Genomic DNA, 71,630 nt, shown 5'->3' with positions numbered 1-71,630 from the left:
TATAATTTATAAATATTTAATTAAATATAAGATTAATATAATTTATAAATATTTAATTTTTTTTAAATAAAGCTAATACCCAAGGCACCACCTTCGACCACATAATTAAATATAAGATTAATATAATTTATAAATATTTAAAATGATGTAGAATAAATTATAGTAACTAACGTTATAACTTCGTAAAGGACATTCGCCGAAGCGATATTCGAAAAACACAGCAGCTTAACAAGCGTCGGTGGCTCAGTGGTTAGAGTAAATCTGTTACACGCAGCAAACCCGGGTTCGATTCCCGGCCGGCACCAATAAATCGCAAATTGATACTTAGACGAATACCGTGAAAAATTGGTGGAAACCCTGCCATTGGACGTTGAGAGGTTGCATAACAATCAGCACTCGGGCCGTCCCAAAAGTCGATAAGAAGTTGAAGAGAAAACGCCCGTTCAAATACAACAGACTCAACGAACACAAACACAACAGACTCACAACCGTCATAACACAAAATCAATATTCACACCCTACACTTAAACAATACAACATCGAAATATCTAATCAAACTGAATTAAAACTGTCACGACGGTGAACGTTAACGAAAAAACCCCATCCAAACCAAACCCAACCGCAAATTAATTCGTTAACGCTCACCGTTGCACGGTGGTTTTGCCAACCCTTCGACAGTCCTAGCAAACATGTGAATAAAGATTTTATAAAAAAAAAGGGCGCTGTTTTAAGGCACCAGACTCTTCGGCGGCGTGGGTTCGAATCCCACCGTTGCCAACTTTTTTCCGTTATTCGAAAACAATTTGTTCATTTCTATTGTTAATATCTTCTATTCGTTAGTAGTATGAAGATAATAACATAAATACGTTCTTGGTATTATAACATCCAATAATTATATAAATTATACTAATTTACTCAAAAAAAATTCCAGATTGCAACAAGCTATTTCCAAGGTAAAATCTTATACTGCTTTGAACTTGAAAAAGTGTTAATTTCCCCGCTTCCAAAAGCTACCGTTGTCAAAAATGACCCAAAGATTCGGATTCAAATTCCTTAAAAAAAAACCACACACGTATAATAATGTTTCTTTCTTCCACCATTTGTAAAACTTCATTGTAAAATAAAAGACGTCTTAAAAAAAAATTATATAAATAATATTAACAAATAAATGTTTTAATATTGTTTTTCTTACGTTTTAATTTAAGCATATTTTTTTAATGTTTTAAAAGTAAAAGTTCCATAATATCTTATTAATACTAGAAAAAAAGACAAAAACTGATTAAACACTATGAGACATCGCTTATATCTAGCTCTTATTATTGGGTCATTGGCTATTTTTATCCGAAATAGACTTAGGTTAATACTGAAAGTGCAGCACTGCCGTTAAGTAATCAGAATCCTTCATTCGTAACTCCGTTGCCTACGTCATTATAATATTTTTAGTCAAAGACTTCCGATCTTGCCAAAGGTTTACTGGTAAACATTTGCATTGGACAGCAATTATCAACAAAAGTTTTGAAAATAGAACAAATTATGCTATTACACAGCTTAGGGATATTCTATTAAATGTTTTTTTTTGGGACAAAATCGTTACGCTTAGACTGAAGCTTAAAATGGTATTTTATTTTGGACAAAACCGTAACGCTTAGAGTCTAAGCCTTGGTCTTAAAATAATGCTCATGCTCAAGGGATTTTTCATTGTATTTCCCACTACCTACGTTATTTAATCAAGGCCCGTGCATGGTCATTTTTGAGTGACTACATTTTGCGCTCCTCTCCCCCCCCTTTAGTTTCAAAAGTTATCGATAGATGGCGCGCATACGTCTAATGCAACTGGGGGTCAATCCGTAAGGTTTTGTAATTGGGGGTTGGTTTTTTTTCATAAAGATATCATCATTTAAGATTTTAAAAGTACAATGTACTTAAATATTAAATCTTTATTTTAAACTTTAAAAACTAAAATTTTTTTTAAACATTCAAAATAATACTACATTATAGTATTGTTTCTACGTTATTTAATCACGTAGGTAGTGAGTTTTAAAATGTTAATGGGATAAAAAGGAACGTTTCGTATATTAAGCGGAGAGGCATTGATTCTTGCCTTTTTGGGGAAAGGACTGTTTTGTATAATATGACTAGATAATAATTGACTACGAAAGCAGGGCCGTGCTGAGGGGGGGGGGGGGGGCGAGCCGGGCGGTCACCCAGAGCCGCTAAAATTTTACCATGGGTATGTATATACCGGAGGGCTGCTACACTCAGTTTCGCCCATGCATTTCACCCGGGGCCGCGCGACCTCTAAGCACGGCCCTGTACGAAAGTCAGGAACTGTTTTATTAGTGCTAGCGACTAAAGATTCCTAAAGACGAATACTTTCAAACGTCGTTAATTGATTATTCTCATCAAATATATTCACTGGTGCCATCGGGAGTGGTGTACATTCTACACTCACCGCTGGGGAGGGCGGCAACACCGGTCAACCGCCAAACTAGGAACGTCACCATGAGCATCAAGGTGGTGCAGATTAATCTTCCTCACTGCAAGGCAACCTCCGCTGTACTTTGTCGAAGGTTTGCTAAGGAGCAAATTGATTTTGCCCTTATTCGGGAACCTTGGATTGCCTAGGGGAAAATCCTTGGTCTTACTAGTGCAGGTAATGTCTATGACTATAATTCCGTTTCACCTAGAGCTTGTGTATTGGTACGCTAGGACATTCATGCTATTTATCTCTCAATCTATCACTCTAGGCAGGGTTGGCAAGTTTTAAACAAAATGTTTAAAACAAGTGTTTAAAACACGTTTAAAACAAATATTTTAAACAAACACCAATTTGTTTTAAACGTTTTAAACTATCTGTTTTAAACATTTTTTTTATATGGTAAATTTTCATTGTTTTTTTTTGTAAGATTTTGGTTATTCAATATGAGGGAAAAGGTAGAAAAAACCATTCCAAGGCTCTAAGGCAGGTAAATTGTATTGATAACGGGTAGTTTGATTTTAAGATTATCTGAAAAGAGCGACTGAAAGGGCTCGATATGATTTCATAAATTTCCTACCAGTGCAAAAATCATACGAACGCATTGAATTTTGTCTTTTTGTTCAAATAGAATGTATATAGCTGCCAATATACATCTATTTGGGACACTACCTATGCACGAGATAAAAGTCGGGTTGCTGTTTAGTCGGGTTGTGCCGGGTTTTAAGTAACAAGAAACACGGCCGGTCTGGACAGATCGGGCTAAAACCGACTAGGCGGCACTCCTAGATAAAAATCAACGGATTTCGGTCCCCTTTCTCGATTTTTTAAAAATTTTATGATGTGAGGGAAAATTTAAGATTATAGAGGTATCTAAGTTCTTATTTTTTATAACATTGTTTATTTGTGATTATTTATGACTGCTGACGTGCACATTTCAATAAACCAAAACTAAAAACAATGTGTGGATAACTAGCTATTTTCCCTTTTCTTAGTACTATGCGACCGAAAATTCCAGGATGATAGCTATATTAAAAACCCTACTACAGGTTAGGTAGTATTTGCATGGGGCATCGAAAACCCTAAAGCCGTCAATGGTTGGTCAACAACGCTTAGCGAAATTCTTGGCTCGTTTAAATAAGCGTGTACTCTTTGGTTCTTCTCCCTGTGAGATAATTTATAATACCATAAGTGGCATAATTACCCTAAGTGGTCCAATAGGAGCCTTTCTCACAGAAAATCTTCAATTAGAGCTTGTTCTAAACAGACCAAAGAAACGTAGGACTCGTGAATTCCGTTCAAGTACCCTATATGGTATTTTTAATGCTCGCGCCGCAGACGCGGCTTCGCAAACACATTACGTAAATTTCGTCACTGGAAAAATGACGTCATTTACGTCACTTTCGTTAAACAAAAAAAAGTGTATCATTGAAAAATTCATCTTATTGAAACACTTAGGGTAATTATGCCACTTATGATAATACGTTTAATGATACGTAATATTTCTTTAAATGAGTTTACTCGAGAGTCTGATTCCATTCATAAGTATAATGAATAGTTTAAAACGTGTTTTAAACATAGTTTTTTATGGTTTATGATGTGTTTTTTATTGTTTGATTTAAAAACAGTTAAAAACAATGAATCTTGTTTAAAACAATAAAAAACATTGTTTTTGTTCTTTTTGAAAAAAAAACAAGGATTTGGCCAACCCTGCTCTAGGGACACCGCCGTGGTTAAAATCATTTCCTCTACTTCTGCTGGGAATGATGAACTCACGCTGGCATCGGCTTACTTCCCTTACGATGATGCTCTGCCCCCACCATCACAGGAGGTGACCAAATTAGTTAACCACTGTGAGCGGTCGGGAAAGAAACTCATAATAGGATGTGATGCGAATGCTCATCATGTTATCTGGGGCAGCAGCAACGGCCACGATCTTTGTGATAGACTAATGGAATACGTGGTGTAACAATTTTTATGATAAGGGAAAATTAATTTAATTCTTGGTTCGATGTCTAGGGGATTAATTTATATTTAGGTTTAAATTGTCACATTACTAATAAATTAAATTAAAGCACTTTGATTATATATATATAAATGAATTTAATGGCAATGAAAAGCATACTGGTCAAACAATTTAAGACTTAACTCTCTCTCTTAAAGTTAACTAAAAAGGGGGGTGTTTTGGCTCTCTGGTAAACGTTTATAAGTTAATGCATTTCTTACGAAATTGGTGAATGGCGATGCCGTCGAGGATGTCGGTGATGTCCGATGAACTGGAGGGTCCGCAAGGCACGACGCGAAACATTTTACCGTAGTCACGGTCTTCTTGAAGACTCCGTAGCGAGCGAACGCGAACGGGAAAGCAAAAAACTTGTTGTTGGCTGGATTAGCCCAAAGGAACCGGCCCACTGTCCGAAGACGTCTCTCGTTTTAAAAAGGTCTGTCCTGAGAAACACGTGTCACCCCTTTTTATCAACTGACGCAGGTCAAAGGGTCTACGGGGTTTCATCGGTTCTCGCACGATGGAATCGAAAGTTTATTTTCAAACATTGGGCAATACCAGAGAGCCAGGGAGTTCCGCGGTTGTACCAGAGCGCGTACTAGGGTAAAACCCAGGGGAAGAGAGAGCCAACACAACAGGGTACATTTATAAAGTTAAGACTAGAGAGAGTTATATTTGTGGGGTCTATTCAAAACGTTACAGTGGTTAGTACTGTTGTATTTACTTAGACTTCATTAAAACTCGAATATAACTTTAGCATTATTCTTTAATACTTTTTTAAACTTCTATCTGATCTTGAGACTGCTTTGTCTCTTTTTATGTACATCTCGTTCTGCCCTCTAGCGAGGGGAATTCTCATTACAATCATATACAACAACTCTTTTTTTTTTGAGAAGAACAATAGAAAGTTTTTAAGGTTCATAGCGATGGTTTGGTCGAATTGGGCGACCATAGCGAGAAGTTGAATGTGGAGGAGCAGCGTTGGTATCAGCGCGAAGCGCGACCGGATTGGATGTCATCAACGGGTGAGGGCAATTGCCAGGAACTATGGGGTCCTCTTGTGGATAAGGTGCGGGTGGTCTTTGTAGTGACGGTGAGAGGGATGTTGTAGCTTGGGGGCGGTTGTGGACCTGTAGAGATTATTGATTTCTGGTAGTAGCAAGATTGGTATGTGATTTCTGTAATTTCGAGTGGATACCTTTGTGCTGCAGCGTACTGTTCGTAGGTGCGGGAAGTGGTGGTTGGCGAAAAGAGGCTGGCTTGGATGAACCACTGGATGACGAAGGAATAGTCTGGAGAGGTGAGGATGTAGGTGGCGTTGATGAGGTGCGCATGATAGTAAGATATTGGGGGTCATCGTTTGGGTATTGTGTAGATGTTATGGGTTGTGATGTAGCCATGAGTGGTTTAGAAGGATAAAAAGTTCGGGAACGGATGGGTGGAGTAAGATTAGGGCGAAGAGCAGTGCGATTGCGACGGTAACGTTTACCTTGGGCATCTTCTATGATGTAGGAGTGTGGTTCAGGACCGATGGCAGTGACAACCGCGGGAAGCCATGAGCGGTTAGCAATTTGATACAGAATAGATTGTCCTAGTTTCAGTGGAGACAATGGCTTGACATGGGAAAAAGAGTCATAGTTTTGTTTCATTAGGTTTAGCTTGTGTTGTAGTTGAAGTTTAATGTCCGTAGTAGGAAAGTGAGGGTTCAAGGTATCTTGAGTGGTAGTAAGTGGAGTGCGCAGGCGACGACCCATTAGCAACTCGGCGGGACTAGAAAGGCCTGAATGCGGGGTGCTCCGATACTCCAGAAGGACATAACTCAGTCCTTTACCTGATTCTTTGGCTTTAATTAGAGCGTTTTTTATGGTTTGAACGGTGCGTTCCGTGAGGCCATTGGACTTCGGATAATACGGGCTTGAAGTAATATGGCGTACGCCCCATTCTTCAAGGAAGCTATGGAACTTATTTGAATTAAAGGGGGGTCCATTGTCTGAAATTAGAGTGGACGGTGCACCATGACGTGCAAAGTGGGGAGCCATGAAGGCAATTACTGAATCCGCTGTTGTGTTGGTAAGTTCCTGTGCTTCAACAAACTTAGAGTAGTAGTCCACTACCAATATCAGGTTTCGGCTATCCACATGAAAGAGATCCGTCCCAATCACTTGCCAAGGTAGATTAGGAATAGGATGAGGTTGAAGAGGTTGGGAAGAATTGGAAGTTGCACGAGCTTGGCAGATTGAGCATGTACGGATATGATTGGTAATGTCGTGTACCATGTTTGGCCAGAATACATGTAGTTTTGCCTTGGCGATACAAGCTGTGATACCTTGATGCGTAGAATGAAGTTGGGTAAGGACTTCTTTGCGCAGGGTAGGAGGTAAAAGTAGGGTGGTGCCACGATAGATCAAATCTTCAGAGAGATGCAATTCATCTCTGTATTGCCAGTATTGATGTAAACTTTGAGGGATGGACTTTTTAGATGATGGCCAATCCTCTTGTATGTACGTTTTGAGTTGAACCATGTCAGAGTCGTCAGAAAAAACTTTCGTGAATGCGGTATATTTAGCGTCAGATAAGGTAGTGAGTGTATGCACTGCTGTGCAGGGGCCATCCAAGTCAGAGGTGTCAAATGAAGTTTGTGGTCGTGGCGAGCGGGAGAGTGCGTCCGCTATAAATAGACTTTTTCCTGGAACATATACTAAACGTATATCGTATCTTGAGAGACGAAGAACTAATCGCTGAAGGCGAGGAGAGAGTAGCTGAAGAGGCTTGTGCACTATGGCTAGAAGCGGCTTGTGGTCCGTGTGAATCGTGACTTTAGTGGCAACGAGATAATAGTTGAAGTGTTCACAGGCATACACTATTGCTAAGAGTTCCTTTTCGATGTGTGCATAGCGGCACTGCGTCGTGTTGAATGAGATGGAGGAATACTCCACTGGATGATCATCTTGCAGAAGAACAGCTCCGGCACCTGTGGGACTGGCATCAACTGACAGCACGATAGGTCGATCTGGGCGAAAGAAAGCAAGAACAGGTGCGGTGGTAAGACAGTTTTTAAGGTGGTTAAAGTGTTCATTGTAGTTGTCATCCCAGGTGAATTCAGTTCCTTTTTTAAGTAGATTACGCAAGGGTGAGGTATGAGTGGCAGCATCGGGAATAAAACGTACTAGATAGTTAATCATGCCTAAAAAACGTTGTAGACTTTTGACGTCGTTTGGGGGGGACATTGAGGTGATAGCGTCAATTTTGGCGGAGTCAATTTGCACTCCAGCGGGTGTCAGTTCATTGCCGAGATATTTGATTTTGTCAACCGCAAGTTGAATTTTTTGTTTGGAGAAGGTTAGTGAGTGATCCTTAGCTGTGTTAAGAAATTTCACGAGGTCATGCTTGTGAGATGTAATGTCAGGTGATGGTAGCAGCATGTCATCCGCGGAAATGTGTAAGTTGGGGAATGAGTGTGGTGGAAAAATCATTTTCATAGTGCGCTGAAATATTTCAGTAGCAGTACAAATGCCATAGGGAAGTCGAAGAAATTTATAGAGGCCAAATGGAGTGGCAAATGTGCACAAGTTTGAGCTTTGTTCAGTAAGTTTAATCTGCCATCAGGCTTGGTGACCACAACCATGGGGTGAACCCACTCTGTTGGACCAGATACCGGAGCAATTACGTTGGCGTCTAACATACGCTGAAGTTCTTTCTGCACCTTGGGACGAAGAGCATGAGGCATTTTTCGCGCGGACGATATACACGGTATAGCACTTTTGTGGAGTTTTATGTCATGTTCACCATTTAAAGAACCAATAGCGTCGAAAAGTGAATTGAATTGCTCGATTATGTCAGAGGGTGAAACAAGGGAGAGATTTAGCTGGTCCGAGAGATGTTTTGGGAACGTCGCGGGGGTCAGTAAGGAATGGGTTGAGAGATTTTGGTTTGTAAATAGTGGGTTTTCAATGCGTTGAATATAACCAAATTTTATAGAATCTTTGGCACCAAGAATGGGCTGACTAGAAGCTGTAGTAATATAAAAATCGCAGTAAGCTCGGCAAGAATTAGAGGCACATGGAAGGGTGGCTACGCCCACAATCGGTACGGTATGACCTGCATAGGCCATTACTCTGTGAGAAGGTTGGTGGAGGGGCGGTTGTAACGGAAAAGATTGCCCGTACAAAAATATGTCTATAGAAAACCCACGTTTAATCTCCATAGCTTTTCCTTGGTTTTTCAATGGGTTTTCTTTAGAAATTTGGGTCAATTTTCTGTAAAAAAAACCCTTTTAAAGTTTTCTCTATAGAATTATCTGATTGGTTTTTGAGGAAACAAACACTTTTGAACTGGTAAATATAGTTAAATTTCTATAGAATTTACCGAATGTTTTTTGTTTGAAAATATAAATTTTTCAATTTTAAATAGTGGCATTTTTATAGAATGGGCTGATTTGAGTTTAGAAAACACCAATTTTTTACTGTTAATTATAGTAGAAAACCTATAGAATTTACCGAATGTTATTTCAGAAAACATTACAACCCATCGAAAGATGTTCTTAACAATATCTTAGAACACTAAAGGTTTTTATTGGTTATTTTTATAGAAAAACTGTATAGAATATCTATAGTATAACTTTCGAATTTTATTAGAGTTCTTATAGCTTTATTTATAGAATTATATTGGAGTGTGTTAGAGAATTCTTTGAATATTATAATATCCTTTTACGAAAACTTTTAACAGCTGGCAGAGTAGCTCAGATTGACTTGGGGTAGATGCCGCAACAAATAACATCCGAGTGAACCTAATTGAAAGTATTTAGAACACAGATACTACACTTTGGTCTTAACCAAAAGGCCGAGAAGCTAACATTAAGTACGAGATATAAATATTCATAACAAATGATTCAATTTATGCAAACGTTAAAATGCAAAAGAAATAAAACATTACGACGGATGTGGCGAACCGTGGCATCCACATTTCATACGAAATACTAGGCCTGAACAATCTCCTTCGCCGGCTTGATTTTTAAGAAGATCCAAAGTCTATTAGTAATCGAAACGGTTTCAAATATTAAATTAAATTTCACTAAGAAAAACAATTGTTGAAAAACCGGAAACCAAGACTTTCAATTAAGACGAAAGACCGGAGACTTGTTATTAGAACAAAGTGGAAATTAGATATCAGAAACCGTCAGAAGATGATCTTCCTGGCGACCAGACTTTCCGGCAGAGACCTGCAGAACAGACTTTCCATCGGAGACCTGGAGACGAGACCTACCGACGTAGACCTAGTGGCCAGACCTTTTGACGGAGATCTGAATACCCGGAGATCATATCTTTCGGCAAAGACCTGGAGAGTAGTTTTTCCGGCGGCGATTTGGAGACCCAAGTGACCCAATCTTCCAACGGAGACCTTGAGACCATATATTCCGAATGAGACCTTGAGACTTGGATATCATATCTTTCGGTAGAAACCGAAAACTTGTATTCAAAGACTATTATACGCTATGACCGGTAACACTGTGCATAGTCAATTAAATGCACCTTATTTCTGATACACGACAAGCTGCTTAATTACGTAAAGTTGAGGGTATTTTCTTGAAAAGCATCACACTGTCTGCAACATAATAAGTCCCGGGTCTATGCTATTAACTATCGTTTCTTCCGTTAGTTGTGATACATGTAAATAGGCGAATAATGTGTTTAAAGGATGATGCTCATACAGTTTATGCGATGTATATTTCAACAAGCCAAATCTGGAAGCCGCTACCCGGTTAATTATGCTGTTTTCTAAAAATAACAATTGGTAAATCGTGTAGAAATTCCACTAAATTTACAAATGAATAATTGCTGTTTAAAAAAACGGCCAATTCTACAGACATTCCACTATATACCAGTGAAAAACTGGTGTTTTAACAACAAAAAACACAATAAATTCTATAGAAATTGAACTATAATTACCAGTGAAGTTTTTTAAAAACATTTGGTAAATCTATATAAATAACTTTAATAAAAGGTTCAGAAATTAACTCAAATATCGAAAAAAAATCTACTAAAAAGGCAAAGATAAACCATTAAAATGACCTAGGAAAAGTATTAAAAACCAAGGAAAACTATACAGTTAAAACTCTAAATGATCTTTTGTTATAGAAAATTGACCGAAATAGCTAAAGAAAATCTATTAAAAAGCCAAAGATAAACCATTAAAATAACCCAGGAAAAGTATTAAAAACCAAGGAAAACTATGGAGATAAATCTCGGGTTTTCAATAGACATATTTTTGTAAGGGCTTGATGGGGGTAGCTCGAAAACGTATAGAGTACTTTGGGAATAACTATAGATATTTGAAGTTTTTAAAACCATAAACATTTCCCAAAAAAAAATAGTGGTATTTTCTTCGTGTCCCATAGCCTTTCTATAAACCTCTATATATTTCTATAGATTTTCTATACACGATTTTTGTACGGGTGATATAGCTCTATCGGTAGCATGTTCACTTGCGAGCCAGTATCCAGTTTCAGAGTTACAACTTGGTTGTAGATGTACAAATCATCAAGCATGTTTGTGGTAGGCTTGGCCGTATATTGTTGAGAATTGTAGGTTGTGACATTGTGGATGTCAAGTGTGAGGCCGTATAGTGAGAAATCATCGAAGTCATCCGATAATGAGTCGGGGTGTGATGGAGTAGGTATAAAGTAGGAAGGTGCATCGCAAGAAGAATAGGCATCTGGCCTTTCATCAGGTAGCAGGGTGTCTGTGTCAAGAGCAAATGCCTCACATTTGCTGGCCCAGTGACCTAGAGATCCGCAACGAAGACAGGAAAATCTCTTCGCTGGAAATTCATTACGTTGATGTGATTTACCACAGTTATTGCACATAAGTGATCGAAAGTGTGTAGAGGTAGCTTGGGCGTGGATGGGCAAGTGACGTGAAGAAGATTGAGGAGGACGTGCAGTGTTGTAATTTGTATGCTGTTGTTGCCGAGGGAAAGTTGGTTGTTGATAGTCATTACGTGGTTGTGTGCGTTGCGGGGTAGAGAAACGGTGGGAGGATTGGTGACTCGACTCACGATTAAATCGTTGGGGTGGTTGTATGTGAGAACTATGTCGGTTATTGTATTTATGTTGAAGGGCATCGATATGGCTTGTGACTGCTGGTTGACTGATACCCGGAGATTCCATTAACGATGCGTGTGTTTTGGCTAGCTCGTCAGACTGGCTGAGAAGAATGGCTGTATCCAACGTCAGGTTTGGTGTGGCGAGTAAAGTTTTTCGTAGTTTTTCATTGCGTATGCCATAAACTATCATTAGACATAGCAAGGAGTCAGATAGGGTATCAAGAGCACACTCTTGAGCTTTCGTACGGAGATCGAGGAGAAAGTCATTGAATGGTTGAGTTTCAGATTGGCGTGTGTTGAAGAAAACGCAAGTAGAGGAGGTTTTTCTGAGGTGCGTAATATTTGTCAAAAGCATCAAATATTACTTTGAGTGTAAGATTATCACCAGTCTCAGTAATACCCAAAGTTTTGTAGATTTTTCGTCCATTAGAACCAAGAGCATGGAGAAAATGAGCTACTTGAATAGGGACGGGATCCTTAGTAAGTTTCACAGCTGTGGCATAAATGGTAAAACTTTCTTTGTAGTCTTCCCATGCTGTGGCAGGGTCTGGTCCGGGATTAAAATTGTCAAGACACTTGATACTGGCCGTAGTCGAGTGAGTTGATTGTGTCATCTTTCAAGACGCCGAATTTGGCGGGAAACAAGGCTTAGCAGAGAAGGGGAACTTTTGTAACCGAGTGGCAAGTAATTTGGTAAATCTTAGAGAGGAATGGATTCGAATAGAGTTGTCACCATGTTGTATTTACTTAGACTTCATTAAAACTCGAATATAACTTTAGCATTATTCTTTAATACTTTTTTAAACTTCTATCTGATCTTGAGACTGCTTTGTCTCTTTTTATGTACATCTCGTTCTGCCCTCTAGCGAGGGGAATTCTCATTACAATCATATACAACAAGTACTAAAGTTCATATTACTCGTAACAGAAGTGAGGTCATTGATCTCACGCTATGTACAGAAAATTTCGCAGCTCTAATTTATGACTGGCAGGAATCTAGTGAACCGTCATTGTCGGATCACAGACATATTTGCTATGAAGTCCGGATGAAAGTGGTTCAGGTTTATACCGAACTTCACAATCCCAGGCGAACCAATTGGCCTGGTTATAGAGATGATTTAAATTTTCATCTGAAGGATGATAAGCCTAGGCTGTTATCGGTGCTGGATTTCGATTTGGCTGTTGATCGCGTTCAACATGCCATTATCGACTTCTACCACCGCAACTGTCCAGTGAAGTCTACCAACCAGCCAAGGTTAGTTCCTCGGTGGAATCATGAGATTGGCAGACTTCGCAAAGAAACTAGGAGGCTTTTTAACAAAGCTAATAGGTCGGGTGATTGAGTTGCTTATAAGCACACCCTCACTGCCTACCATAAGGCCATCCTTGAGGCAAAGAGGGACTCGTGGATGAATTTCTGTGAGGATATCTCTGAGATTCCCAGTACGGCCAAGTTAATGAAAATTATGGCCAACGATAAGACACTTGAGACTAATCTTGACACTATTAAGTTGAAAGATGGCAGTCATTCTTCGTCGGGTAAGGAGACTCAAATGTTAGATGTTCACTTTCATGACTCCAGAACTACGAATAGCACTGATTCTGATCCCCTTCCCATTAGGATTGCAGGTACCAAAAGGGAAGATTGGGCGGTGGCGAATAGAATTGTCACGCATTCCAGACTTATTTGGGCAATAAAACCTTTTAAGCAATATAAGTCTCCAGGGCTGGATGAGATTATTCCCATTCTTTTGCAGGAGGGCATTGATATTATCTGCCCCATGCTGAGTAGAATCTATAGGGCTTGTATTGCCCTTGGATATATTCCAAGCACCTGGAAACTTTCTAGGGTGATCTTTATTCCGAAGCCAGGGAAATTGAACTATCTCGAGGCTAAAGCCATTAGGCCAATCAGTTTGGCTTCCTTTTTTCTAAAGGTTTTGGAAAAATTGGTAGACAATTATATTAGAGGGGTGATAATTTCTCAAACGCCTCTCTCAACGGCTCAGTATGCCTACTAAAAAGGTAAATCTACTGAGACTGCCCTTCATGGCATAACTAATTGCATTGTTAAAAGCATTACTGTTACACTTTCTAATAAAATATAGTCAAGATTGAACGTATGAATTCAATACTAAGTAATAATTTCAGTAATACTAAAACAAATTGCACATAATTTGGAGTTCTCATAATTATTTTCCCTGATTTCCCTGATTTTTCAGGAAAATTTTCATTTCCCTGACTTTTTTGCTTAAAATAAATTTCACTGATAATTCCAGGTTTTCACTGATTTCCATGTATATATGAACCCTGTATGAGAACAGCCCCAAGTGTTTCTCTAGAAATTATCCTGAACATTCTTATTCATCATCTTTTCATAGAGGAAGCTGCTATGGGAGCCTATAGGTTCAACCTGAATGGTTGGTGGAGGGCAAATATTTGGGAAAATAGCCACACCAAGATTTACCGGGAAATTTCTTGTCAGTTACCTGTCTTCCTAATGGGTTCTGGTATTATGGCTACGAAATTACATTTTAGTAAGCCTTTCAATACCTATTTTACAAGCCGTACGGAGTGGTTTAATCACAAAACCCTCGGGGCCAGAGGAGAAATCGTCTGGTTTACCGATGGGTCTGTGTTGACTTTTGTCTTAAAAAGAAGCTTCATGGCAAAGTTATCCAAAATTATTCGGCTCTCAACCAGTTTCAGGTCTCTTCAAAACTGGTTTATAGCTGTTTGAATCTCCTCTCGGAGCTAGGCACCAAAAATAAAAGTTCAGCTCTATTGGGTTCCTGGCCATCGGGGTTCTATGGTAATGAGAAGGCCGATGCTTTAGCCAAGAAGGGAACAGAGACTGGGTTCTTTGGTCCTGAACCTGCCGTTCCTATCCGCTCTAGCATAGTGCGTGGTCTTATCTCTAATTTTATGACTGACCGTCAACTCAAGCTTTGGCTTGAAATGGATGGCCAAAGGCAGGCTAAAGAGTTTATCTCGGGCCCCTCTAGGCAGAGAGCTATGGAATTTATCTTGGTCTCCAAATCTAATATAAGGTGGGTCTTGGGCTACTAACAGGTCACTGCCTTCTTAACAGACATCTTTACTTGATTGGAATCAATGATGATCCAATCTGTAGGGCAAGTCAGGTTGAGGAGGAAACCGCCTCTCATGTGCTTTGTAGGTGCGATTACTACGTGGCCCAAAGATTCGAGCATCTTGATATGCATCTTGGGTGGTGGAGTGGTTAGCACTTTTGCCTCGCAGCAAAAGGAGCCGGGTTCGATACTAGCTTGTGGCACTGGGTGAAAACTCGGAACAACTTCTTCTGCGTTGTGTTTGAAAGTTATCTCCCCACTGGTTGGCGCGATCTATTGGCATGCAGGGCTTGCCACCACCCTCCTACGCATTGTAACCCGGCCACCTGAATTAATGGCTTCAAAAGTCGCTTGATGGCTTAGGCCTAAGGTGGTGCTTTGGGTATTAGCCTAGCTGATTATAAGATTTTTTTTAAAAAGACCAGAAAAAAAATATTTTTGGCGACCATGCACGAGCCTTGATTAAATAAAGTATTTCCAGATGCTCTTTTCTTATTCTGTTTAGTGTAATAGGCTATTTAGAAATTTAAAGGTAATGGAATATTTTAAATTAAGGACCCTACTGGATTTAAACTGTGAAATTTTAATTTTTCATATATCGCCTGGGCTCGATTTCTTTTAACGAAAAATAAAACTGGCCCAACCCGACCCGGGGTTTTTTTTTTTAGATACACACACATCGTTGTCGACCCGAGGCCTTAGACACCAGCACACACACAATAACTGATTAATCAGGGCGAGATATGTGTAACGGCCACGCCAACGGGGGGATACGTGGGGACAGGGGTGAGGACACCCTTGGCGGAAGTATTCCGACCACCCGTTAGGGGATTAGTGGTCGTCCTCACACGGCCATCCACAAACTCTGCCTCCCGGACGCCTGGGATTACAGGAGTGAGCCACTACTCCCGGCACCCGACCCGGGCTCGATTTCTTTTAAAGAAAAATGAGCCCGACCCGACCCGCTCGTGATTTCTTTCAACAAAAAAAGGCCGGGCCGACCCGACCCAAAAAATAACTTAAACGGGCTAATATTAGACAAAGATATAGTTTTCTCACTAGATATGACTTTTTGAAGTGTAATGCACATTCAGAATTTATCAGTGTGTCAGATAATATGATATTAAATCCATGCGCGCATTGGTAGCGGTAGAGACAGAATGCAACGTGCGAAAATAATCATGTGTTGGCCCGGATAGAACGACGCCAGCGGATTTGTACATTGACGGTTGTTGGTCGTTCACACCACGCGAAACGCGTGTCCGTGTCATATGGATGATTTCTCCGGAAGTGTATTTTAGACTATCGTTCAACAAAATAGAAACAAACGTTATATGTTTTACCAAAATTATTTTTTATTATTTGAAGGTTTTTATTACACTCATTTAATAAAAAATACGAATCTTCATCGATGTGAATGCGGTAAGCTTAAATACTTTGGTTGAAACTATGGTGCTTAAACGGTATTTGGTAGACTCCTAGAATTACGCCTGGGTTATTCTGAGTTATGGCAACTGTCTTTAGGGAATTACCACTGATTAAATTTTGAGATTGGGTGGTTTCTTTTCGCTTGTTCCAGGATTTCGGTGTAGGGTAAAAAGAGTAAGGCTATGACGTAATTTTACTCCGATTTTGTGGTGGCGAATAGTTTGAGTCAGAGTAAAAACGTTTTTCCATAATGGCGGCCTGTGGCCTTTTTAGCAGTTTAATTCTGGTTAGCAGACGACCATATCCGATATACTCCTTGGAATACTCCGGAACAAGGCAATAGTTTATGGGGCGGAGTAATTATCATTCCAGGAACAGGCGAATAAAACGTTTTAGGGTAAAAAGAGTACACTTTTAGTCCGACAACAGGCGAAAAGAAACCACCTACTAATATACCTGATTCTCTTTACCCAGGAACTACAAACTGTCCCAATACGCTCCCCGGAAATCCTGTATAAATTAAAATATCCTTATCGGAAAATATATCAATATCCAAGAATATAACGATCTACGATAGACAGTATATATCCCTAAGGGGACGAGAATACGCTCTGATTTTTAGACCCCATCACAGTCGCTCGGCGATCAACTCCAAGAGTTCGTACCGATGCATCACCGTTTTCACCTTTCCGTAGGCCTTAGGCAAAAATCTCTCATTTACCGACTTTTCGGACCTTCGTAGGCCCTATTATATGGAATCGTAGACCCTAATGTCTCCTAAAATTTTCGTAGGCCCTAGGCACTTTGCCTAGTCTGACTTATGGATAAGGCGGCCCTGTATCGATGCTAGGTCCGCAACTGAATAAAGACGGCAGAACTTAAAAATCGGGAGATTTAAGGTCATTTGAAGCGCTTAGAAGCTTACGTTTGTTCCCACTCTTTCAATAAAAAAAACATTTTGAACAACCGTAATAATCCATACGCCATTTAGCTCTAGGGGTATTCTATAATTGGGAATCTCAAAAAAAGAAAAACGCAACGAGATAATAGTTTCAGATTGAAATGGGTGACCTATTTCGGATTCTCTGAAACTGACATTTGGGGGGTATTCAATGTCAACTTGGCTTATCCGATTTCAACAATCGTTGAACTAGGTCAACGTCATTCGCGGGGTTTTCCCTTGTGTACACTTTTCAATGACTGGCATACAGGTAATAATCAATCGTTGATGACTTTACGGGATAAAGAGGCACATAAAATATAATTTATATTGTAAAATGTCTCTATTTAAAAAGGAAATGGACACCTGGTGGCTAGTGCGTGAAGGAGGCAGTAATAAATAAAATGAAGATTCAAAAGGTAGGTACCCATAAATTTATTTTGAGGGTCAAGGTAGACAATTATTTACAAAATAGGCCAATCTATAAAACAATATCAAAGCGCAGATGAAGCTCCAACTTTCCGTAAAAGTCTGCCACGAATCAGCGAAAGTCGAAAGTCACCAAGGTTATTTTTATGTGACTACGGAATAGTTTATTTAAACCCAATAGAAGAATTCGAGAACTCTTTAGTAGCAGAGCAATTGGCAGCGCAGTTGAAGTTAGCCTTGGACGGTTAGACTACAAGTGAGGCACGACACTTTGCAATAATGGATGCAAAACGATAAAATCATTCCAATTCTCTAGCGTAGTGCAGTACACTATCATGGCCGCCATAATGGATTCAAGATGGCGGATAACAACATATTACACGAATGATACCTATGTAACGTTTTCAAAAACGTAATTAGAACTCCCACGAAAACCTTTTTTGTACACGTAAAATATCCGCCATCTTGGATCAAAATGGAGAGCATTTGGGCATGGAGGCCGAAGATTATCTTCTATGTTTAGTAAATATGTGCAAATGTTTGTGCTTTTATAAAAAAAATAACTATTGTATACGACCCACAAAATTATACCATAAACGAGAGAAGTATTTTTTTTGTGTTATTTTAAAGGTGAATGAAAAGTCGTCGCTGGTATTACATTCAGCCAAGAATGGCCCGAAAGCGAGTACTAAGGACGGTGAGACATCTACGGCCAACGGTACAAAGGCGTCCGAAAGACCTTCGATTTACAATTATAAGGGAATAATTTTCGGGATTCTGTCTGGTTTAAACTTCTCAGTTTGCACTTTAATAGTGAAGACACTGTGTAATGTGTCGAACAATCATCTGGCCGTCGTGAGGTACGCCTTCACCGCCAGTTTCATGTTGCCGTTTGTGGTGTTTGGCGGAAGTAGCGTCGTTCTGGATGGACGCCACACAATCCTTCTTTTGGGAAGAGTTGTCTTTGATACTTTCGGGGTGTTTTTCATGTTTTCAACTATTCAAAGACTTTCGCTGGAAGAATCAACTGTGATCATTTTTAGCAGCCCAGCCCTGATTGCGATTCTTGGAAGAATATTCTTGAAAGGTAATGTTAACGAGTAGTACCGCGAACATATCCAGTAAAAGGTAATGTTGTACGACGAGCCCACACATTAAAAAATAATGTTGAACAGTAGTACAAACAAACCCATAAACAATTGGAATGTTTATCACGGCCGATTTCAGTCTAAAATAATTAGTTAAAGCGTTACTTGCACGATATGTCATCGATTGAATTTAGTATAAAGTTTGTACTTTCTAAGTAAATGAAGGTCTACAGATTCCAAAAATGTTGGTTTATGCCAAAAATATTACATGGTAATTTTTAAATTAAATTTGAAACACAATGTTGGGTTATGCATAGATCTTCTATTTTTGAACTTATCTCTTCTTGGTCTTGGCAGAGCAGCAACATTCTACAGCAAGAGGCATAGAGGTGCAATTCCCACAACCACACCTATGATTGGAATGACAACAGTATTAAACTTATGTCAACTAATAATATTTATAGGAAGATATCTACGTACCAATCATTATTTTGTAAACGTTCATTTAAGGGATCCTCTACCTCTTGATTTTCATTTTCTAATTCCTCATCAGTAAGGGCCAAGGGCTCAAATTGGTAGGGCAAAATACCATGAATTTGACCAACATTTTCTGGACCTAAGCCTATTTCACCTTCAAAATCTATTGAATTTTCTGAACCAGTTTCATCAGTGACTGATGACGCGCTTTCAGAATCAAAATCCGAGTAATAAATTGATTCCTCGCTCGAATCACTCATACTTATCAAGTAAATCTACCGAAAATTGTATCCTAGGCTAAACTGGATGTTAGACAGTTAGAGTAAATCACGTGATTACAATCCAGGATTTTTATTGGGCTCAGAAGTAGTCTTAGTAATCGAATCACAGCAACGGATAATCGTTACGTCATTTTTAACCACTCCTTACGAACTATTTCCAAAAGCCAGCTTTTTCATTAATTATTTTTAATTAATTATATCGCATTTTGTTTAACCAAACTAGGTCCAAATTTACTTTCTTATACCTTAATGATAATTTAGAAAGTGTCAACTTGAAGTTTCTAAATATCGTGCAAGTAACGCTTTAAATAATTCCTCTTGTAGGACAGTCACAATCTGTCCTCGGGTGGCGATAGTCCGTGAGCCAAGTGAAAATTCTAGTTCTATTCGACTATCACTAATATTTTCGGTAAAATGGTCACTGTGTGTAATAAAAACCGAATCTAGCTATTCAAAATGATTATATAATTAGCGAATAAGTAGATAAGTCCATTATGAAAAGGGATAATAAAGCTATAACCTACAAATTTGAAGAAATTAAATAACTTACTAATAACTCGTACCAATAGGTCTTCAAGCAAACAAAAACGCGAATCTCGGATCAAATAGATCTTCGAGTAATAAACTACATAAAAACTAAATAAAATAGCCAGAAATTCCAACGGTAGACCGGTTTCGTTCTATTTGGAACTCATCAGTACCGTGCGGGAAATCTGGCTGGCGACTGTTATATCTAAAAGAGAAACTAAGCCTAAACATTAAAAATTTCAAAATGCATTGCATAGCAACGGAAAGCCGAAAAAGGGGGAGTGTGGTGGAAAATAGTATATACGATAAGGTAAGTTAGAAGAAACCAGCTATGGAATGTGCGAAGGATGATAAAATACGCGAAAAAGTAGATTAGTCCATAATTAAAAGGGATAATATAACTAAATCCTAAACGGTATTGATGAGTTCCAAATAGAACGAAACCGGTCTACCGTTGGAATTTCTGGCTATTTTATTTAGTTTTTATGTAGTTTATTACTCGAAGATCTATTTGATCCGAGATTCGCGTTTTTTGTTTGTTCGAAGACCTATTGGTACGAGTTATTAGTAAGTTTTTTAATTTCTTCAAATTTGTTTAGGATTTAGCTATATTATCCCTTTTAATTATGCACTAATCTACTTTTTCGCGTATTTTACGAGGGGCTAACCACTCTTAGAAAGTCTGTACACCGGATTACGCTTAGATTAGCACTGCCAAAGGCAGGGACTTCAAAGGTTACGCGTAATCCCATTAGTACAGTCAAAGGTACGGCTCTGTACACCGATTACGCGGAGTGATCAGCCCCTCGGTATTTTATCAAATCATCTTCTAATTGACTGAATTTCTTCACCAGTATATGTTTTGTTATGAAATCTACAAATAATGGCGGGTTTTCACTAAGGAAAAGCCGCCAGAACGGATGTAAATTAAATAAAAGACCCCATAGAAAAAAATAGATAACTTATTCGTGAACAATGCACTCGAAAAGTGCCAAATCATTCATGACCATTATCATCCGCTCTGTAAATACTATTAGCTAGTACTTTGCTAAGATGTGGAATGTTTGAGAACACATCCAGTGTGAATATGACCACACATTTTTATTTCAGAAAAATGCAGCGTTACTCTGACCATAAGTATCGTGGTGATGATTGTGGGAGTGTGCTTAGTGGTCAAACTGCCGTATCACCTGACAAGAGAAGCACCCTGGAGTACCACAGAGTTGGAAGGAGTGGCGTACGGAGTTACTTCCATAGTTTGCGTCAGCTGCTTCTACGTCTACACCAGCCTGCTCAACAAAGCGAACGGCAATGTCGTCATGTTCCACACGGCTTGGATGTCGGCCCTTCTCACCTTAGTCATTATCGTCGTCCAAAACGACTTCGAAATCCCATCCTTGGAACACTGGGACTTTCTGTTGATGGTAGGAATAGGATTGGTTAGTTTTTTCGGACAACTGTTCTTGACCAACGCTCTGAGAATGGAAAACGCCGGACCCGTTTCAATCGCTAGATCCGCCGCGGACATTCTGAGTTCCTTCGTTTTTGACTTTGCGCTATTCGACGCCGAAGTAGACTTTTTGAATCTTTCCGGAGCGCTCTTGGTGCTTTTAGGCGGGATTTTAATTAATTTGAGAAAGCTATTGAAGACGCTGCCCGACGACTCGAAGTTGAAGAAGAGATTCAAAATACTCTTGTTATGATGATTATTTCTCTGAAATAAACTACCTTCATTTTGGTGGGCGCTAATACAAATATATGACACTGGTGTTTCTTGATCAAAATGCCCTAACTGGGGCAAGCACGCCGCGACGGCGAGTGTTGTCTTTAAAAGTTTCCGTTAAGGCTGATTTTCACTAGAAAGAAGATGACACGGACATTTGAGTACACACAATTACCCCGAAGTATTACGTTTGAGCAAATTTTTTATTTCATGGAAAATGATAACTTTATCATTCTGTTTATTAAGAATAATATATCAATCACTGGGTCTTTTAACGTAATTAGCGCACCAAGCTAAGAGTAATTTCGCAAAAAAGAAAATGTTATTACATACTTTATCACTCCATTAGGACAATATTTCAATTAAAAGCAGCATTTTCTCAACCACCTAGCGCCTTAAGAACAATCCCAATCACCATGTGAATAATAAATTTCCACTCTTTTTCCAAGATTTTTCAACTATAGTTGAATAATCTTGCTTTTTCTATAAACCTATCCATTGACAAAAGCACCAAAATTAGTACCCCATTAAAGCTAGTTAAGGGTTATTTTTATCACAGAAAAATCAATAGGCCTTTCTATAAATTAACGTGGCCTTCTTGTTTACTTTTTTTTTCTTCTAACTTCTACAATTCTTCCCAATCTCTCCCACTAAAGAGAGCTAATGAATTCGTCCATAGGCTTGACTGCACAATTTCAAGAACAAGTTCGGCAGTCGTAGCGAATTTATGAAAAGGCCTATTACAATCCTTTCATAATAACCATTGATAAAAGTAGAAGTATCACATGAATAGACATTTTTAATGTGCACATAAACAGTGTAGACCACCAAGGATATACACAGCAATTGGAAAATATTTAAAAAATCATATACCTATATAAGGTATAATATCACAATATTTTAACATTCATAAATTACAAAAAAAGGCATTAGCGCTAGTGGTAGGTGGTATCACGGTGGACTACTTGTACCTTCATACGTTCTAGCGTTTTGAGCCTCTTAAGGTCTTCTGACAGGCAATCCTGTTTTCTACTATGCTACTGGTACGCCCTCTAATCTATATAAACAGTAATAATTAATTTATTATAAATAATTTTTTTATAAATTTTAATTATAATACACTAATAAGCTACCGTATTTATAATTTGATAAAATGTATTTTAAAATTTATTAATTATCTACGATACATTTAAATTTAAAATATAGGTGGCGCTCCATTTTTAAATATAAATATTATTTTAACAATAGTTGATTATAGTTCAGAAACTTTACACAGGCCGGCGCTGTACGCGCGAAGTAGAATTTTTCAAATTCTCTAAACGCGGGAGTATAGCTCATAAGCGTCCATCTCTGAGCCAAGTAGTCAACCTGTGTATATATAAACCGTGGTGGTATTCACGAGACGTTTAAACAAGATGGCGGTCATGGTCCGACGTTAGAAGTTAAGGGGATGACACAAGGCTTCGGCGATGCTGATGATGACGCCACGAGAATACTTTCTATAAGATCGACAAATCATGAAACTTCAATTTAAAATTCCCGACCCCGAAAAAGTTGGCTACTGATTGAACTATCGATTGACGTATAATTCGTCATTTTAGGCCTAACGATAGAAGAGTTATGTCAAATAACGCGGCGACAGCGGATTCGTACCATGTGATAATTCACACGTACGTAATGTACTTTGCAAACCACCAATTGCCGGAAATTAAAGCTAAAAATAAGAAACAAATCATTGACTTTAAATTGTTTTTGTTTATTTTTTTACGCGAGGGGAATATCACTCTGTTAATAACAGTGACTTATTACACCTTACGCCAACTTCTTCAGTTCCAAGTTTGACGTCGGTTGTTGCCTACTTTATTATAAGGGCTCGTGCACGCCTCCCGACAAAGAGGGAACTTTTTAACAAAGCAACGAATGGTTTTTTGGTGAACTAAAATGCCATAAATAAATTAAAATCATTCCGCGTGCACGTATCTTATACAGAGTGTTAACTAAAAAACGATACAGGGCCAATAACTCAAAATGTGTTTTATCTTGGAATTTGACATTTTCAGGACACATAGAACGAGCAAGAGGTCACTTGACAACAGACATTTCCATTACCAAATTTTGCTTTTGGCAATCGGTGGTGTGCAACACTTGTGTTTTGACCTCTGGTCCAAAAGAGAGCACCTTTGGTCTATTAACGATGACGCTGATTGTCGCTTTTACGTCAGTATGTCGAATGTGTCGAGCACGATGGTACACTAGAGATATGAAGTCTCCACAGCGAGATGGAAATGGTGATGTAAGAAACATTCATCACCGCTAGTGGCGTAACCGAGCTAGAATAAATAAAAACATCGTCTATTAAATGGACACAGAAACGTTTGAAAGTTGATGGTGGAGCTACAAAATCACGTGTTTTGAGAAGCGGGACAGAGGCGGAGGAGCTACCGGAAATTGGTCCCGATATTTTCCTACAATTCTGTGGAAATTTAAAGATCGTTTGCTCGGTCACTCCTCTGTTATAAAAGACCTCTACCGGTCATAAATTCATAATTTGTTCCGGAATTGTAACTGATTGTTATTGGTGGTTGGAACGCATACCAAAAGTATACAATGTCCACGCGTAATATGAGAAACTAGTTATAAAAAAGCTAGAGTTGTAAGTCGGAAAATGTCCCGTGGAAAATTACCGGGAACTTTTTTCCGAAACATTTTCCATATTTTACCCAAAAAATTAAAATAAACGGTTTGCATTCCATGATTAGCATAATATTGTTCGTAAATTTAAATGTCGCGGCATTTTCGCTTCATTTTGTCGAATATAAAAGTAAAACCAAAAGTCTATAATATTGTTCCATAATTTTGTCACTTTGGGGAATATTTTACTGAGAGCTAGTAACGAAGTGACGTCATCCCAAGAAGGAAATCTCCCCTACTTGATTTTATAATGAATGTGAATTCACACATTTGTCTTTTACAAAGATCATACATTTTAGTTGTAGTTCGGTATACATACGAACAGAGTATATATAAAATGAGCATACATGAAGCTAACTTAGAACCCGTAGTACAAATAGGCATTTCCATAAATGAACGTGGCGTTCTTGTTAACTGTTTTTTTCTCTCACTTCTACAATGCTTCCCCAACTCTCCCACTAAAAATTGCTAATGAATTCGTCCATAGGTTTAACTGCACTATTTCAAGAACAAGTTTTTTTTTTGCTCGTTATGAGCCATTGTAACGGGTGGGACAATACAGTCCGCTCGTCCATTTAATTAATCAGGTGCGAGATATGTGTTACGGCCACTGGCCAACGGGGGGATACTTGGGGATAGGGTTGGGACACCAGTGGCGGAAGAACAAGTGGCCCTATTGTACTAAAGAAACGAAATACCTATCCAACATGTTTTCTACTAGAGATAATGGAAATTTTTTCGGTCTATTTTCGTGGAGGATATCTATGTGGAGTAGCGACGCTCTCAGATTTAGGTGTCAGATAAAATGCAAGAACCACCAGATTTTGATCCGTCCCGTTGCGCCTTGTCTTGAGTTCAATAAAAAACAAAATATTAATTGTCTAATAGTATTTTAGGCCTATTGAGTTTCGGCAATGTTATGACTTGAGCTTCGTCTATTGAAAAATATATTAACCGGAAACCACCTACGTGCCGAAGTTTTAGTTTCTATTCCTTCGCTTTATTTTCTCTTTAAGTACTAACACGTTATTGCCAGGCATAGAGTTAGTTTTGATCATTACCTTAGTCGGGTCTTCTTGGAATTTTGGGCTCCTAAAAATTGAAAGCCTATTGAAATTGTTGGGTTCAAAAAGCAGTAACGAGTCAGCATCGTCATCGTAAGTTATGCATTGTGTAATATTTGGGTCAACGTAACTTTAAAGCTATAATTAAGCGAAATTTCACGCCCGGAAGAATTCAGATTTATTTTTATCAACTTTATTTGAGGATAATTCATTATACGTTAAATTTTTGTAGGCTTGTACAGAAAAGACAAACTAGCGGTAGGTCTTTTTATAAAGTAACTTGGTCTTCTTGTTTTAATGTAGCTCTTACGATAGGCATTTCTATTAAGCCACCTGCTCTTAGATTTCCTTTGTCTTTATTTCGAAAATACACTTAATGTTTTGATTGTGTAAAATATATTTTCTGAATATTCAAAATATTGTGGGTTTTATATTGGAAAAATAACAACATATTTTAATAATTGTGTAGTGATTAGTCAAGCCAACCCAAAATTAATTACAGTTTAAGCGCCAACTAGTTAGTAAACCATAGATCGACGAAAAATGTAATTCGTGATTCTGAAATATAATGTCGACAAATACATATTCAAAAGAGTTAATTTTTTGGGCGCGCTCTTGATATATCAGTAGATTACGGCTTACGCCATTTTTCACGCGCGCTCAAATACTTTAACCATACAACAGGAAATAACCAAATCATGTGACCCCCGATCAGCTTCCACCGACTCGTCAACGGTCTCCATGGCGATACGGTACGCGCGTGAAGCTGCACGTGGCTAGAGCGCACGCCGTGCAAAATTTCAGAGGGGGTTGATAAGGGTGTAAACATTTAAGCGTGGTTAAACATAAGTTTCGACGTTTAAGGGGTTATTTGGTGATTACAAAATTATTTTCCACGTGCGATGAACGGTTTTTGAGATAGGCCTGAGACATAATAGTCGCAAGCCAGATGTCCCGCACGGTACTGACGAGTCCCAAATAGGACAAAACCGGTCTACCGTTGGAATTTATGGCTATTTAATTTAATTTAGTTTTTCACTCGAAGATCTATTTGGTCCGAATTTCGCGTCATTTTGTTTGCTCGAAGACCTATCGGTACGAGCTATTAGTAAGTTTTTAAATTTCTTCAAATTTGTTTAGGGTTTAGCTTTATTATCCCTTTTCATAATGTACTTATCTACTTATTCGTTAATTATATAATTCTAAGACATTGAAAACATTTTGGTACAAATGCACTTGATCTCTACACTAAGCACAATGAATTTTTAGGCAAAAGTTCGATTTTAGTATTAGAAGGTGGTTTTAAAGCATTTCACATGTTGTTTTAAGAACCATTACCACAAAAACTTATTTTTTAAACGCAAAAATAAGTGTTGTGGTAAATAAAAAAAAATTTCGAGAACTAATATTACGATTTTAATATTATCTAGTAAAATATATCCAGGGAATTTAAAAAAAATTAAATGTGATTTAAGTCAAATTAGAGGTGAAGGCCAAAGGTCAAATTTATTGAAGTTAATTTTTAGTGTCAATGGTTAAATAAATGAGATCTTTTAAATCATTTCTAAGAAGCCCAAGACCCACACTACACTGACAACCGTCTCACCAAAATATAGTCGTGATTTTAAAAAATCCACGGTACTACTTGTTTCAGGGGTCGTTGTGATTTGGAAATTATTTTCTTGAGAACCAAGGATATTTCTTTATGATATTAATCTTTTCTTGTAAAACAGATGTGGAGGAATCGAATGATAATATTAAATTTAAATTAAAAGCGCTATATATATTTTCTACAATCTAGGAAGTTTCTCATAAAAATCATAGATGGAAATCGCCTATTATACTTCAATGTATTTATAAAAATGTACAAAGTCCTCCAGCAATTTCAATTTAGAATAAACTAAATTAAAATTAGTGTATAGATACCAACTGACATTAATGAACGAAAATTAAATTTTATGCATAAAACATCTAAAAAAATCTAATAAACAATTAAAATCAGTGAAACTAAATAAAACGATTTTTTCTAGTTTTAAAAAACAAAACCAAAATAAATTGCCTTGGTTCAAAATTAATACTCAATTAAATCAACCGTTAAATTCTACGTTATATAAATTAGTGTTAAATAGTTTGTTATATTTCAGGATCTATAGAAGTGGAATTACTTGGATTGAATGTTCAGTATGAGCCAAATAAAAGCAACTTCGCCTATTTCGTCCATTAACGGCGAAGAAGTTCCGATACAAACGGAGCTCAGTGGAACCGTTAAAGAAAACGAGTTTGAACATCTCTGCAATTTTTCCCTATTGGCGAGTGCAAGGACAAATGGCCCAGAGACTGAACCGGAAGCGAGTCTTGGAGAAATTGAAGACCATTTTTCTGAACACGCAACTACTCGGAGTGCGGGGAAGGCTTCGCAAAAAGAACCGAATCAAGCGAGCGAGGAACTTGATTGGGGACATCCTTCGAAGCCGAAACTTGTTCGGAGTATCACGATGGATAGCGTTGAAAATGAACCGCTGATTGGGAATGAAGTGGTGGATGCCGAAGATTTTTCACCCCCAAAAGGACATGTTGCTATGGCGAAAAATATTCTTAAACCCCGTTTCGAATCAGCGCGTTTGGTGACTGTGCCAGTATATCAAGAAGAAACGGCACCCATCGAAGATGTTCGCTTAGATGATACGGAAGGAGACAGCGAAGAATACAATGAAGAAAAGACGCGCCTTATTTCTGAAGACGCGAATGGCAGTCCTCTTATCTCTCCTACAAACGCTACTTCCAATGTCTCGAACATCGACGTATATTGCGTCAAAGATTTAATCAATTTTCATAGTCCTCTCAACCAAGATTTCGATATATTCACAGAACCGGAAGCCGTGGACGTTGATAACTGTAAGTGGGATGAAATGACTAACACTGATCGTGTAGGAAATAACCTAATTTCGAGAATAATCGAAAACATTTCGGTGTTTCAACGGAACTCGAATCTGTTCTCCGCAGTTAGCAATGAAACCAGTGAATGCTCAGACTCCGATTATTACGCTTGTAATCCGGATAGGATTAACCGATACGAGTTTCCAATGGTCCATGGCGCCACCAAAGACGTTAAAATAAAAGAAAATCTCGATTCCAATGTCGAAGAACTAAGTGGAACTAATGGCGCGGTAAATTTATGGAAAACTGTCGTCGAGAATTCTAAACAGCGCGTGAACGCCATGAAGAATGTGGCTTCCGAAGAAATGTCCAAGTTCCTACAAGATGCGCGAGAGACGTCCTTCGAAGACATTCCCTCTTCTGATGATTCTGGCACTGAATCGGAAACACTGGCCGGTATCGCGAAGGAGGAATTTGCTTGTCGCGCTGTCCTAGACGAGAATGAAGGCGTAATTGAAAAATACAAGACCACCACAAACGGAGCTTCCGGCCAATCTGTCGGCATCGTGACGTCGCCTACCATAACCGCGAAGTTTTCGGATTCCAGTCTTATTTCTCCTATCGATTCTGCTCTTCATGTTTCAAGCGCAGACATACGCTACGTCCAAGATTTAATCAATTTCAACAGTCCTTTCAACGTTTCACGGGATGAAATGGCTAACACCGATCGTGTAGAAAACCACCTAATTTCTGCGATAATCGAAGGCATTTCGGCATGGCAACGGGACCCGAATTTATACTCCGCGATCTTAAATGAATTGAATGAAACCAACAAAGGCAAAGACTCAGATTCCTATAATGGCTGTGATCCAGATAGAGTTAACAAACCCTCGTCTCCAAGAGTCGATGACTGCACCAAAAATGCCCGAATAAAAGCAAATCTTATTTCTGATGTTAAGGAAGCAAGCGCCGCCTTCAACATAAACGCGATGGAATTCTGGAAAACTATCCTTCAAGATTCGCCGGAGACGCGCTTGAGAGAAATTCTGTCTGCTGATAATTTTGGCACTGAAATGGGAACTACGTCAGCTAAGGAAGACTTAACTCGCGTTGTTGTAGATGAAATTGTTGGTGTAAATCCGAAAAAAGAAGTGGTCAAATCAGCCACCTTGTTCGCTAACGCCAAGCCAGTGGCTTTGGCTCAGTCGATTTCTAGACGGCCAGCGCTGATGGCCGTAACACCACCTCGGAAGATAAACGCTAATCCACCGAAAACCACTCAAAGAGGTCTAAACTCGACTTCCCAAGAAAGAAATAAAAATGTGGCTCAAGTTGCGTCAACCTCTACCGCCGCTTAAAGAGTAGTAGAAAAGCCTATTAACGTGTCAGTTTAAAAGAGAAGTGAAGTGGAAACCTGGCCAGCAAGAAAGACTACTTGAGAGAGAGATTTCCGGCATTCCTTGAAATTTAACCTTCTGATTTATCTGGGTTGATTATTTTTACGCATTTGAAAATTAACTAGTTCAAATTAATTTTCTGTTTGTCATTGTTCCTTGGAAGTCATTCATTTGATGTAGTTATTCATTTTTTAAAGTTTTGTGGCTCTTAATAAATATTTTATTTTTAAAGTAATTTATCCGACCTACTCTTCTCCTCTTATGGCCGGCTTGCAGTGTGAAACGCAATGCTGGAAGTTAATGAACCAAAGTTATCTGATAGATTCAAGTTTTAAATGGCTCGAATGGTGAGGTATTACTCTTCAATCTTCCTCTCGTACCGTGCCACTTACAGAAAGATTTGTGAAATTTTTGTTGTAGCTTTCATTAAGTGTTCATTTACTTTTGGTAATACCTATATTTTTGCAAGAAAATTGAAATTGTACTTATTTTTTCGTACTGTGACGACACCAATTAAATTAAAAATGATTTTTATTACATATTTAGGGAAATTCTTATTTTATACCTAGTTAGGTTGTTATACGCAAGACGTTCGAATAATTCGTTACTTAGAAGGCAAACTAACACCGTTCTAGTTGGTAGAAAAAAAAATTTGCTAACTTCAAACCATTTTCCAAAAAGAAAGCTATACAAACAATGGTCAACAGTTTAAATAATTTGTTAAAAACATTTCGAATAGCATCTATCGTACAACAAATAAATAAAGCAGAAGAACCACCATTGAACTATTGCAGTATTTGATAAAAATCCAAAAAGGGTGATATCAAATTTTTTAACCAAAGATTATTTGCTTAAACGTCAGTGAAATACCAATAGTTGATTTTATAAATTGTCTTTACGCTTGCCCAACTTGTTGAAATGTTGCCCTGGAATAGTTCAGCCAATGCCTAAGAATGAGTTCATAAACACTTTAGTGGGAGAGAAAATGGATCCCCAGCTGAAGCGGGGAGGCAACATTTCAACAAGATGGCCTAGGTTATTTTATAAAAAGAACTAAAAACTTCCAACCTGACCACTATTCTTATGTTAAAACCCTAGGTGTTGTAGTATCTGCAAACCGTGCTGGAGTAGCTTTTAATCCAAATAAGAACATGTTTAGAGCATTAAATATTAGATAGACACGCGCTTAAAATCTCTAGAGGTCTTGGTCCCGGCCTGCTTGGAAATAGCAGGGAAATTTAAATGACAATAAACCTGAAAATATCCGAGATATTGGTTTCCATTTCTATTTTTTGAAGAGTTACGGGTCGGATTTAATTTCCTTAGGTGGAAAAACGTATCTCATTGGTTCCCTAAAACTGACATCTTCCCACGCGATTGAAGCGCGCGCAAGTGACGTTTTAACACTCCATCCGGTGACGTTTATGGCAGTTTTCTCAGCCTTCTCTCGTTCCAGGGAGGGGGATTCTTGATTTGAAATACAGCCAAAAATTTGTAATCATTCTAGAAATGACTCGCATTAAAAACTTTACATTCGGAACTGAAACTCTTATACAAATCATAATTTTATGGTCATGGTACAACCCGACGTGAACCATAACACAGAACTAATATTAAATTTTCAGATCACTGCTACATTTGGGGTTCTGATAACTATAATAAAAATGTATGATCAAATATATTTTAATCTTTATACAGCCAAACCAACAGATTTTATTTTAATCAGATTTAACCATTCGCGGAGTGTCCTAATAATCAAGAAAGTGATCTGTCCTCGATCCGAGCTGCAGTTTTCTTTTTACTACGCGAGCCATTCAAAAATCGCTTGCTTTAACGGAATTAAGGTTAGACCATGGACAGTAAATTAAGAGGACAGGTTTTCGATACCCTTCCACAGTGCATTTTATTTCTCCCCGCGTATCAATCAGCTTGAGAGGAGTCTTGCAAGGTCGTTTGTACCACGTGATCTTAAAATTTCAAAGTGGCAATCTAATGCGGTTGATATTGTTACGTAATTTTTGCGCTTTATATTTTAGTAATTTTTAATTTTGGTTTTTTAAATCAATAAGAACTATCATATTTAATCTATAACAAGTTGGCAAGCCAAAATATACCTCTCCTCGGAAGAATTGTCCCTAGTGGTATTAATTTCTCGAGATAACCCTTAAAGATATATCTCCACAATTTAGAGTTATTTGTTAAAAATATTAACCCATTTCTATCCCGCCCGGTATAAAATTTTAATTATAATTAAAATAATTGAGACGAAACGACCAATTTTAATTTATTCAGAATATCATAAGTTAAGTAGTTACAACAGTAAGTTAGACGTACTATAACAATGCACAATTGAATTAAACCCTTTTACAGAACAAGTTTATCAGTTAAATATAATACGAAGCAAATTTTAATGAAATATCTGCAGAGGCTTTTTGGAATTACTCGCTTACGAAATACTTGCCGCATCTTTAACGCTCATTTCATTTCAACACTCGCCCTTGATGAAGATACCGTAGATATCTGGTAGTGGACGACTCGTTCACTTCCTGTTGACGTTGTGACGCATACCACATGAAAAAGACCAATGCCGTCCAATTTCCAATATCATATAATGACTCGCACACCCAAGAAATCATTGACTGCGTTAGAAATCGTAGATATCCAAATATCCACACCAAATGTATTTACAAGAAGCAAAAACCTTACCATCAACAAAGCACAGAGAGCCACTTGACGAACCGCCAGCTCTTAAAGCAATTAACGTTAAATTATCTCCTTTGAATTAACAGAACTATATATAGGTCGTTAAAAAAGTGGACCACCCACGGGGCTACCCTTTAACCCTCTAATCTCGGCTGACTGCGCTAAAACAAGATGTAACCTTTAAAAAATACCAGATTAGGCCTTCATAAATTCATTAATAAAAAAAGACTTTATTACCTATTATGCTTACGATGCCTGTCTTAATTTCAGTGAATCTAAGAAGCTATCGGTGGTTCTGTGGTAGAGCGCTCGACTGCCAAGCCGAATGGTCTGGGTTCGAAACCTGGGTGGCGCATTTATTTTTAATCAATAGAGAAACGCTAAAGTAGAATTTCTTCGATGCAATAATTTCAATTTCAATTCTATTTCAATTAAACCAAAATTTCGTACTCTATTAAATACGCTTCCGATAAAGCTGAAGGTCTAATTTTCAATAAGTCGTAACAAGTGTCGGTGGTTCTGTGGTAGAACGTCCGCCTGTCAATCAGGAGGTCTCGGGTTCAAATCCCGCCCGATGCGATCGCAAATTGATACTAAGACGAATACCGTGTACAACTGGTGGAAACCCTGCCATTGAACGTTGAGAGGTAGCATTACACTCAGCACTCGGTCCGTCCCAAAGTCATTAAGAAGAAGTTGGAGAGAAAACGCCCATATAAACACAACAGACTCAACATGCACATCCATCAGAACACAAACACAACAAATTCAACACTCACAACCTACGCATAAACATTACAAAAACGTAATACACCAAACCGTCACGACGGTGAGCGAAAAAACACCATCCAAACCAAACCGCAAATGCATCCGTTAACGCTCACCGTCGCACGGTGGTTTTGCCAACCCTTTGAGAAACTGCGTACGCAGTGATTACACTTTGCACCGAAAATGCGAACGCGTTCGCAGTCCTGACAGACAGACACACCCACAGACACACCCACAGACCCACCCACAGACCCACCCACAGACCCACCCACAGACCCACCCACCCACAGACCCACCCACAGACAGACACGGTCGTTGTATAACCCCTCCTAGGGGACTTTGTCCCCTCGGAGAGGTAAAAACGGGAAAAAATACCCTTTGGCGTAAAAATGTACTTCGTGTTTATCTTTTTTGTTTTTTCGAACAGTATCGTCCACTCTTAGCGATACTTGTTTTTTTTTTCAAATAACCTTGGACGACTCCCTTAGTGTGATGTTGACCTTGCCCTGAATAGTATACTTCGAGCACGAACTGACTTAGAATAAGAATGAAACTGTTATTCCTGTTGTGTTATGTTTTCAATCCCTAAAAATCAATTCTCGGAGTAAAACTTTCCGTATGAAATACATTTGTCTTGTGAAAAATGCCAACTGTATCCTTCGCCTACTTGTACTTAATTACTGGTATTATTCCGAAACTCCACTTTTTTACATGTTTTGGCAACAAAGCAATTGCCATATGACAATTTGACCATTCAATTATTGATTATTTTTATTTTCTTTAAACGGAGTATGAACTAAATCCAAAAATTATCTTCTATAATAAGCGCTACGACTTCTTTTTAACGTAACAAAGTAATCACCTCTAACTTCTGTTAAACCTGGTGAAATTCGTTGATTCACTATAAGTATGGAATTTCAAAACCCTTTAATTAATAAGATAATAATTAAATTGCCTTAACAAATACTGGTGCAGTGGTGCATTGGGATATCGATCCTCCTATATCGCTGATAGTCTCATTATCGCCCTTATTAAATCAAAACACATTTGACATGGGTAACGCCATTAGAGGTCGATTTTTACCAAAAGCCACATAAGACCCAAAAGTGTGTCAGAAATGTAAATAGTTCAGTGGGAGCTTGTTGCACTGACTTGATGGGAAGGGGTAAGAGTGAACTACGAGCTACGTCATCAAAATTTGAAATTTTCCCTACTCCAGCGCCGCCGAGTGAGGCGTTTTAGAACGTATGTCTACGGGCGAGTAAATCGAAGAGAGAAAATCGCATCAGACCATAGACTAAATATAAAGTTGCTAGTACTATTTCAACTAGTAGGTTATGTAGTCTATAGTGAGACTAGTTCTCGCTAGATGTTTTAGCAGGCGCGTAGGTAGAATCGACACACTTCTGGGTCTTATGTCGCTTTTGTTTTTACTAGACGGCAACAACCGTCTGGAACGTAGAAATGTTAAATTATCTAAATACCCTTAAAAAAATGCATATTTTTTCTATTTATGACGATTTTATACTAATATTTACATAATAACACGCTTAAAATTGTTAGATGTTTCTATTAATAATCCTTCTAAAATGATTGGCGCCATCTAGTAGAACTAAAAAGATGCTTTTTTCTAGTGTTGTTAAATTTTCCGGAAAAATAAAATGCGGAAAAATTTCTAGAAAATTTTCCGAAAAATTGAAACAAAAATGACTTTTTAAGGGTTTTTAATGTTTTTAACTTTTTATCGATATAAATTTTCTAATATCAGTAAACATACTACAAAATATTAATAGTGTTACATTGTTAATCAGTTTAAACTAGTCTAGAGGCTTAGTTTTACTTTCAGATTCGAAAAAATTAGGCGAAAATGCCGCTTTATTTAAATTTGCAGACAATATACTAGACTAATCATGGAATGAAATCTTTTTTAATTTTTTTCGGAAAAATACGGAAAAGTTTCCGGAAAAAAGCGGAAATTTTACGACTTACAACACTACTTTTTTCCACTTCAAACTATTTTTGAATGAATCTGGTGATACTTTTGGTATTGGCGTAGCAAAAGGAGGAGGTGGTTGTCGCTTTTTCTCAATACAGATATGTATTGAGAAGGGCCCCACCGCTCAAAGCATTTAAAAAGACTGTTTAAGAATTTCTTGCACCAGAAAGACGACGTAGCTAGTTGCCACAAAGTAGAGGCTGAATATCTGGGATTTAGTGACCGGAATGGTTTTAAATAAGACGATTTGGTTGATGGACTTCGCCGAAGTTATTTTTTTCATCGTGAACAGGTCTCTCGTCGCGTTTTCCGGAGATGTCAAGAAGTCCACGCTGTAGCAACGGTGAATGGCTCGCGTCATTTTGCTTTGGCAACATCGCACCTTTGCCAAAGAAATGGATGTTAGAATTGACATGGACAAAGTAGCGAACAAGGAACTGGCGTAGTGGATGAGTAGCAAGTATAATTCTAAGTATGGATAGTAGACAGTTAAACAGTTGCGGATAGGTTACGTTATTAAATTAAAATATGAAACATACCTGTTTTATTGAAATAGTTCACTATACTTGGTAAATCAACAACGAAAGATGATATCCAATCCACCAACCAAAGGAAGTACGGAAAACTAAATAATTTATTGAAATCACCAACCACCACTAAAAGACGAGTGTGTTTAGCAGTCACTCCCGTTAAATCCGCCGTTTTAAGCACATTCTCAAACTGAGTCAGCGCTTCGCTAAGATCGCCAACTAAGTCGACGACCAAAATTTGAACTAATAGAATGACCAGCAAGCAGATTATGAAAATGATCCAGTGAACGATCAGAAGAATAATGGTTACTGATTTATGTCGATGGAAGAAATCAATATCGAATAGAACAAGTTGTACTGCCAATGGAGTGTCGCCGAAATATATGGTCGCGCGCGAGTTGAGGTAAAAGGTTAAGATGAGCGCGACCAGGAATAATAGACAACCCGATCGATGTTTTCGCTCTTTCAGGCGTCTCGGTTTCGCCGCGCTGCTTAAGATCCAAATTTCCCGGCACAATTTCGCCAGTTCGTCGTTTCTGGTCAGGCAGCTGATGACAGTGTACGCGGACACGGCGTAACGAAACGCGATGGAGGCGAGCGAAAACGTGTCCGACAGTCTTCCCGTCTTCACCGTTAACGTTATAGAAAATGCCACGACGTGCAGCGCGTAACCGACAGTGAAAACAATCAGGAAGATTCTTCTGAGCGTAATTTTACTTTTACTGTGAACGTCCCTCAATAGCCCGAGAGCTTTCACCGCCTTAAACGCGAGAGTTTCCATTTCCAAATTGGACTAACAAAAAATTAAACTTCCGTATTTGCTATGACCACGTGTTTGAAATGAAATGGATTCGTAATGGCACTTCTGCTCGTAGTAATCTCTTCCAAGCACCGTGAGAAAATGCCAAATGTATCCCTTCACTTACGAACATACGTGCTAACATAAGTAATCGAAAATTTACGTGTTCCTCTATTTCGGCCTCGAAATGCGATTACTACTCTACTTTCATTTCTGGTGTCAGTTATGTTTATTATCAATTTTGATTCTTATACGGGTTTTTGCATTTTTAACGAGTTACTAGCCGACATTCATTTATTGATTAATTTTTGTTCTTCACGCGACCAAACGTTCAACACCAACTTCCAAATTTACTTAATTGCAATTCCTTAGATAAATTAGAAAAAATATAAGTATATTTGATAGAATCAATATTTTTAAATAAACTTGGTTTTGTTAGTTTTAGAATTAGTAATTGTTACAGTAATAAGCTGGGACAGTATTTTAAAGCCATTGAAATTCCCATTTATATTTAGAGTGTTTTAAGAGAAATATTTAAGAAATTTTAGATTTTCACGGTGAAGTTAGTAAACCGGGGGACAACGTTAAATAAAAAGTATGAAAGGTATTTAGGAATGTTTTGAAATTTTCCAAAATCGTATGGTAAGTTTTGTCAATATGAAAGTTGCGAAACATCATCAAAAACCAAATAATATCGTTGACTCGGTGATAAAACACTTATTTTCCCCTGAAATTTACGACATGAAAGACTTACGTTAATAGTGTGTGTAAAGAGAGTCCCCAACGAAAGATATTCCAATCCTATTAAATTCCTATTTTTCCTTAAGAAATCGTTTCTTAAGGCACCTTTTAAAAGATATCAGTAAAGAAGGTCAGTATTTAATTAACTTTCAATAAATTTAATAAGCGAATAACATTATTGTGATCGTTAATTTTTGCAACTATGGTTCGACATTCAAGGCTGGAACCTAGGTTTCGTGTATTGGGTCAGTAAGAGGTGGACTTCGAAAACGCTGTGCTTGCATACTTCACCGCATATCCTCGTAGAAGCTGTGCCGCAGCGAGTGCTGATTAGAGTCGCGGTAAACACCGTCTCTGGGAGATATCAGATAGGCTAGGCTAATTCCCAAGGCACCACCAGAGGCCCAAGTCACCTAGCGACTTTTAATGCTACCATTCATACCAGCCTAGCTTCATCAAGATGAGGAAACTCAACAGCCAAAAATACCACATTTGGCTTGAAGAGAAATCACATTTGGGGATTTCCATGTGACAATGAATTTCAGTTTTAACGCTTAATTGGCTAATAAATTTCATTTCCCATGGATCCAATCACTGATTACCGTTTGGTAGCTTGAGCTTTCTGAGCGTTTCCATGGTAAATGAAAAAATTATCCATACTTTGGAAAAACAAATTAATCTTTACACATACACTGAACGTGTATCTTAGCCTGCCGATAAAAATTTCCATGAAAAATAAGTGTTTTATTACGATATTTTTTCACTTTTTAGTGATGCTCTACAACTTTCAGGTTGACAAAACTCGAAAATTGTCTAAAAATTTTCAGAAATCGTTGAAATTTTACTTAAAGGGAATATAACCTCAGGTATTTGGTGTGGAACACCAACGTTTGCAGCTCTGGCCACTCTTGCCTTTGTATTCAAAAATGTTTGGCGCCACTGTACAGGGAATTTTGAAAAATTGAAGGGGTCTTCCATAAAGATTGCTTTGCAGGTTATATTCCCTTTAAAAGGAGTATAACTTCAACGCATACTTTATGGAAGACCTCTAACACTTTGAGCAAGAAATAACTAATTATACTCAGTTGCGGACTAAGAAGGATAAAATATATCATACAGTTAGCGCATGAATACCTCAATCATTTCCGTTCACTCGTCCGCGCCAACTAGAAACCCAAATTGGATTTCTTATTTAAATTTCATAATTGTGATCGCGGGCAAATTTGAAAGAGATGGCATTATTAAATTTAAAGTAGCGTGTTAAATTGTTTAATTTAGAAAATAAACTAATTAAAACATTCAAGTATGAGACGTGACTTTATGAGTTCGATTGGGTTCAGTTCGCGATGGTACTGTGGGAGGTGAAGTACTTCATGGCCATGCTGAGCAGAAAAAATGTCATCAATGAGATGACCTTCGTACAAAAGTCTGGTTTGTTTCACGAGATCAATAAGAATTGATTTAGTGGCTCTTTCATAAGGAGGAAATTGTTTTTCGTTCAACCAGTTGATGATACCATCTTTCCTTGTAGCCATGACCCATGGTTAATATAGCTTCTATTTTCTTACTGTGGTAAGAGACGTTATGCATGACAATAACGCTTCTTAGTGAAATGTTACTGTTAGGAAGAAGTTGCTTTTCAAACCATTACTGAAAACAGGTCATTTCTTCGTGGTAATCGGTTGTTTTTTTTTGTATTGGAAATTCAAAACCGTATCGTTTATGAAACCAATTTCCCTCCATCATGTAAGATAATCATACGTTCACCTTTGCCAATTGGTTATTTAAGGCCGACAGTTAAGCCCTTTTTCTTAGCATCATAGCTGCTCTTAAAGTGACTATCTTTCCACAATTAAAATATAAGAATTTAAGAAAAAAGTGGAATTTTCAGCATATACAATTAAAAATAAGTGACCAAAAGTTAATAATTACATTTGAAACAGTATGCCCAGCGTTGCACCATTTTTATCCAAGTAAACTAGTTTCCTGTGGTCATGATGAAATTGTTTAATTTTACGAAGGTACCTGTTTCTCCCAATCAAAATATAATTTCAATTACGCATCTTGTAGGTGAAGTCAATGTCTTTCATTAAGCGGTACAGTTGGTGTTTTGACATATAAGGTAAATTATCATCATCTTTAATTGATTCCAATATGTTCGCAACTGTTGGTGCCTCGTTTTTGGCAAAGAAATTGTTAATCTTTCTAGCAATGGAACTCTTTGTAAAGTGTAATATTTCATCACGCTAGTGTTCTTCCCTAGAGAACCTGCAGAGGCCTCTTTTTGCACGGAGAAGATACACCACTCAAACAATCCCTAAGGGGATTCGAGTGTATTATTTTCACCTGATACGTAGTATAATGATAAATGATACATAAATCAGCAGAAAATATCAAACCCTCGCTGCCATTATTAATCAAACTGAAATTGGGGTCTAAGAAGTTGGTCATTTGCGTACTTTAGTGCTTTTTGTCAATTTTCGGTTTGAAATTTGAATCTCGTACCAATGCAAGATTTAGAATACAAGCGCCATCTGTCTCCAAATATTTGATCTTAGCCCTTGAAAAAAAATCGACCCTGGGTGTGGCGGCTTCAAGCTAAAGATACCAATTTCACAATCTCCTGTTATTCGGATCCCCCCTTACGAACAACAACTTCTTCTGAGATTAACGGTAATAGTTAGTGTAGGGAACTGTTGGCTCGCGTAGCATGAAGGGCTTGCCACCACCCTCCTACGTAATGTAACCCGTCCACCTGAATAAAGAGCTTTAAAAGTCGCTTGATCAGTGGCGGCTTAAGAAGGCTGGGTCCCTGGGGCGGCGGCAGTGTTTTGTGACACCCCCCAGGACCGTGCAGAAGTTTTCACGTCCGTCTTCTTCAAGTTTAATCGTTCTGATTTGCACCCCCCCCTCGAGCTTCTCCGATGGCACCCCTGGCTACCCTGGTACCCGGGGCGGACCGCCCCCCTCGCCCTCCTTACGCCGCCACTGCGCTTGATGACTTAGGCCTAAGGTGGTGCCTTGGGTATTAGCCTAGCTGATTATATTATTAACTGTGTCCATTGTCTTCTACGCCTTTTAGATACTTTCGGCGTGCTTTTTCAGGCAACGCACGTTTGTGAATTGATAAAATTGATTTTTCACTAGATAAATGACAAGGTGATTAGGATCGTGGTTAATGCACTAGTTTGTTGAGAAAGTGCTGCTTTTGTTAAAAATTTCTTTTAGGTTGTTATACTACAGGGTAATTGAAAATTGTTCCTAATGAACAGGGTGATTGATATAGCGTTGTAATGAATTTCTGAGCTAAAGGAACTCTTCGGTTGTTAAGAATATTCTTATTATGATGAAGGACAGGGTGATTTAGTTATTGTACAGGGCGGTTTGATATTTTGGTGAAATTTACGCTTAGGTTGTTATAGTGCGCTTATTAATATAATGTACAGGGGTGTTTAAATATTGTTCATAATTAATGGACAGGGTGATTAATAAAGCGTGGTCATGGGTCTTTCTTTGAGTTAAAATTACTCTGGTTGTTATTGCCTGTTAGGTTAGTTATGTTAAACCACAGGGTGATTGAGATAATGATATTGAGAAAACGGTCATTTTCCACCAAATTTATCTTGGTTTATTATAGTATGATTATGAAGTTAATGTACAAGATTGTTAAAAAATAATTCATGGAGTTAATATACAAGATAGTAAAAAATTTGTTCAAATTTAAATTTAATATTCAAATTATTTTTCACACACCGGGGGATTGCGTGTACTTCAATGTCCATGACATCTTGTTTAAATTTTAACCGAGCTTTATTAACTTTGTTATTCCATGAGACACCGGTTTCAATTTAAATGTCAATTGGTGACAAGTTCAGCTTATTGAATCCTTATCAGTTAACTCGGAAGTATCTTTTATAATGGTTAGCAGACGTTCTCAATGAGCTATAGACATTTAAAATTATGCTTTTCTCTTTACTTGTTAATAATAAACCTTTATCATGTGTTTTATTGTAGCCCTGTGGGCTATTCGAAACATTTCGAACTTCCGTTATCGAACTTTATTAAGCAAAATAATTCGGATGTTATTAGCCGATAAACTCGTGATAAAATGAAATTTTAAAATAAAAATTCTGAGTTCAGTTTCTAGATGGCGCTAGAAGATGGCGAAAAGCGCGCGTTTAAAATCGGGTCGTAAAATGGTCAAATTCAAATTTCGCGCGGATGAATGACCCGAAATGACCTGAGGTATACTATTAATTTTATCTTTCTTAGCCTGCAACTGACCAAAAAACATTTTCGGTTGCCATGGCAAATCGAATGGGTAGTGCAACGTCTCCTTTTGCGAAATTTCATATTTCATATAGGTCTACATTACGACCGACTTTGAACAAAATCGGCAATAAACACCTCGGGTACTCTCCTTCTGAGTATAGCGTAAAAAATATCTAACGGCATATAATTGAGAGGCCAATATTGGGAGTGTTGGTGCTCCACACAAAATACCTGCGCTTCTATTATCTTTAACATTTTTTCCCCAGTATACCAACTTTACCATTAAAATTATAATTTTCTAGCTTTAATAGTTTTTTATTAATATAACACTTGTCACGATCAAAAACACCATATATTTACGCCAAATATTTAATAAAAGTATTCATTAAGTTCCCAATACTCTAAAACATCAAATTCTAACAAATTAGTGTATTAAATGCAGTGCAGCGATATTGACTAGTGTTTTAATTGCAAAAAAAGTTTAATACATAAAATATTTACTGTTCCTTTTTTAAATAAGTGTGCTTAGTCGTTTTGTTATTTTAGGTAAGTGTACTTCAATTTTAAATATTAAAGGTATTATTAATTATATTTTTTGCGTGTTTTTAGAAAACACAAGATTATTATGCATGTGAATGAAAATGTTCTGTTTTTTCCTTAGATTTCTATTCACCCTTGGAAAACAATTTTACATACATTGCTAAAACATAAGCAGTTTTAATCGGGCCCGATGAGAAAGGAACGAAGCTGATACACATTTCCGGGGCCCGGGCAGTCTCGGGTGCCCGGGCTTGGACTAGTCTGTCAAGTTTCTCTCTGTAACCGTATAGCTATCTGCAGTAATATCGGATCTCTTGAGGCCCGTGGAGCTCCTAATTTATCCTTTTGGCTCTCGGCGGCCAAACATTAATGGGTCTTATCACTATGAATTTCATAGAGGGTCGTGCAGAGACCTTTCGGGCACGGAGCAAATTCAGTCATCAGGGAACCTCTGATAAATGAAATTCCCAAGGAGGTTTCTGGAGAAGGGCAACGTTATGGGGACCTAAAACCATGCTTGGGGCCCTTTTCCGCCAGTAAGTTGGAAATTAACCCCCCTCCCATTCCTTGGCGCGATCCTAATTTTATATTTCCGCTCACACTCGATTATTCTTTCAAATATCTTTTATTTACAAAAGAACTTTTTTGAGAAATTTAAAAAAATTCCAAAGCATTGCCATTATCAGAGCCTTTACAAATATAAAATGAAAACATTTTTGCTTTATCATTATTCAACGTCACGCTAGAATCTTCTTCGATTCCGAAACTGTTGTTTGCAATTGGGGCTAAAGATAAGAGGGACACCGTGTGGCGTCGAAAGAGATTTTTCAAAAGATATTCTCACTAGTGTTTATTAAACATAAGACGCCCATGAAACCAAAAGAAACAAATACAAAATAATGACTGAACTTTGGAAACTTTTGAATAAATGCGCTGCACAGATAGCCTATAAGCCCGCGCGCAGATAACCCCTCCCCCGTTTTGCATTATCTTATCGCCTTTATACTGAGATCACTCGTAAAAGCTCTAACAGTACTCGCGCCATGCGAGCCACAATTTTAAAGACCTTCTTTTGAACATTCTTCAATTCTTCCTGACGACGTCTTCGAGCGAAGAATATCTCCGACGGATCAAGAACAGTGAGTACCGCTTTCCATCTATTATTGCGCTTATGAAATAGCGTTACGTGCGATACGTCAAAATGCTAAGAATTCTACTCGAGAATTCTCAAGCTTTCTTCAATTGTCCAAAGCAGCAATTCTTCTTAACAATTTATTTATCGATAATTCGGCGTGGGTTGTTTTATCAGCGTGCCTGCTTGTATATTCATTATATTGATATTCGGAGAGATAATGAGTTAAATGTAATTTATTAACGAATACATTTTAAGTAGCAACCATTTTGTATACACAATTTCGGTTACCAGAAATATGAATACACTTAAGTCATGGAATCTTACCAGAATAATTCTTTCCCTTTAAATTTTTTTTTATCGATTGGCAGATTTTTTATTGATTGGCATATTTCCAATCTCCTGCTGAAAAGGTTTTTAAACGAGGGGCTAACCACTTCCCAAAAATCTGAACACCGATTACACGCGTTTAAAACTGAGTACAGCCTTTGATTATACTAAATTTGTAATCGGTTACGTAATCACTTTTCAACAGGTAAAGCTACAGACTGGTATCGAATACTTCCTACCTCTTCGCGTAAAAGATAGAAAAGTTGATTTTTAATGAGTTTCAACTTTGGGCCTATCTTAGACCGGAACATCTAGTTTCTTCAATTCGATACTGACCATATCTATGTATGACTTGCAACCCTATTTTATAGCGTATTTTCGAATGTTGAAAACGTCAGGAATATTCTGACACAGCCCTGAGTCCCCAAGTTATTGACGCTATTGAAAATCTTATTTTAGGAACTTAATTGAAAATCTTTGCAACTTTTCAGAGAAGCTAGTTTGGCAAAATGATCTTCAGCACGATGAGGACCTTTTGTAAGTGCGTAAAGCAGCTTTCCTCGCAACAGTCGAGAGTGAAGATTCAAGTCGTCGCTAAACGAACATTGACCCACCGGAGTAAGTGGCGACGACTCATTTTTAAAAAATTTCATAAATTACCAAAACTCAAAGAACGCAATGATACAGGACACAGCACGATCGCTGAACCTCTGGCTAAAAGTGACATCACGAGAATCGCGGAAGCCCTGCCCACCACCAGCCAGTCCATGAAAATCATCTTCAAAGACCATCAGGCCTGTGACTTCAAACACATTTGGGTAAGCCCGGTCGATATCAGAATTTGTTTAAAAGGTTATTTACAATATCAGTCCAGACTATCCAATGGTCATGAGTATACGTTTGAAATTTTCCAAAGATAAATGATATAAGTTTATAATTATGTTTACCTTAAGTGTGTCCGATACCAATCTTCAGCCTGTTGATTTGTTTTCTGAGAGCCCTTCCAGAATGATCATCCAATTTTGGTGGGCATTAGACTATAGGTCATTAGGTCTATTACGTGCTCGTTTTCGTCGTCATAGTGAGAGCCTGCAGTGAGCCAAGTTTGTAGGACCTTCGCTTAATAATTTATTTTAAGTTGCGTATTTTTCTCGGTAGATACGCTTTATCTTTTTAGATATGACGCCAACCCTCATATCATTTCGGCTAACTGACACTTATAAAACTCAATGATGGACTTGTGTAAATAGCTAAAAAACCATATTTACTTTATGACGATTGCTCTGGTTTGAATCTGAGTTACTCAAATTCGTGACCACTTTGTTTTATCAATAACAAGTTTAAGAATGATAATAAATTGAATAGAAAACTCGTCTATTAGGAAGGTTAGTTTGATGACCATATGAGCCAACAAAAAAAATTAAAATTCCATCGTCAAAACCGAAAGAAATGTTTATAATAAACACATTTTTTGTTTCAATAACCCATCTTTATTTTTGGCCAAAGTACACTATACCTTAACCTTGGAGTAAAATTCTCGCGTTATATTATTACCTATAATTTCCAAATTTTACACGGCTGTTTTAAGGAGATAGTGTAAGCATGGACACATTTAGAAATTTTGTGATTTAGATGTTTTTGTCCAGAATTCTAAAATATATATATTATGGCACTTTAAACCATTATTTAGTTATAAATGTTTAAAGTTAATTTTCATCCGCAATCGTACTCATTGTTGACGTCATAAAATGTTGGGGAGATAAAGATATATAGAAGATTTCCTACCTACTAGATGTTTCTATAAAATAAAATGAATAAGAAGTAAAAAATATGTGACTCTTACGTCACAAGACGCGGCTTCATTAGTATATTTTAGAAAAAAAACTTTATTCCTCGTGACTGTAGCGTGCGCTCGTAGACTTGTAAAAGTAAGAGACTATGCTGCCCTACGTTTCAGAACCGCATTATCTCCAAAAATGGTATTTCAAGATAAATCTTTTTTTAATCTTATGAAAAATAACAATACTACAGTATTTAGGTCAATTTTAAACTAGTTGTTAGGGGTTTCTTTTGGTCCGCAATCTAAATATGACAACGATTATCGCCAAAGTTAAGTAAATCTCAATGATTTGACATAATGCGTTTTAAACGTTTATATTTGGCTAAAACTCTTGGTAGAAGATGATAATACTGAGTAATGGCCATTGTGAAGAAATTAGAGCAGACGAAATTATACGAAATGAAGACTCGTGCAAAAATCTAATACACCAAGAAAATTTTGACACTATCTCTTAAATATTATTGGTCGGTGTTGAAACAAACTAGAGTTGTAAGTCGGAAAATTTTCCGACTTACAACTCAAGTTCGGAAAAGTTTCTGGAAAATTTTCCGAAAACTTTTCCGCATTTAATTTTTCCACATTTAATTTTTCCGTAAAATTAACAACTCTAAAATAAACCATTTGTAGAAAATTGGTATTGGGAGGAATAGCTATAAAAAAAATCTTAAATAAGGTGCACTACCGTTCAAACTGAACTGGGGTTTTCCCAATCTAATCTTTAATTAGCCAAAATATTATATTTAATAAAATATAATTATTTACACAATATTTATCAGTTATGCGATTAACCAAATTGAAATTTTTATTCGAATGCAAAATAGATTCTCTTGTATACGTAACGTTTTCAAGTCATTCGAATAACATATGGCTTAAGTAATATTTAACTTTTTGTTAAAATTCCTACTGTATGCTGTTGAGAAGAATTTTAACGTTGCCCCCCCCCCCCCCAATATGCTCGAAGAATAAGCTCATTTCCCCTAATAAAATTAAATTGGACCGATCTTATTGGCTCTCTACATCTTACACACAAGTGACGTTTTTCACCCCCCCCCCCCCCTCTCATGCCAGGGAGAAATTGGACCATGATGCTTGCGGATAAATAAATACATTCTTGAACATGTATTAGATATAATATTTATTTTGGAAGGAAAACCAAGAGTAGGTTTATGTGATATGACTGACATAACAAGATTATTTTACAGCGTTTTATCTCGGGATTATCGAAATGTAAAGTAAACGGTTAAAGATGGCAATAAAACTGTGGGAGATCCGACGAAGGCCACCGAAGCCACTCGTAATTTAATAAGAAAATAAATTTGTCCTTGAATTTATTGAAATAGTTGAAAAAGACTTCAGATAACAAATTAACCGTGACAATATACGATTAATGGTGGATATTAACGAAAATATAAATGGAACTTTTTGAGATTTCCATATCTGCGTAAAAGTAAAATAATTTTATCGTAACTTGGGTGAATCGTTACACATTCTATACATACCCTACTCTAAGACTAGCGTGGACTAATAAAGAAGAGTTGGTAATTTGTTGTAGTATACTGTAGTTCCAGAATAGTAGTAAGCGAAGATTGCCCGGCATTTTTAGGAAGAAGTATAAAATTGCCTAAAGACGATGAAATAAGTGTACCAACGGAAAACTTAACTTCAGGAGCCTTTTTTCCCTCCCGGACACTAAAGATTTAAAGGCCCCAGAGGCTTAAATTTACTCTGCCAAAATTGTCTAAAGTTTCTCTGTAGATTAAGATAAATTTAATTTAATACCTTCAACCAAAATATAACTAATCATTTACGCTCTTTTTAGTTACGGGATAATTGCAAATGTAGCCAATGTGTTCATCCGGAGAGCAAACAGAAACTAGTGGACACCGCCTCGCTAGACACGAACATTAAACCGTCGTCATTTTACGTCAACGACCAAGGTGACCTCTGCGTGTCTTGGCCTGATCCCTCAAGTGGAGTTCACGAAAGCGTTTACGATGCTAACTGGTAAACACATCGGTATTTCCTTGAATACTCTAATACTTACGAATTTCCACCTTCGAACATTAAGGTTGAATAAGCATGGAAGAAGTTTCATTCTTGATACGTTTGAGTCCACTGATCACGGCAGTTTGCCTCCGTTGGAGCTCTGGGACCGAGTATCCATATGGAAGAATATTCCGGAAATATCGTACAGAGAGTTCATGGAAAACGAAAATGGCCTTCATTCCTGGCTCGAAATGATCTACAAATACGGTTTCGCGATCCTGAGAAGTAAGTTCAGCGGCTACTACGTAGATTAGCCGAAGAATATAAATCCCAGGAATGGAAAGTGCGACTTCATTGACCACGAGACGCCGTGGCTTACGAACTTACGATTAAGTAAATCAGATGAACCTTTAAGGCAGTCAACCACTATCCGCCTTGGAGGTTAGGGAAACAGAATTTATCCTATTCAAAGCTACCAATTCCGCTCCTGAGTGACTATATTCTTTGGCCTACTGATAAATTAAATGGTACAAAGTAAATAACTCTAAAACTGTTTCGCCTATACAATTACCGATTTATTAAATATATTGAAATGTTAATTTTTACCAGATGTGCCAAGCAAGAAAGACGAAATAATTAATGTCGTTAATCGTTTCGCTTACGTCAAGACGACGATATGGGGTCAAACTTTCGACGTCATATGCGAACCCATTCAGAGCGACCCCAGCCACCTCGCCTACACCGGGATGGACCTGGAGCTACACACCGACATGAACTACCGAGAAAAATCTCCAGGTAAGTTGCGCACTCACTGCCTACCGAACTTCAGAACCTTAACCAGTGCACATATTTATAGTAGCTATATCACAGCTGAGTGGTGACATACGATGACAATGAAATCGTTTTAATTAGTCTCAAAAAGAAATAGGTTAAGAACTAACCGAGGGGCTAACCATTATCAGATAGACTGTACACCGATTACGCGTACTCAACACTGTTAAAGGTACAGACTTTAAAGAATACGCGTACTCTTATTAGTACAGTCAAAGGTACGGGAGTGTGCAGATTACGTGCACTCACAAAACAAACGTGCCGGTAATTTTATCTATATTCTTTCAAATGGTTGTTTCGCATGTTTATCTGTTGGCAGTAATTAAGTTTTATTTTAATTTCGATGTTTTTCGAACCCAACAAGGACACGATTTACAGTTATACATCAAAACTAAATTGTCTCATTTGATTAGATAAATGTCGTGGTTAAGGTTTGAAGGAGTCTTGGAAGCGATAAAAGTTAAGACACGCGTAGTGTGTCTACCGGGAATTCTATAATATCAGTTCCTCCTTACCCAGGAATTATAGAGCCCTTGACGTATTTTTTACGAAGATAAGCTAAATACTTCAAAGTGATATGACCACAACAGTTAAACCATGAATTTTAATAAAACAACAAATCTAGTATTGCAAAACGTTTTGGAGATTTCGCGCAAAGCACGTGGTATTAAACTATATATAATAAAGTTTATAGGTGCAAATGAAATTATTTAAAAAAATAAAATTAAGGGCATATTAGGCTGTAAATAACTTTGAAAAATGAATGCTTCTGTTATTATCAGCAACTGCTGTTTCGTCGTCTATTAGAAAACGTGTAGAGGGAGCTTGTAGGAGTACTTATATAAATTGTAAAAGTTTCCCCGTTCACGTTCTCAAGAGGGATAGCTTGGCCTGTCTTATTTTCTGTAGTAAATCTAATCACGAATTGATGTATCGATCTCTAATGGTGTAATGATGAATTTAGGTCTTCAACTGCTTCACTGCTTAAAGGCCAATGACCCGCAGTCGAGCGGCGAGGATTTCGGCGGCAAGTCTTTCTTCGTGGACGGCTTTTACGTGGCCAAGTACTTGGAAGAGAAACATCCGTCGGCGTTCCACATCCTTTCGTCCACACCCGTCAAATTCAGCATTAAGAGTCACTCGGTAAGTTACAAAGTAGAGGGTGAAAAATGGCTTCAATTCCCAAAGCTACGCAATCTTGTATTAACTAACTAGCTTCATTAAAAGACACACCTCAAAGCGAAAAAATGTCCTATTGGTGTTGTTTGTTCTGGACCCAAGAAAACCATCGCTATTGTTACGAATAGAGATATATACCTGGAAATTCACTTCCGCTAGGCCCAGCGTTACCATGGCAATGGCGAGAGAACAAATTGCCAATGCGAACTATGTGTAGAAATTTTCCGGTTGAGGTACATCATTTAGCGAAGCTACTTCTAATTAATTAATTGTTGACGGAATGAAGCTATTCTATTGACGATTTTAACGTGTATCATTTTAATTTCCAGATGACGTACAGCCAAACGATACCAGTAATCTGTTCGGATAAAAATGGCGAGACCGAAGAGATCCACTACAACAACAGAACCATGTCCCCTTTGCAGACGCCGTCTCATTTGGTTCTGCCATTCTACTACGCATACAGGTAACGCTAGTGTGTTTATACTTATTGAGCACGAATATGCTGAGACGATCCGTGGTCATCATGGTTTTAATGTCCCTTCCGTCACGAGAGGGGAGAAGGAAACACGTCACCCGCGTGTGTTTCAAGCCGGACGTTTTAGTGAACCAATGAGATAACAGGGTTCATACAGCTATTGGCATACTGATTTCCCTGATATTTTCGAGTTTTCCCACGAATATTTCCCTGATTTTTTCTAGGTGCCAGATAAACTAAAACTAAGATTTATAGAGTAATTCATTTCATGATTTTAATTTAAGTTAAATTGGTTAAATAATATAAAAGTAATAGTCAAATCTTTAATAATAAAAACTTATTGATGTAAATTTGTATACCTTAGGGCAAACTTTCTGAACACTTAAGTTTCCCTGATTTTTACTAAAATAATGGGAATTTCCCTTACTTTTCTGTCAACAATCGATTTCGACAATCGTTTAAGGGGAGGAACATACTGCAGACCCCTCCCTAAATCTCAATTAATAATTATTGATGACGTGTTAGACCATTAACGTATTTGGCGCAAAAGCTAGAATTCGGGTCCCCAGAGAGCCTTTATTAATGGAGATTACGAAACGATTTTCTGGAGAAACCCGAGAGAAAAATAACTCGCTTAAACAAATCTGTGTCCCACCATTCTTCACGGGCCCCACTATTTGGTATAGAAAGATTAACTCATACTATCTCGTGGGCTTAACAAACCAAATGTTAAATCTAGGTTAAAAGGAACCACCTATGGACTGCATAATTAGTCCATTATGAAAAGGGATAATAAAGCTAAGCCCTAAACAAATTTGAAGAAATTTAAAAACTTGCTAATAGCTAAATGCAGTCCATAGGTGGTTCCTTTTAACTTAACATTGCGTATATACTAATCTCCACCAATCTCCCCCTATTCGACTTTCCGTTGCTTTGCAACTCGTTTTGAAATTTTTTAATATTTAGGCTTAGTTTCTCTATTCGGTGTTATAGTCGCAAGCCAGATTTCCCGCACGGTACTGACGAGTCCCAAATAGGACGAAACCGGTCTACCGTTGGAATTTCTGGCTATTTTATTTAATTTAATTTAGTTTTTCACTCTAAGATCTATTTGGTCCGAGTTTCGCGTCTTTTTGTTAGCTCGAAGACCTATCGGTACGAGCTATTCGTAGGTTTTTAAATTTCTTCAAATTTGTTTAGGGTTTAGCTTTATTATCCCTTTTCATAATGGACTAATAACATAGTTTGCATCCCTACGTCACCAATGACGCAGTTGCAAGTATACTATAGATATATGCACCAAGAATAAATATGTTATTTGAGCAAGAATGAACCGTACAATACCGCCATTTTGCTGGTGTAGATATACAGTATATTTATCAGTAAAACGCGAGGGTTAACCGTTTCAATCGTCTGTTTGCGGATTTTCATTATTTTAAAATGATTAAGAATTTAGATTCACGTTAAAATTGGTTAACTGCCTTGTTACAAATTGTTCGAGTAGTTCAATTAGAAAGGGAGATCGAAAATTGTTATTTTATTCGATCACCACCAAGGCCTAATTTGATAAACTTTGCCAACTCCTTTTCGTAGATTTTTCAGTCATTTGCTATTTTGTTCAAATAACCCGTGTTTAAAATCTTATCTGGTTTCGTTTAGGGCCCATTATCCCCCATAGCAATATTAATTAAAAAAAAATGAAGCATAATTTTAATTTTCGGACGTTTTGTCGCTTTGTTGCGATGACCAACAAAATGGCTACCCTTTTAGTAGCTACGCGCGAAATGGTTTGACTTTTTGATCTCCCCTCTCGGTTTCCATGGAGACCATAGGCCCCTCCCTTAGGTGCAAACTATGTATTCGCTAATTATAAAATGTTAAATCTAATCAAGTCTTTCAACCGTCTTGACTACATAGTTTTTTAGATTTGACAACTTATTAAGGTCTATTCAACTAATTAATTTTACGATTTATGTTGCATAGCTTGATGGGACGTCTAATGAGGGAGAAAAGTTTCCAGCTGGCCTTCCACATGCTTCCAGGAGACTTAGTGGCCTTCAACAACCGACGTGTCTTGCATGGAAGAACTAGTTTTGATCCCACCAAAGTTTCCAGGTATAATGTCCATAATAAAAAGAACAGTGGTTGCGTTTAAAGGCGCGAAGTCGCTTTGCTGAGTTAAATTGAAACCGATTGCTAATCTTCACCGTGATCCATTCTCATAGGTGATGTTCAGGAAATTCATTAAACCTCTTAGTATTTCTGTAGCCCCCAATATTGATCCGTTTTAACATTTTCGACTCTGCTTACAGTGCTTAATGGTTTGTTGTGGAAGTAATCCAAAACTTTGTTCGGGCCTTCCGTAAACATTGCGTTGGAGACTATACTCCTTTAAAGCTTAGTTTAAAGGGACTTTCAAGGAGAGCTGTGGGGGTTGAAGTCCATTTAAAATAAGTCATTCGGTCACCGTTCGTCGCATTTACGGCCAACCCATTCGTCGAAATTCCGTGAGCAAGGCTTTAACGACTGCACTCATACAGTTTTTTTTATATTGGCTTCAATGCAAAATCTATCCTAAAAATAATATTCCGCTAGGAGCGTTCAAACCATACAGATATATTTGGCTCGGAGGTTAACATAGAAACTTCAACGAATGGGTTGGCCGCTATTGCCCGAGATCGCAGTTAGCCATGCATTTACAAAGTTACTTTCTGAAGTATTGGGACTGAACCAATTTTTTTTTCACTCTGTATAAAAGAAAAAGCCTAATTAGCCAGCAAAGATACTCCAGTGCAGTTGGATGTTTAAAACTATTTAACTTAAACGTTAAAGTTAGCGATGTTATTATATTCAAATAAGCCCATCTTACTGCTGGTAAAAATATACTATGGACATTCAACCTTCTGTAAATTCCTTTCATAGCAGACGAAAGTTTGTCATTCCAAAACCGCTCTATCTAGACTCGTTGTTGAATTCTCATTTAGCTGACAAGTTTCAATAATGAGTCTAGAGATAGCGCCACGTTTTCAGCTGTCAAGCGGTTGTCGCCATGGTGGTGGGATAGGCTTAAGCTATTTTTTAACCCAAAGAATATTGTGATCTTTTGGAAACTGTCGTCCTAAAAGATATGCTATACGATTATTTAATTTTTAAATCCGGTTTTAAGTAGTCACCATTCACAAATGACGCAATGCGGATGTTGGATCACGACAATGTTACGTCACACATTTTGTTTAAATTCGTAGCATAATCGTTAGTATGGCCTATTTTAGTGGCCATGGTAACAAATGTGCGTCGACTATCACATTAAAACGCACAAGGTGACCACGTGGTTATTTGCAATCGGAATCGTATGGTATTTTGCCGCGTGATCGATGACGTAGAATAATGTCAGGCCGACTATTTAAAGGCGGGGGTTAGTTATGACATATGCCTGTGACACTACTAGAAAGCATGGATTACTGGAAACTAAAATTCTATATTATTGAATAAAGCGCGGTTTTACGTAGTTTTTAAATGGCACCTTACGAAACAAATCATTTTGCTAATTTTGTGCGTTTATTGCAGGCATTTGCAAGGATGTTACGTGGATATAGATGAAGCTTTTACTAGACTGCGAGCTTTCCACCAAGAATAACTGGCAACTTTGTACCCTAGTCATTATTGCGTTTATTTTTTAATTTCATTTTTATTGATTATACAACTGATATTTTACAATAAAAAAATATTATGCCTTGTACTTTTGTTCTGTAAAAAAGGATAGAGGTATTCCAAAATTATTTTTAAGGAAACAAAGTAATAATCAGCTAGGCTAATACCAAAGTCACCACCTTGGGCCTAAGCCATCAAGCGACTTTTAAAGCCATTAATTCCGGTGGCCGGGTTACAATGCGTAGGAGGGTTTTGGCAAGCCCTTCATGCCAAGCGAGCCACCAGCTCCCTACACTAACTATTACATTAACTTTTAGGAGGCAGCCCTTAGCAAGTTAACGAAAGAGTCAAGATATTTTCAGAGAGCATTGTTTTCTGGAGATGTTTAATTACATTCGCATTAACGTTATTAAACCATACCATTCGATTCAGTTCATTTAGTATCCACGTGAACCGGAAATGTAACTTTTCGTTGAATTTTTACGTATGGTTTAGTAACTTTACCGTAAACAGATTTTCGAGGGGTAGTCATTTAAGAAAACTGGTGTACAAATAGGGAGAAATCGAAGTAATTATTTCCGGAAATCCAGAAATGCAGGAGAAATATTTTCGACATTTCTGGAAATCTCAAGAAATTCAAAGAAATGTTGGAAATCCAGAAAAATAAATCTAAATATTTTTTATTTTTCCGGAAATCTGGAAATATTTAATAAATATCGGAAAAATTTGGAAATCAGAAATCTGGTGTACAATTTTTTTCTAAGTGGCTCGCAGATTATAAACTTAAGTCACGTGATGTTGACGTATACTCCACTTGCTGCGAGGTTCTTTTACAAAGGCATAGTTTGTTCGAAAAAACAACACACTACCAACTAAGCTACAAGAGTGTCTACATTCGTGATTACCTTAATATATATTTACGGGAAGATAATTGTATTGCAATACAATCAGAATAAATACATCGCGGTCTTCGTAACACAGTCCGAAGCTTTTCCACTGTGGCCTAGTCAAATAGAACGTTTTGTGAAATGCGTCAGTTTGTGCTTAGTGAGGTCTCTCTGGCGCGAAGTTGAATACCTACAAGAATTGCACTTGTGCGATTTCAAACCAGAATGAACGGACATATGTTCGCGAAGGTGCGATTTATCTTTGAAGGCTTTCTCGCAATGTCCACACGTAAACACACGGTCGCCCGAGTGACTGGACACGTGACAATTAAAGTCTCGTTTAAGCGCGCAAGAAAATTCACACAAATGGCACTTGTGCCCGTTTAAACCCGAATGAATCGCCTTGTGCTTGTCAAGTCGACATTTCAATTTGAAGGTTTCCTGACAATGATCGCACTTATATTTCCTTTCGTTCGAGTGGCTCAAGTAAGCGTGTCGCGTTAGATCACTTTTTCGCAAACTGGAATAGCCGCACAATTCGCAATGATGATTCGCCTCCGCGAAATGAGTTAGTTTGTGACTCAGCAGATGAGCGTTCCTTTTGAACCATCGATCGCACATGTCGCACTGAAAATCTCGACGGTCGGAATGCGTCAACTTATGAGATCTAACGTTACTTTTGTACGTCGTGCTGAATTTGCACAAATCGCACTTCCAAAAGAATTCGACATCTTTGCCAAATACCGTCGGGGGAGTTTTTACGCGAACTCGTGGTGGTTTAGGTTCGATAAGAAATTTACTTTGCACTTTCAAACGGTCTTTATGACGAATTCGCAATAGCTTATGGGTCTTTATATGTTCCCTCAGTTGGTTTTCTCGTGCGAACGCTTTATCGCATAGTGCGCACAGCAATTTTATACGCGAAGAGTGGACTACATTTTGCAGACTTAGCTTTCTAGGCTTGGCGACGCTGTGAATTTTAACGTGATCACGAAGGTGACATTTGTATTTGAAGGTTTTTCCGCAATGTTCACAGATTAAAGTACGATCGTTTGTGTGGATTAGCATGTGCGAATTGAAATTTCGTTTACTGGAACACGAAAAATCGCAACGTTCGCACAGATATTTCCGTTCGATGGAATGATGCGATTGATTGTGTCGTACAAGATCGCTTTTTCGCACTGTGGAATACACGCATGAATCGCACTGGAGTTTATTGATAGCAGAATGAATTTTCACGTGAGCATTCAGATGAGCGTTTCTTTTGAATGCTTTACCGCAGAAAGTGCAGTGAAACTCGCGTGTGTCGGAATGTGTCAACTGGTGCGATTTAATGTTGCTTTTGTACTTCGTGGAAAATGCGCATAAGTCGCACTTCCAGTAAAATTTATCTTTGTGTCGTGAATTGTCCTCTGTCATCGTCGTGTTCTGGGCTGATCAAAGATTTTCTGAAATAAACTTTAATAATTCATTTATCAGGACGTATAGACCGGAATTATAAAGTGGGCATATCATTAAAAATTTAATCAGCAACCTAAAATAATAGTAAACTTGTAAAGGTTAATGTTAAATGTATAAGTGTTGGCTGATAACGGGATTTGACCCTAACACGACATAAAAATGTACCAAAAAACTTGACGGGTGATATTTCCAAGTAAAGGAAGTAGGTAAATAGCTAAATCGAAACATCGTCTGCTAACACGCGCTCTGACTTGTTCTTCACGTAGCTAGCGCTAATCACCGAAAATAAAGTTACCGAAATGTGAAATTCGTTGACCAACCTGAAACCTATTATCTCTCTAACGATAGAAATCTTTCGAACCGAAAATAATTTAAGTATTCAGTTAATCGAGTCAGATTTTTTAGGAATGGTCTGCTTTTAATAACGTTCCGTATTTCCACTTGTTTCGTTATAATCTAATCATACGATATGACCCTCAAGCTCTGACCACTTACTCAAAAATTATCGATAAATTAAAACGGATAATTTCGATAATCACCACCCTCTCAATATATCCGAATTGATAATCCACTTCTAAATTAAGTATAAAAAGGAATGGGAACCAGAAGGAAGGCATCACAACCAAAAGCTCCTGGAACAAGCTTCAGTTAGAAAGGAAGAAGTACAACCAAGTCTACAAAATGTTCAAGTTCGTCGCGCTGTTAGTTCTCGCTGCCATGGTAAGCAATACAAGGGTGATTTCAATTATTAATATTTCCAAAAGAGTAGCCAAGATGTTTCAATTTTACAGTGCGCCGCCCAAAAGTCATCCGACCTCCTGGGCGCCGATCTCAGCGCTGGTTCCTTGGAAATCACGGAACCCCTGGCTGTCGAAGTGGCCCCATCCGGTGGCGAAGAAATCATTGAAACCATTGAAACTACCTCAGATGTTGAAGTTATCAGCGGTGGAAAATCTTCCGAAATCTTCGGCGCTGGATTATCTGGCGGATCCTTGGAAATCCGCGAGCCCCTCCCTGTGGAAGTGGCTCCATCTGGTGGCGCCTCTGTCTCCGCTGACTTGGGGTCGGAAACCATGGAGTACCCCGCCCCGGCCTTGTCGGCCAACGCCCCCCTCGTCCACCTGCCCAAAGGAGGACAGGAGGTCGTCGATATCCCCCAGGCCAACATCCACCTTCCGGGCAACTCCCTCGAGAACAAGGACTTGCACCTGAACCTGCCCAGCCCCGTCGTCGAGGCTCCCCAGCCTATCATCCGCACCAAGGACGTCCTCTTCCGCCTACCCCAGCCCATCTTCTACGTGCCCAGACCCGTCGTCCAGCACAAACCCATCGTCTACCGAGTGGGACACACCCTCCGCACTTTGACCCCCATCGTCAACACCCGCCCCTACCACTTCCAGGTGCCCAGCGCCCAGATCACCGGAAAGAGCGCCTACACCCAACCAATGCCTAAGTTTTAACTGTAAATGGACGAAGATAGCGTTAAGTTTATGAATATGTAAAATTGGAAAAGATATATATGAATAAAGATGTTCTGGTGAAGTTAACATCGTTTTGAATTCGACAAAGACAGCCACGGAATTTTTTACGTGCCCTCAAAAACACTTGTACACTACTGCATATAAATCCCTATTTCTTATAACTATAACTCATCCCTAATCATAGTATCTTACTTTAATAGGGTTCATTTTTAAAAAATGCTCCTCTAAATTAGATTTTTTCAAAACAATTATAACTTGAAACGAAAAATGACATTCAAAGTATCAAAGTAATTAAATTTAATTTAAGTTAAGCAGATTTTTTTATTATAGGCAATTGAAAATTGGGTATAGAATATTAGAATTGGTGTTCAGAAGATTCAAATGTGGACTTCAAACGTATAAAAGTTCATAATGAAAAGGGGGAATAGAATATTAGGGTGAAACCGGTCCATCTTTGGAAATTCTTCTAGCCATTCAATTCCTTAACGTCTTTATTCGAATACCATTCGTACAAGTAATTCGTAACTTTTGTAATGACTTGAAATTTGTTTAGGGTTTAACTTTATTGTCCCTGTTCATTATGAACTTTTCTACCTTTTCGAGTGTTTTATTATTCTTTCTTTAATCCATATCCCACTGATAATGATATACAGGGTGTTTCGAAAGGTTATGCAAAACGTTTAAGGAGTTGTAGGATGTGAGTTGAGAAGTATGCCTGTTTTTTCCCCATTTTCCTACGATGAGTTAAAATAGCGCCAGAGAGCTTCAAAGTGTGGCCTACTAGCCCCTGGAAGTAGGCTGCAACAAGCACAAAACCAAGTTTTTGCATAACCTTTTGAAACACCCTGTATGTACATCTATTCTTTCTATAATATTTATTTAGTAACTTTTTACTGTTTACTATTCAAACATTGAAACGTAAAATTATTGTTTTAAGCGCTAAGTAATATAGAGAACAAAAATATCTAATTTTCCAAACTAATATCCTTTTCAGATGAGGCTTACCAAAATTTATTACAGGAAATAAACTGTAATTTACTTAACACGGTTTTATAGGGACAGTCTAAAAAGTGTATTAGAAGGGTATAAATTAAATTCAAAATTATAGTTATATTAAATTTAAGTTATAATTATAACTGATTAACTAATTGAAGTAATCGTGTACTTCTTATAGTGTAAGACACAATTCGTAAGTTTGCGATACAATTCTCAAACGAAGGTCCGCGTTTGAATATTTTGAGCCGAATTTCAGGCATACCTTCACGCTTCTCAAAACCAGTGATTATGAAGCTTCACCGTCAACATGCTAACGATTCTGTGGCCCTTTAAAACACTACTAACAAACTGCACTAAAAGTAACGCTTCATGAAAATACATTGGCATGGGCAAATAATATAGTTAAATCTAAAGGACAGCAAAAGTCGAGTGGAGAAAACTACGTAGCAGAACCTCAAACTGCATCTTGACATCGAAGCTAGTACCTCTGGCGTTATACGACAGCGCCACAGGTGGACTTTCCATAAACTAGTTAGAGGGAAAGTTTCCCCATTTATCTGCCACGTAGTTTTCCCCGCATTGTGGCCCTGTGAAGCGTATTATATCATCGTGGACCTTCTTTTGAGTACTACCAAATATTTCTATTGTTACCAATTTGACGTGTTTAATTTTTTTTTACATTTTTAATTGACGAAAAACATGAAACTAAATGGAAACTTAAAGCTACGCGGAACCAAACTATATTGGTACGAGGATCTCAGGCTATTAGAATGGACATATAAATAGATCGATTCGATTATTTTCTACACTGAGAACAATTTTGCAAAGTTCGGGCGCCCGAATAGTCTTGAGGCTATCGGTCGTTTTTAGATGTGTTTGTACATTTTCTGATAAAAGCGTGTAAATTTCTACAAAAATATTTTAAAATGCGCTAAAATTAAAAAAACGAACGGAGCCATTCTTTTGTGAAGGGTAGTAGCATTTGTCCGAACTCGAAAACCGAAATTGTTCCATTTGTACGATTTGAATGACCTTGAGTGTCATTTGTCTGAACGAGTAGTAGCATTTGTTCGAATTTCCATCGCAAAAATATTGTTTCGTATATGCATTATGTCCGAATTTTTTGTTTTATAATAAATATAGGTTGAATTTTAATAATGTTGTATAAAGGTTAGGTTAGGTTAAATAGGTTAGGTCAGTGGCGTAGCTAGGGGGGGCGGTCCACTCCGGGTGCCACCCGTTTGGGCGTTATTTGGGGGTGACACCCAACCGTGAAAAAAATAAAAACTTACACAAACTAGAGTCTAGTAAGTAGCACACCATGATATCCGCCCCGGGTGTCACCCATGCTAGCTACGCCACTGGGTTAGGTTAGGTGTCTGTATTCATTGGAATTTAGGTTAGATTGAAGTTCCACAATTATTCATGTTAAGATAAAAAAAACCGCACGTTACGGATTCGGTTAAATGTGATTCTTTCTAATTTGACTAAAGCCAATGTATAACGTTGGGACAAATGACATTTCGGACATTTGACAAATGGATAAAACGGTTAAATTGCCAACAAATTATACAAAATAATTTTCGGACAAATGAAACCGTAATTCGGCCATCTGAGCCATATTTTTACAGTTCGGACAAATGCGCTTCAATTCGGAAAAATGCTACCAAATCTTTGTAACAGTTGTGACACGCCTTCAAAGTTTCGAAAAAAGTGTAATAACTATTTGTGAATGACCCCTAACTTTCCCCTGAAGACGCCTTACATATCCTATAAGATCTACAGGTAATTCCTCAGGGGATAGTTCCTAAGCGGATATTGAGTGGAATTAATAACGCTGTAAATTGAATAACGCGATGTTTACTTTAATAATTTAATATTTTTAACGTCGTTAGTAAGAATCCGATAATATTTTACTGTTTCTTTTACTTATAAAAAACACACATTTTCCCGCGTAACAATAATTGATATTAAGCCCTTAAGCTGTGCCTAATAAGCAAATACGTGTTTTTATTCGTACACGATTTCCAATGGCTTATCTAAAATGAATTAAAAATTAAAGAGGCGAAGGCTTGTGGAAGTCCCATTTAAAAAACAATGTAATACTGTATGTTCTGTAGAGGGTCTAGGGCTCCAGGCAACAATCCGTTGTTTTGAAGCTAAGGGAGCTCAAAAAACTTTACGTGTCTCGGGTTAGTCACGGCCAACTTTGATCACGCGCTGTTCGCGCTACTACGGCCAACACATTCGTCGAAATTCCGCGAGCAAGGATTTTCCCCCTATAAACTGTACTATAATGTGTAGGAGTTCAGCGCCACGCTCGGTGGTTATATTGTCCCCAATGTAAAAACTATACTAAAAATAATAATCCGCTAGGGGCGCTGACGTCATACACATCTTTTGCTCATAGGTTAACACAGAAACGTCAACGAATGAGATGGCCGCTGTAGCGCGAGAGATGCGCGAGAAATCAAAGTTGGCCGTGGGTTAGTCAACTAGGAGGAACTGCTCAAATTCATACAACGCGTCTTAAAAACCCAATACTTTGTTATTTTCCCGAACTCAAAGCCCTTCGGGAAAAACGCGAGATTTTGTTAGTGCTAAATAAAAACATTGGAAAATCCATTAAATCCCCATGTACTCAGTTTCCAGGAGCAGTCGTAGTTAAAAAAGAGGAATGGGTACTCGCAGGGCCTAAAATAGTGGGCAGTTCTAAAACTCGAATTTCCAGTTCTAAAATCGGATTTGGGCAGTGCTATTTGTCGTAAATTAAATTTAAAAAAAATATTACGTCAAGAGGGGAGATGTAACAGTCGACGAGTCTTCCTGGTACACATCGACAAACGCAGCCAATTTTGCCGAACTAAGTTACTTCTTTACAGCCCTTTTTTATCTCATAATTTTGTTAAAATATTCGTCCGCTACAAATTCTGAATTCGGTGCTTTTATAGATCATTGAAACTATGTTTTTGGGGTTCAGTTTGTATTCGGGCAGTTCTAAAAAATCCTTGGCGCCGATCTCAGCGAGGGTTCCTTGGAGATTACGGGACCTCTCACAGTCTAAGTGGCCCCATCCGGTGGCGAAGAAACCAACGAAACCATTGAAACTACCTCAGATGTCGAAGTTACTAGGGGTGGAAAATCTTCCGCACCGGTTCCATGAAAGTGCGCGATCCCCTTCCGGTGGCGCTGCTGTTTCCGCTGACTTGTGGACGGAAAACGAGTACTCAGCCCCGGCCTTGTTGGCCAACGCCCCCATCGTCCACCTGCCCAAAGGAGGACAGGAGGTCGTCGACATCCCCCAGGCCAACATCCACCTTCCGGGCAACTCAATCGAGAACAAGGACTTGCACCTGAACCTGCCCAGCCCCGTCGTCGAGGCTCCCCAGCCCATCATCCGCACCAAGGACGTCCTCTTCCGCCTGCCCCAACCAATCTTCTACTTGCACAAACCCGTCGTCCAGCACAAACCCATCGCCTACCGAGTGGGTAACATACTCGGAACTTTGACCCCCATCATTAACACACGCCCTTACCTCTTCTAAGTGCCCAGCGCCCAGGTCACCGGAAAGGACGCCTAAGTTGCAATAATTATTTAAAATAGTCAAACGTAGAGTAAAGTTTAAGAGTATGTAAAGCTGGAGATATATTTCAATAAAATTGATAATGCTAAAATAACGTAGTTTTGAATCATACACAGCCTTAGCCTCCGTCGTTAGCCTTATATCACACAAAATACGGTTAAACTTAAAGGGAAAATACTAAACTCGAAATCATCATCAACCCTATAATTTAGAAAAGTAAATCTAACCAAAATAGTATCCCTTAGTTAAAGTTTCCCTGCTACTAGTGGGAACAGACAAAACTCTGTGAGGATTCCGAAAGGTGGGACAAATATATTATTTGATGAAGTAGAGTTCACGAAACAAATTATCCCAAATAAACTTGAACATCGTTGGACTTTTTAAAACGCACACAGTAATAAAATCCCGAAAAAAACATTTTAAATAACCACATGGTGTTACTGTAGCATTATAAAAATGGTTTAAAATAGAAAGGGTAGAAGTTTCGGTGCGAAATCGAGCTACTGACGTTTTAAAATAACCAAAATACGTCAATAGGTCATCCTCTAAAGTCATGTCCACTCTATTTATTCTAAAAAATGATTGAAGGAAACCGTAGCACGATCTTTTTAAGTTTCCTTAATGGATTTTATTTAATCCCTATGTTTGTGCGTTTAAAAAAATAGTTCCGTGATTTTAGTACAGTTTAAAATTGTTTCGCCGCGTATCCTACGTCACCGTAACATTTAACTCTCCACCTCTCGCAATCCTGGCAGATTGACGGGGCTGTTTAGAAAGCCATTGTTTGAAAACGATAAGCCTCGGGGTTTTGTGCACAAAATATCAAGATATAAATTTAGATATACCTTCTTACCTTAGCTATTAGTTTGAAGGTTCAATTACCATTTGTATGTTATCGTATATTAAAAAATTCAATCATAATATTAATTTTCTTCCTCGCGTTTTTTACCCGCCGCGTCGGACCAAATCCAACTTTTATTTAGGGAGTTTTTACGGTGCTGTGGCTTCAGCGACGAAACCAATCTACATTTAGACGATACTAATTTTTTTTACCAGAGGTAAAATAATAATCAGCTAGGCTAATACCCAAGGCACCACCTTAGGCCTAAGTCATCAAGCGACTTTTGAAGCCTTTAATTCAGGTGGCCGGGTTACAATGCGTAGGAGGGTGGTGGCAAGCCCTGCATGCCACACGATCGAGCCAACAGCTCCCTACACTAACTATTACCGTTAACCTTGACAAGTTTTGGGTCAAAATTGAATCACCAGCCCACAATTTCTTTTTAAACTTAATTAATTAACCTTTCATTAACGGAAAAATTTATTTTCCAATCTTTTAAATCTGAAACAGTGTTGAATAAAGTAAAATAATGGTAATACGACCGTTAATTTTAATAAGAAAAACAGTCCTATTACTATTGTTTTACTTTATTAATAATTCAAAGACCATTGGTGCCGAATTATTTGTAAAAGGGTTATTTTTTTACATTAGTAGAAAGAAGACTACAAATCTCAAAGGCGGTTACAAAATTAAAGAAGAATTTAGCCTAAAAAACGAGACATTACAACACAAAATAAATACAGCGTGGACGGCCACATTTAGTGGTGCCAGTGTGAGCTGTGGAACAACATCACCAGGCAACGTGCTAGATATCAACCAAGATCTAAGATTCTGGTCCCGACGTTAGCAAAACCTTGGGGGTCAGGGAATATGTAACTTGTCTCTGCGCCAATTGCAATAGTTTGAAGTTCTTACGGATTATATTTTCAACCTCTGCTGGTGGCTAGGAATATCAGGAAACAGTGTTGGCTGGCTTAAACTAAAAGTAAAGTAACTTTAGCCAAAATTTTGGACAAACTTCGGAAAAATTGCTAACGGGCTGAATTTTTGCAGGCACCTTAATTTTGTCATAATAATTATAAAATGTCAAAAGTCCCCATCATTTTGTTGTGAGCAAAGTTTTTATGGCGGGAAATAGTGCTACCCTGAGACAAAAGGTACAAAACTATCTACTTTCTATTACATCTCTATAAAACCTTCACAGGTATCATCATATTATAACTAATTCCAAAAATTCTATTATTATTTTTATATTATTATTATTATTATAATTATTTTTCCCAAAATTACCTTACAACTTAAATACAAAGATTCTTATTAAAACACTTTGAAAATCAAAGAACAATTTAATCTAAATAAATCGCTTTAATACTTTGTCTTAACCTCTAGATACAAATACCATTACATCTACTTTGTTACGACTTATCCCCTATTAAAACCAGAGTGACAGGCGATATGTGCATGTTCTAGGATCTAGAGCTCCATTCAACTCACCTTATTACTGAAAATTTACTAAAAAAACCTATTTCATATAAAAATTCCATTCATAATTCATCAGCGGCGTAGGAACCGGGGGGGAGGGGCAGGGGGCAACCCATGTAAATGACCCCCCCCCCTGGAAATTGCTTTTATTCATACCATAGTCCATCGGGCGGGGACGTCGTACCTTGGTCAAAATCCAAAAATATACAGAATATCATTTAGTATTTTAGTAGCCTACTAAGTCTACTTACTTTTCGTAAATATATTTCAAAACATAACTTAGACAATGTGGGAGTTTTAAGTTTTTTTTCTAAAGTAGTATTAGATTAGTTTCGTGATATACTTTTTCATATGTGTCGGGTACCCGGTTTTACTACTAATACCAACACTATTATGTAAAAAAACGGTTTTATGTATAAGTTTTGCTATTTGTGCGATAATATTTCCCGCTTCAAATTAATGAGGTGGCAAAATTATCGCACAAATAACCTCACCTTCGCCTAGCAATACAGGTTGCCAACCCCTTTAAATCGGCCAGTTTTAATTAATTGGAGTCGTGAATAAGGTTTAGCGTCGGTACACCAGCGCCACCGCAACATCGCACTGTTCTCGTAATATTGTTAAATAAAACAGGCGCTCACGAGTCCTGTCTCTCCATAGACAGTATATATCCCTTAGGGATTTATACTGTCTATGGTCTCTCCTCTGCACCTTGGGAAATACCAAAATTGCGTGTTTTGCACGACCTTTATCTTGCAACCTACGATTTCTTCAGTTGGTTTCGCGCCACGGCTTTGCCCAGGTAGTTAAATAGTAAATATGTTTTGAATTATTTGACAGTGTTTGTAGGCCTATTAATTTTATTCGGAATAAAAGTTTACGCAATCAGGTAAGATGTTAAAGAATAATCTAAGATCGTTTAAAAATTTATCACTGAGGCTTCTAACTTTCTATGATTCCTTTATTTAATAGACTTAATTTTTAAAATGTTGATATCTAAATTTATATCTTACAAAGTTATCACTACTGAGCCTTCTACATTTTTATGAATACACGTTATTTTTGTTACACTAGGCTTAACAAAAAATATATCTGATTATCTTTAGATCAGATGTTTAAAATTTATTAAACATAAAACAGTTATGAGTTATGACCAGTGGTGTAGTCGGGTCAGGGCGGGGCAGGGCGTCGCCCCGGTGCTTTTTTCAAAGGCAGGGCCCTGCCCCGCCTTGGTTTTTCCATTTTGCGAGGGCGGGCCCTGCCTCTTTTTTCCAACTTGCCATTTTTCTGGAATAAAGGGTGTCTGAATTTATGATAAATTTTGCCCACAGAAAAATACCATAACAATTTCCAATTGTTACCTAGTTACGGCCAGCTTCGATCACGCTAAAAATCGAAGTTGGACGTACATTTATAGCGGCCGGTACAGCCAACTTTGATCGAAGTTGGCTGTACCCAGGTAGCGCCCCGGTTCTTTTTATTTTAGGACTACACCACTGGTTATGACTGAGGTTTCTAGCTTTCTACGACTACATGTTTTGTTATACGAAACTTAATAAAATATATTTTACAGAAAAGTGAACTTAAATATTTAAACAATAAGTGAAAGATTTTGTAAATTTAAAGTTAAAATCTTAGGTACTGTTAATAGGTTAGAGACTAGAGTACGGGAAAATTCATCATTCATAATTGTTGAGATAACGTAGGAGTCGAGTTCGCGTTGAGAGAGAAGTTTAGACTAAGGCCAACAAGGGAGTATGTATTGTTTTTGAATTTTAAATATTTTACGTTTTTAGTTAGTGTCTGTAAGCGAGTCTGTAAGGGATTTGATTTTGCTTTACAGGATGGAAAGAGGTTTAGGCTAGCGGGAGAGGGATCGAATATAAATGAGGGGTAATCGGGCGGAAGAAAAAATTACTTTTAATTTAGCGAAAATATTATCGCATTTTCCACGGTTTTAACGCATTTGACCATAATTATCCACATCTGATTTGAGTTAAGTTCGTACCGCTTTTTTCTAGTCCTGAATAAAACAAATTTGTTTTATCTAGAATCCAAATATTGCGATTCGGTCTAGCATTTATATTCTGATTTTGAATAAAAACGTTTTATTTAATTATCATGTATTTGGATTCAATGGATTCTTTTTTTTTTCAGTGAGAAACTGAGAATAGTTAGTAAAATTTTATTTCTTTTAATTACCTAAAATTTACAAAACTTTGATCCCCCTGAGAAATTCTCACCCAAAAAGAGAAATAATAACAAAAAAATATATATCTGGAGGGTTCAACACTGGGGGAAGACTTGGAGTTTTATCGGTTTGCCCCCCCCCCTGAAATAAAGACCTTCCTACGCCCCTGTAATTCTATTATATATTGTAGTAACTCATCTCTACCTAGGCATAAACTACACCATGATTTAAATTCCTAGATCTTAAATCCAAATTCAAAAACTCATATTATTTTACTAAGTAATCTAACAACAACAGTATATAAACTTAAAATTAATTATAAACTTTGGTAAGATTTCCCGGGGGCTATCGATTACAGGACGAGTTCCTCTAAAAAGATAAAACACCGCCAAAATCTTTAATTTTATGCTTATTCCTTAAAATCCTCTAAATTAGCATAATAGGGTAATTCTAAACTTAAATTCAATAATCCATAAAATTCCTAAATGACTAATATTTCACTAACTAACCAAGCATCCATCCCACAATATAAAAGTTAAAATGTTCATAAACTAACTTTATATAAACCTAACGTCTAAGCAGTAGATTAAGAAGATATAATTTTAACATAACAAAAATTAATTCCCCTACTTGTAGTAACTCTGATAAATAGAGGGGATTTATTATTTTATATTATTCTTTCGTTAGTTTTCGGAATCTTAAATGGCTTTAATCAAACTACTACAAAAATTCTTAGCCTTTTCATCCATCTCCCATTTAGCATGACTTCTCGTTGCTATTAAACTAAATTTAAAATTTTGTTTAATCTATTTCTTAGTTTATTTAATTACACTCGCAATTTTATCTAAGAGGCTAAATAAGCATAGCATCAATTCAATTAATAAAACTATTCTTACAAAAAAGAGTCAAGAATCCCTTTAAATTTACTTAGTTTAGGGGGTTAGTTTGGGTTTTCTCTAAAAATCCTATTACCATCCACGCTTATCAAAAATTCTATAATATTATTGACACTTCTTTTAATTCTAAGATCAGTAATTAACTTATATTTTTATCTACGAATTACCTACTCTATGCTAACTATCTTCACTCATGCTAAAAGACAAAACTTAGTTTTAGTCTTTTTTGTACTCTTGGGACCCTTAAAGGGAATATAACCTCAGGTATTTGGTGTGGAACACCAACGATTACAGCTCTGGCCGCTCTTGCTTTTGGCTTTAAAAATGTTTGGCGCCACTGTACAGGTAAATATGAAAAATTGAAAGGGTCTTCCATAAAGATTGCTTTTCCCTTTAATCATTTTGGGATACTAAAGCTTTAAAGGCCTAGGATTTCTTCTGCCAGTTTTCCTTAAAGTTTTCTTCCCGCCGCGCGAATATCCTGGTGGTAGGCCAACCGCAGAACACGTTGGCCTACCACCAGGATATTTGTGCGGCGGGAAGAAAACTTTAGGGAAAACTGGCAGAAGAAATCCTAGGCCTTTAAGTTAAAGAAACTATAAACCTTCCAAGTTTGAAATAATTAAAAATAAGCTTTAATTATTACTATCTTAAAATTTGCAATTTTTATTTTTTTTTATCAACTATAAAGCTCTAGTAAAAGTGCAAGTTCATTAATAAATTTACAATTTACCTCTTTTATCTTCAGACATTTTACCGCGATGAGTCCGATGACTATGTTCAACTAACCATAAGGATATTAGTACAGTCAATCTAACTCAAAAAATGGCTTAACCAGGAACAAAATGAGATAGTTTTGAAACTCGGGTATTTTATAGAATTCGAGGCGATCTTTCACGTGGTGCAATCTCCCCCAATCAGCCACCTCAGAAAAATCCGCCATCTTGGAAAATGGCGGCCAAAAATGGGTAAAAACATTATAACTAATGATGACCTCTGCCGATTTTTATGTGTCATACCTTTAACGATTCGTTATTACGTTACCGAAAACTTTTGTTCGAAGACATTTTGTCGTAACTTTAACCTAACGCCTAATTTATAACGTTTAAAAATATAATTTATTAAAACAAATAAACTTGTATTAAAAAACTATTTATACAACTTTCTGTTGAACGTGAACGTACCCTAGGAGTAGCAAAAACATGTACCTTTTTACCTCACCGAGGGGACAAAGTCCCCTAGGAGGGGTTATACAACCACCGTGTCTGTCTGTGGGTCTGTGGGTCTGTCAGGCCTGCGAACGCGTTCGCATTTTCGGTGCAAAGTGTAATCACTGCGTACGCAGTTTCTCGAAGGGTTGGATTCATTTACGTTTTGGTTTGGATGGTGTTTTTTCGCTCACCGTCGTGACGGTTTGGTGTTTTACGTTTTTGTAGTGTTTATACGTAGGTTGTGAGTGTTGAATTTGTTGTATTTGTGTTCTGATGGTTGTGCATGTTGAGTCTGTTGTGTTTATATGGGCGTTTTCTCTCCAACTTCTTCTGAATGACTTCGGGACGGACCGAGTGCTATGCTACCTATCAACGTTCAATGGCAGGGTTTCCACCAGTTGTACACGGTATTCGTCTTAGTATCAATTTGCGATCGCATCGGGCGGGATTTGAACCCGAGACCTCCGATTTGACAGGCGGACGTTCTACCACAGAACCACCGACACTTGTTACGCCTTATTGAAAATTAGACCTTCAGCTTTATCGGAAGCGTATTTAATAGAGTACGAAATTTTGGTTTAATTGAAATAGAATTGAAATTGAAATTATTGCATCGAAGAAATTCTAATTTAGCGTTTCTCTATTGATTAAAAACAAATGGGCCACCCAGGTTTCGAACCCAGACCATTCGGCTTGGCAGTCGAGCGCTCTACCACAGAACCACCGATAGCTACTTAGGTTCACTGAAATTAAGACACGCATCGTAAGCATAATAGGTAATAAAGTCTGGTTTTTTTAAAGGTTAAATCTTGTTTTAGCGCAGTCAGCCGAGATAAGAGGGTTAAAGGGTAGACCCTGTGGGTGGTCCACTTTGTTAGTTTTTTTGTTATTTATTAACGGGTATTTTTACGACCTATATATAGTTGTGTTAATTCAAAGGAGATAATTTAACGTTAATTTCTTTAAGAGCTGGCGGTTAGTCAAGTGGCTCTCTGTGCTTTGTTGATGGTAAGGTTTTTGCTTCTTGTAAATATATTTGGTGTGGATATTTGGATATCTACGATTTCTAACGCAGTCAATGATTTCCTGGGTGTGCGAGTCATTATATGATATTGGAAATTGGACGGCATTGGTCTTTTTCATGCGGTATGTGTCACAACGTCAACTGGAAGTCTACGAGCGTTGAAATAAAATGAGCGTTAAAGATGCGGCAAGTATTTCGTAAGCGAGAAAAATACAAATACCATCTGTAGATATTTCTTTCATTAAAATTTGCTTAGTATTATATTCAACTGATAAACATGTACTGTAAAAAGGGTTAAATTCAATTGTGCATTGTTTTAGTAAGTCTAACTCGCTGTTGTTACTACTTAATTTATAATATTCTGAATAAATTAAACTCGATTGTTTCGTCTCAATTATTTAAATTAAAATAAAAATTTTATACCGGGCAGGGTTTGAACCGAGAATACGTTTTTCGTAAATAACTCTGAATTGCGGAGATATCTTTGGGGGTCGTTTCGAGAAATTAATACCACTAGGGACCATTCTTCCGAGGAGAGGTATATTTTGGGAAAAAAGGGGCAGCTCCGAGAGGGAGAATCGTCTTCCATTGACCAAGGTACTCCCTCCCGGAGTGCTCCCAGCTGCCCCAATTCAAGAGTCGGAGGGAAACAAAAGAGTGCTCCGAAAACGTTTCGTATTTCATTGGGAGCTACCAAAGCGAATCCTCCGAGCGCCTCCTACAGAGAGCAGTGACGTCATTCAACAAATCCGGATCACACTCGGAGGTTCCCAATGGAAAACGCTATAAGCATCGTTTTTGGAGGTCCTTAACCATAGATCTTGGTTTTTCGAGGTCCGTAAACATAGTTTTGGGAGGCCCCGAGTCATAGCTTTATAGAAGCCCTTTCAAATTCACAGGTAGGCTGATGAAATATGCAAAAAGGTACGTTCAAGTTCAACAGAAAATTGTATAAATAGTTTTTTTCACGAATTTGCATAATTTGTTTTAATAAATTATATTTTTAATCGTAATTAATTAGACGTTAGTTTTACGACAAAATGTCTTAGAACAAAATATTTTGGTAACGTAATAACGAACCGTTAAAGGTATGACACATAAAATTCGGGAGACGTCATAATTAGTTATGACGTTTTTATCCATTTTTGGTCGCCATTTTCCAAGATGGCGGATTTCCCTAGGGTGGCTGATTGGGGGAGATTGCACCACGCGAAAGAGTTTCAAAACTATGGAATTTTGTTCCGGGTCAAACCCTAGATTGCCTGTACTCTATTGGGACCCTATACATAATTTGTGGAGTGTGGGCGGCCATAGTTTTCTCAGCTTTAAGAATTTTAATTCGTGTTGAGTTAGGTTCATTAACAGAAAATGAACAGATTTATAACATAATTATAACCTCCCATGATTTTGTAATAATTTAATATTATAATAGGAAGCTTTGGAAACTGATTAGTGGCACTCTAATTATGTTAGGGCACCTGACAAGGCCTTCACACGTTTAAGTAACATAAGATTCTGGTTTTCATCGCCCTCTTTATTACTTCTATGAAGTTGTGCTACGGTGGAAAGTGGAGCAAGGACATCATCTCTGGATTTTTCAGGGAGGGGGGGGGGGGCAGAACTTGAGCTCCGGAAAACATTTTATTTGGAAGTTCAGAAACGCGTAAAATTTAATATTTTTTTAATAATTGATCGAAATAGTTATTGCGTAATTGGTATGGATTTTCAGGGTAATAGCCAAGATATTCATTGTACTTCCAACGGCGGCGATCAATAAAAATTCCTGTGGGGGGTCCGGGCCATTAGTAAAGAATTATACTTACAATTCAATAATGCCTGCTTTCACAATGATATGCTAGTTTCTAAAACTTTAGCATTGTTTATATACCATAGTGCTTGGCATAAAGTGTTAAAATCATTGGATCTTTCTTTGCATGAACTTAATACAGTCTTCAAACCGTCGGGAATATTAAAAATGCCATTCTATAAAAATATGTTGACTAACTTGACTTCCGAAACAACTTTCTCAATTAATACTGTTTTCAACCGTTTTATAAGTTTTTTAATAACTTTTTTCTTATTCATATTTTGGTCTATCAGTACTTTTTAACTTTCAACTCTACCAAAAACCCTAAATAGCAAGCAGACGACAGAGCAAATGACACATTAGTCACTTGTTTTTATGGGAGAAGGAGCTAGCACT

At 37.7% G+C, this 71,630-nt stretch overlaps 6 protein-coding genes across 9 annotated transcripts; 4 read left to right on the top strand and 2 right to left on the bottom strand.

Annotated features, from left to right (window-relative positions):
• The first annotated feature begins 13,048 nt into the window (after positions 1-13,048).
• On the top strand, positions 13,049-21,548 carry LOC149933429 (solute carrier family 35 member G1-like). The gene is made up of 4 exons (XM_090157295.1): positions 13,049-13,211; positions 13,964-14,092; positions 18,271-18,558; positions 20,956-21,548. Exons 1-4 carry the CDS (start codon positions 13,049-13,051, stop codon positions 21,546-21,548), a joined length of 1,173 nt encoding a protein of 390 aa, XP_090013421.1.
• Positions 21,549-25,360: 3,812 nt separating this feature from the next.
• On the top strand, positions 25,361-29,726 carry LOC149933428 (uncharacterized). Its single transcript, XM_090156059.1, has 2 exons — positions 25,361-25,416; positions 27,468-29,726. Exon 2 carries the CDS (start codon positions 27,498-27,500, stop codon positions 29,556-29,558), a length of 2,061 nt encoding a protein of 686 aa, XP_090012185.1. The 5' UTR covers positions 25,361-25,416; positions 27,468-27,497; the 3' UTR covers positions 29,559-29,726.
• A 5,285-nt stretch (positions 29,727-35,011) lies between these two features.
• LOC149933427 (uncharacterized) lies at positions 35,012-36,633 on the bottom strand. Of its 3 annotated transcripts, none has more exons than XM_090155964.1 (2): positions 35,604-36,633; positions 35,012-35,532 (listed from the first exon to the last, which is right to left on the bottom strand). In XM_090155964.1, exons 1-2 carry the CDS (start codon positions 36,373-36,375, stop codon positions 35,198-35,200), a joined length of 1,107 nt encoding a protein of 368 aa, XP_090012090.1. In that variant the 5' UTR covers positions 36,376-36,633; the 3' UTR covers positions 35,012-35,197. The 3 variants fall into 3 exon arrangements, with proteins under 3 accessions (XP_090012090.1, XP_090012091.1, XP_090012092.1); XM_090155965.1 differs by having other exon boundaries at positions 35,012-35,446; XM_090155966.1 differs by having other exon boundaries at positions 35,012-35,446; positions 35,716-36,633.
• Positions 36,634-42,869: 6,236 nt separating this feature from the next.
• LOC149933426 (uncharacterized) lies at positions 42,870-53,461 on the top strand. Its single transcript, XM_090155354.1, has 10 exons — positions 42,870-43,085; positions 43,900-44,026; positions 44,096-44,226; positions 47,068-47,252; positions 47,317-47,519; positions 47,844-48,029; positions 49,030-49,208; positions 49,574-49,710; positions 51,706-51,837; positions 53,290-53,461. Exons 2-10 carry the CDS (start codon positions 43,918-43,920, stop codon positions 53,357-53,359), a joined length of 1,332 nt encoding a protein of 443 aa, XP_090011480.1. The 5' UTR covers positions 42,870-43,085; positions 43,900-43,917; the 3' UTR covers positions 53,360-53,461.
• Positions 53,462-54,123: 662 nt separating this feature from the next.
• Positions 54,124-62,827, bottom strand: LOC149933424 (uncharacterized). Of its 2 annotated transcripts, none has more exons than XM_090155862.1 (2): positions 62,636-62,827; positions 54,124-55,718 (listed from the first exon to the last, which is right to left on the bottom strand). In XM_090155862.1, exon 2 carries the CDS (start codon positions 55,677-55,679, stop codon positions 54,381-54,383), a length of 1,299 nt encoding a protein of 432 aa, XP_090011988.1. In that variant the 5' UTR covers positions 55,680-55,718; positions 62,636-62,827; the 3' UTR covers positions 54,124-54,380. The 2 variants fall into 2 exon arrangements, with proteins under 2 accessions (XP_090011988.1, XP_090011987.1); XM_090155861.1 differs by having other exon boundaries at positions 54,124-55,708.
• Positions 56,354-57,256, top strand: LOC149933425 (uncharacterized). The gene is made up of 2 exons (XM_090156497.1): positions 56,354-56,441; positions 56,513-57,256. Exons 1-2 carry the CDS (start codon positions 56,403-56,405, stop codon positions 57,179-57,181), a joined length of 708 nt encoding a protein of 235 aa, XP_090012623.1. The 5' UTR covers positions 56,354-56,402; the 3' UTR covers positions 57,182-57,256.
• Positions 62,828-71,630: the final 8,803 nt, after the last annotated feature.

Source organism: Leiobunum rupestre, chromosome 8 (genome assembly GCF_980474605.1).
Source record: "Leiobunum rupestre chromosome 8, qqLeiRupe1.1.hap1, whole genome shotgun sequence".
Classification (NCBI taxonomy): Eukaryota; Metazoa; Arthropoda; class Arachnida; order Opiliones; family Sclerosomatidae; genus Leiobunum; species Leiobunum rupestre.
Note: the sequence above shows the minus strand (reverse complement) of the source record. Positions and strands in the feature narration are given on the sequence as shown.

Coding starts and splice junctions, on each gene's coding strand:
- LOC149933428 (XM_090156059.1), top strand. CDS start 27,498: ATGTTCAGTATGAGCCAAATAAAAGCAACTTCGCCTATTTCGTCCATT.
- LOC149933424 (XM_090155862.1), bottom strand. CDS start 55,679: ATGACAGAGGACAATTCACGACACAAAGATAAATTTTACTGGAAGTGC.
- LOC149933427 (XM_090155964.1), bottom strand. CDS start 36,375: ATGGAAACTCTCGCGTTTAAGGCGGTGAAAGCTCTCGGGCTATTGAGG. Junction 35,533..35,603: donor GAACTATTTCAATAAAACAG/GTATGTTTCATA, acceptor ATCCATACTTAG/AATTATACTTGCTACTCATC.
- LOC149933425 (XM_090156497.1), top strand. CDS start 56,403: ATGTTCAAGTTCGTCGCGCTGTTAGTTCTCGCTGCCATG. Junction 56,442..56,512: donor TGTTAGTTCTCGCTGCCATG/GTAAGCAATACA, acceptor TCAATTTTACAG/TGCGCCGCCCAAAAGTCATC.
- LOC149933426 (XM_090155354.1), top strand. CDS start 43,918: ATGATCTTCAGCACGATGAGGACCTTTTGTAAGTGCGTAAAGCAGCTT. Junction 47,253..47,316: donor AGCGTTTACGATGCTAACTG/GTAAACACATCG, acceptor TCGAACATTAAG/GTTGAATAAGCATGGAAGAA. Junction 51,838..53,289: donor GATCCCACCAAAGTTTCCAG/GTATAATGTCCA, acceptor CGTTTATTGCAG/GCATTTGCAAGGATGTTACG.
- LOC149933429 (XM_090157295.1), top strand. CDS start 13,049: ATGGCCAACGATAAGACACTTGAGACTAATCTTGACACTATTAAGTTG. Junction 13,212..13,963: donor CCTTCCCATTAGGATTGCAG/GTACCAAAAGGG, acceptor ATCTTTTCATAG/AGGAAGCTGCTATGGGAGCC. Junction 14,093..18,270: donor TGTCTTCCTAATGGGTTCTG/GTATTATGGCTA, acceptor TAAACTTCTCAG/TTTGCACTTTAATAGTGAAG.